Consider the following 66,697-nt stretch of genomic DNA (forward strand, 5'->3'; position numbering starts at 1 on the left):
ATATTCACGACCATGAGAGAATACTTGTAACGATGACATCCAAGAATGAATAAGTGTTGAAATCGAAATATTAAAACCTGTTCCTCACAACCAAACCGTGAGGTTTCCGCTTTCAAATCAAACGAAACGAATTAGCCACACATGGCTATGCAGGAATTAATGAAAACTGGCGATCATTGGAGGAACACTCCGCAGCCGCCCGCCTCTTTTCCAAGTTTCTCTTCAAAGAAAAACTAAAAAACCCTAAACCTAGATGATCCTTAGGTTTTTATAACTCCCTCGAAAATAGGAAACAAATAATGAATCTATCTTTAAAGATTTCATAAAAATTCCCATTGTAATTGAAGGGGAATCCTAGGATTTGCAAATAAATCAGGGATTGATTCTGAACTCCCTCTCGAATCGGTTGTGCACGTGGTGCACCACTAACCAGAAGTCCTTGTATCCTTGCAAGTTCTATCTTGATATTTCAATGGTCTCCAATTCATCCCCAAACATGCATCAAATTGCCTCCAACTCCTTTCTTGCACAAGTTTTCCTAGAAACCGTCATCCAAGCATCAGATATCATAAAAACAACATAAAACCAAGTCTAAATTGTACCAATTTCATGGACAAATCATCCCTTATCAATGGTAGGCTTGCTGCTTCCTTGGAAGGAAAGCCTGTAGGAAGCAGCACGATTAGTAACTTGATTATGCTAATTTGTCAATTCGGTGATGTATTATGGGGATGTGACTGAATGCGATTGAATATATTAATGGGAAACTTATCCGCGCATTTGCTCATTAGTTGTATTTTGACTGTCTCATTCTTCCCTAGGTCCGAGGCTCCCCTCGTTTGAGGTGTGGGGTTTACGAACCTCCCCATTGTTCGGTGGGCTGGCTATGCTTGAATCGTGGATATGCCCAGACCTCTTTTGAGTCTTTGTCTTTGGCATCATGGCTATTACAAGGTCATCGGATGGCAATTTGGTTGATCCCGTGTTAGTCCCTCCATTGATGTCTTACATCAATATGGTGCCTCCATTTTCAGTTACGTTTTTCATGATCAATTACTCTGTTTTAACTAGCGAAAAATCCGTTATTTAACTCTTTGAATATTTTGACAGATAAATCATCTTAATCATATACTAGGATAAGGAGGGGGGAGAATTCAGGCTGAAAATAGAAAATATCCACATACTAAGAAAATTGCCCAACATCGCGAGTCGAAAAGTTGCCAACATCGCAAGTAAAAAATGATGATTTGGGTCGAAAAGTTGCCCAACATCTCAAGTAAAAAATAATGATTTGGCTACTGGTAAGGAAAGCTATTTAAAAAATTATTATAATCCAAAATTATGTAATAAAAAGGATGATTTGGCCAATGGTAAGTGTGCGGACCCGAATTTCATCTCGTCGAGGCCCGCATGTGTGCGCCAATGCGCACGGCTTGGGAGTGTCCACCTTCCTAGGGACGCGCGACGGACGCACCTGAGAAGAAGTCGCCACCTACCATTTTACGACCTGGAAATCGATAGCCGGGTAAGTTACTCGAGTCTAGGGGTATGGAACACACTTAGTTTGCCAAGGCATTGGTCTGTATGGAACCGGAAATGATCGCTTCGGGCCAAAAACCCGAAAGAAGAGTAGGCTTGCACGTTGAGGAATCGGTTCGTAATCCTTGCGTTACAGTTCGTCGGACCGTCGTGGTCGACTCCATGCGCAAACTGAGACCGCAAATACTTGGCTTACTTGTCTCTGGGTAGCAATAGATCGACTTGACCGATTCAACACTCGGAGCTCTTGCTCGCCGACCGAGGATCTTTACAAATGAATAAATATACAAATAAATGCCCTCGCAATGTACTCTCAATACATAAAATGACTGAATAAAAATGCATGGATCCCGGTCGGTTTGCGCTAGGCAATATTCCACTCTAACTCACCGTGAATAATGACCGACAAATAAATTAAAGTAACGCGGACTCAAAGAGTCGGGGGTCTTGTCTGACCTGACCGATGGGTGACAAGAGAACATATTGATTCTTGAGATGACTTATGAATAGGTCGAGCTCCCAGGTGATGCTTAACCACGATTCACACACCTGATCTGAGTCTTCTTTCGCATAAACCCTACTTGGAGCAAGATAGTGCCTCAGGGTTAGGCCCCACTCTGTACTCGGGTTGCGCGCGCTCGATGTGTGTGAGGGCGTTGGACCCCGTGATCGATAGTTTTGGGGAGTTGGATCCCATGCAATGCGTGATCTAAGGGTTCGGACCTGAACCGCAACAAACAACAAGTAATAGTGGAAAGCTGAAAAAAACTGATAGAAACTTGATAAAACAGATGAAAACAGACGAAAACAGACAAATACGGACAAATTGTGTATTATGCCAAGTTTACGTGATTTAACCAATTATTAGTCGGGGTTAATTGGCAAACAATATACCTAACCTAGGCAAGCAGGAGAACATGCTAGGATGCAGTGCGTGGCCAATTATGCATGTGTGAGTTGATTTTAAGACTTTGTTCTGTAAATGACACAGCGGTTTCACTGAATATGTCAAACTCATATTTTGACTCTAGATTAGAACCTAGTGTCTCGCCTAGCCATTTTCTAATGTTCGATTAAGTCGGATGAAGAGTTAGTCGGATTTCGCATGTTTTATTATATAAATATAGATCTAACTGCCCGAATCTACGATATGATGACGGAAACACTGAAACCGGATGCAGTGGATTATGCAAATGACACTAGTAGTCGAACGGGCTGCCCGTCTCCGACCGTGGATGTAAGTGTTTGGATCATCCTAATGCCTAGGGAGTCGGCAATTCACGAAAAGACGGTTATGCCCTTGAACTGTAAAGTGTGTAAAGTATTCATGCAAAATTTGAGATCACGTGACATGGACTATCGAAAGTCGGTAACCGGTGCTGATCGATCCTTTGGGTCCATCAGGGTCATGCCGACCCCAAGAGGGCCGAGAAAATGATCATTCCGCCCGAGAGTAGTCTAAGGAAGGTTCGTACAACCCGACCCTAGCCGCCTCAAATCGGGCCCGGAATTGAGTCAAGGCGCACGAGCATTCCCTAGATGCCCATGCTACGAGCATTATGTATCTCGATACTTTCGAAATTGTGGGTTTTAAAAGGGCGTTTCCGACGTTTCGTGATTCGTCGATGCGATTACAAATTAATAACCGGTTCATGCAATTTATTTATTTAAGCCGAGTGATTTACTTAGTCGAATGATACGTCCCATTTTCCCGTGTGTGGGATTATTAGTGATTATGACCTTGTGCCTTAGAATACCACGAGTTCATGAAGCGATTTGTGACACGAAGACCAAGATGGGTCCTCGGAGGCCAAGATCACCCGGTCAAATGATGGCCGATGCGCTCTTGGACCCTCGTGGGCCCGAGATGGTTGCCGATACACAAATCCATATGCATCGTTTAAAACTAACGCGTTTAACTTACGGTTTATCATCCGGTCAATGCTAAACGAATAATATGGTTGCACACAATTATATATCAATAACGATCATAACATGCATTTTATAAAGTCGGCGCCGCCATGATCACAAGAAACGCATGCAAACATGCAAGCATACACAAACACAATATTAACGGAATCGATAAAATAACGCTGACTCATGAAAGCGGGGAAACACAAAAAAACACGTATTGTCACATCATGTACACATGATAAACGAGATATGAACGTATTAAAAGAAAATGCGTATTGTTTGTCTGGGACCCAAGTAGGACGGGTTGGAAGTCCTTATTATTTTATTTTTAAGTTGCCTAAGGGCCGAATTGAAATAATTTCGAAGAACTGGGGCTGATTTGAAATTCGGCTAAAATCCTAGGGACTGATTTGGAACAGATCAAAAAGTCGAGGCCAACTTCGAAAATGTGAAATGTCTGCTAGGGGCCATTCTGGATTTGTTAAGAACGTCAGGGACTGAACTGAAAAGAATTGAAAAAGTTCCCTGGACTGATCTGAATTGTCTAGAAAGTTCTGTGGCTGAATTGAAAAATGCTGAAAATAGCCCAGGGTTCAGCTGAAACAGATCTGAAAGTTTCGGACTAACTTGGAAAAAAAGAAAAGAGTTGTAGGGACTGGACTGAAATAGATTGAAAAGTTCCCTGAGCCAATTTGAATCGTCTGAAAAGTTCAGTGGCTGAATTGAAAATGCTAAAAAACGCCTCAGGGTTTGATTGAAACAGATCTGAAAGTTTAGGGCTGATCTGGAAAAAGTGGAAAGAGTCGTAGGGACTGGACTCAAATAGATTGAAAAGTTTCTTGGGCTGATCTGAATCGTTTGGAAAATTCTGTGGCTAGGCAAAATAATACTAAAAATGGCCCAGGATTTGATTGAAATAGACCAGGAAGTTGAGGGCTGATCCGAAAAAATGAAAAGAGTCATAGGGACTGAACTGAAACACATAGAAAACTTTGTAAAACTGGGTTTGGGATAATCCCACTCATCGACACGATTCACAAACGTTCATTTCACGTCATCACCATCCAAGAAAACATTCATATATAAAAAATGAGGCCCTATGCATACTACTAAGTCGAGATTTATGCCTAGCTTCGAGGAGAAGAGAGTTCTGGAAATCGAGTCAAAAGAGTGGGGTTGGGTGGCCCGATCGGGTCTGGCAGACCCGACTGGAGAAAAACGCACCGAGAAGGAGAATGGCGAGTGCAGCTGGAAAAAAGGGGTTGTTGCCCTCGTGTATGAGCTCATAGGGACGCCGAGGAACCCCTGGCTGGCCCTGGAACGACCTTGGGGTGGCTCGAACTTGTGCTGGCCGGAAAAAGAAAAAGAAACCCGTGAGAGCACCAGGGGAAACCGGAAAAAGAAAGGATGGCTCGGGCATCCTCGCACGCTAACTCTTGGCTCCTGGAGACTCCGCGTGACCTGCTGGGGGTAGTTCAAGAGCTGGCGAGGACCAAACTGACCCGCGTGGCTGAAGAGAGTCGGGGTTGTTTCGATGGCAGGTGTGGCGGGTGACGAACTTGGAAGATCCCCTCTGGTCCCTGAACTGTCCGTGACTTTTGTAGGGAAGGGATGACCAAAGAAGCTCGAGAGCTAGAGAGAGAGCGAGGGAGGGAGAAGTTGAGGGTTCTAGAGGAGTTGAGGGCGTGTTGAGAGGTGCGGAGAGCGGCTGGAAATGTGAGGACGAGCTGGAATTTTTTTTTTTCGGGGATAGCGAGCTCCTAATTTTCTATGTGAGCTCAGCTGAGGGAAAAATGGTTTGGCCGTTCCGGTTCGTTTTGGGATCCCTCCCTTTTTGTTGTTTTTTTTTCGTTAATCCAAGCCAAAGAGAAAGGGACTGAGAGAGAGAGAGAAAGAGAAAAGATAGTGGTGATGATAATGGTCGGTATTTCCTTGTAGTGCTGCCGTGAAGGGAAGAAGGAAAGAAGGAAGCAAAGAAAAGGTTAGGGATATGGAAGGGACTGGTCTCTGGGGACTGACGGCTTCGGTCCAAATAATTTCGAGGAGCTGGTGGCTCGGGACCAAAGGACCCGAGCCAGTGAGAAGAGAAAGGGAGGAGCCGAGGCCAGCCGAAGGCTCAGCCGAGTAGAGCACACCTTCCTTTGTGTACTGCCGGGAAAGAAAAAGAAAGGAAATAAGAAAGGACAGGCTTGGTTCAGGGAAGTGCAGAGAAGTAGAGGGTAGGGGAAGTTGGGGACTGCTTGTTCAAAGGAGGAGAGGGGTGTGATAGAGGTTGGGTGGTGTGAGGGAGTGGGGGCAACAGAAAATGAGAAGGGAGGACTAGAGAAGGAAAGGAGAAAGAAGAAGAAAAGGGAAAAAAAAAGGTTTTGCAGGTTCGTTAGGGACTTGCAAAACTGGGGAAGAAGGGAAACGAAAATGAAAAGGAAACGGGGAAGAAGGGAAACGGACGGGAAAAAGTGGTAGGAAAAGTCAAATGCCCAGTTTGACTTTTTTTTTAAAATTTGACGCGCATAAAGACTAAAATTCTCGACTTTCCAATTGGAGTTAGAAAAATAATCTGGGACCATCATTGCATTAAGAGAAATTCAAGGATCGATATTTTGCAGAAGAAATATTTTTCGGCCTCAAATCTTGTCCTAGATTCTCAAAATTGAAGTTGATGCACGTAAAATCTAAGGACGTCTCATATATTATTATTTTCTGAAAAATTATAAAATTGGCGTTAAATTAGGAAAATGCCACATTTTCAAAAAGTCGTGGACGCTCGAGCAATTAGCTGGAAATACTTCCATCATACGGGTGACAAAATAACGATTTAGCCTCTCTAGAGTCGGTGGATCAAAATGGGGTGCTGACAGTAAGGAAAGAAAATATTTATATAGCTTTTAAAAATTATTATAATCCAAAATTATGTGATATGTTAGTGAAATTTTAGCAATTATTTATATTTAGAGTTATTCAAACCACATAATGATATAGAACTTGTATATTTAACGTCCCAATATACCAAAATTACATTTGAAACACTAAGTATGTAGAGAGAGAGAGAGAGAGGAAGAAAGAATTTAATATTTCCTTTGTTTCATTTTATAATTTCTTAGTCCCCTTTTTCCTACTCCTCATCTTATTGATCTAGTGGTCTTGTACTCCTTATTTGCCTCAATCATTTTTCCACCCAATTGTTTTTTTTTTCGTTTAAGTTAACGTGGCAAATTCCGCGAAAAAAAACGTGGCAAATTCTGCATCTCTCTAATATTTGTGTTAAGACCCCAAAACTTTCAATTTTACAAGATTAGCTTGGTCATTTCTCTCAAAATAATAATAATAAAAATGTAGAGAAGCGGTCTTCCCTTGATCTTATAGTCCACTTCCGAAGCTTGCTCCCAGAATGATCACAAGGGGTCGGTCGATGTTGGAGGATTAGTAATCCCAAGTCCCCTTTGGATCAAAGACTCTGTGCACTTATCAGTGAACACTAGAGAGTTTTATTGACGCCCGATGAGTTGAATTTCAAATCTTGGTCAAGCTAGTGGAGAGGAAGTGAGATGAAGTAGGTGATGCTGTGGATATCAAGAGGGCCATTTCCCATGTAACTAATGAATGATTTCTAAGATGATTTCGGTGCTGGGAATACTTTTTGAGTTTTTGTGGATTTCTAGCATATTCATAGTGGAGCAAGAACAAGGATGGATATTCCTCATTTCTTTCTTTAGTTTGGAGAGATAGGGTAATTTTATGAAAACCAAAAAAGTTGTGGGTCAAATTTTAAAAAAAAATTGCAGGGATTTGATATTTGCTTTGTCAGCGTAAATGGCAAAGTTTAGGTGCAAAAATATCGGAGGGTTAGATTAGTAATGGACAACAAATAGAATAGATTAGTACATGGCACGGGTACATTTTAATTTTCCTACAATTTATGTGGATTTTAGCATATCGATATTATTATTAGAACGGGTCATTTCAGAATACTCTGATATGATGTAACTGATAAATATATTTTTAGAATCAATTCATTCACAAAGAAAAACTTGCTGGTTAAAATATTGAAAAAACAAAAATATCATGATAAAATATGGAATGGAGAGGTCGAGAGATGATATAGTAAAATATGGAGAGGTCGATATGTGTGAGAAAGATGAGTGAGAATATATATATAATATTACATGGATAATATTGTCCTTAATAAGGATCGGTTTGGACTTTGTAATCACATTCTATGAAAGAGGTGTTAGCTATAAAAATAAATATTCGTTTATATAATAGTATAAAATAAGATATGAGATATAAAATAAGATAATATATAAGATATAAGATAAGATCTCCACTTCAATAAAGGCCGAACTTCTTGCGTCTCATTTTTTTTCCCCTAAGATTGTCCATGCAATATATAAATAAACTAATTGGGGCCACTATATTGAGGACTAGAAAAGTAAATTTCCTTATAATAAGTACCCACTCTCTTTTCCTCTTCTCTTTCAGGTCTCGGTTTTCTTTAAGTTTCTTTCCTTTCTCCATTATCCCACACTGTGTCTTCAATTTCAGAGTTTTTTTTTTCCTATTACTCCTTGTCGCTTGGCTCATTGCTATTGAATATTTGTAAGGCATCAATATTTACCTCTTCTATGATTAAATAGTTATTTTGTTCTTTCTTTAAAACAATTCGTTGATAACCTAAATAAACGTAATTTACTATTATGGAGTCGTTTGAAAACTATATGATTTGTTAGTTGTCTTTATGTACACCATCCGTGCGTAGCGCAGGTAGTAGCCTATAGTGCCACAAGTCTCAACCTTCATCAGGGAGCTTATTTGGACAATACGTCAAACTTCAGGGTGCAAAATTGACTCAGCCCCAAAATTCGTCATTTCTTTAAGCCTTCTCCGTTTCCTTTTCGGGTTCTTCCCCATTTTCGTCACTCCGGAACACTCTTTCAGATTCGACACTGCCGCCACCGCCGCCGGCAACCTATCCACCGGCGGCCAGATCACCCGGTCGGTGACCCCTTCTCCCGCCGTTGATTCTTCTCATTCCTTCTGAAATGAACACTCTCTGCTAAATGAACATCCTCTACTACCCTCGTCTCCGTTGCTTTCTCGTCCGCCAAACCCTAGTCTCCGCCTCTATCGCCAACGCCAAAACCCTTGCCCGCCCTGCGTCCACTTCCCCCGGCCAATCATGGCTTTACGTTCCTGGAAATCCCCTAGTCAAGTGGCCCTCAACGCTGCCTCTAAACCCCTCTCCTCCGGCTCCTGCCCCACCCTCATCCCCCAAGCAGAATGCCGGCCCCAATCCCGCATCCTCCCTCGATGCGTTCAAGACAATCTCCGACCTCCTCGCTGACCCAGCCCTCACTGGGGGCCCTCCTCTCGAGTCCGCCCTTGACCGGACTGGAATTGAACCGGATTCCGATCTGCTACTGTCCATCTTCCGCCACTTCGACTCATCTCCCAAGCTGTTGCACAGTCTCTTTCTATGGGCGGAGAAGAGGCCTGGTTTCTCGTGCTCCTCAGCCCTGTTCGATGCTGTAATCAATGTCCTCGCCAAGTCGAGGGACTTCGAATCCGCTTGGTCGATGATTCTTGATCGTCTTGCGGGAACCGAACGGTGCGAAGAAATGGTCTCGATGAGCACCTTTGCAATTATGATCAGACGCTATGCTCGAGTTGGTAATTAATCCTTGGCATTCCTACTTTTGATTTGGATGTGAAATTGCGAATGAATGTAGGCAGTTCTGTTCTGAAATGGCCAAGTCTCTGTATATCTATCAGGTCTGACACAACCCGCAATTCGGACATGTGAATATTCGCACACGGTAGACCTCGGACGCCATTCTGATGTGGAAACAAGTCTGCTCGAAATTCTTCTGGATTCCCTTTGCAAGGAAGGGCATGTAAGGGCAGCTTCGAAGTACTTCTATTACAGAAGGGACTCGGATACTACCTGGAACCCGTCCATTCGGGCCTACAACATACTGCTGAATGGTTGGTTTCAGTCGAAAAAAGTGAAGCATGCTGAGAAGCTCTGGGTGGAGATGAAACGGGAAAATGTGAAACCGACTGTGGTGACGTATGGCACATTGGTGGAAGGGTATTGCAGGATGAGGCGAGCTGATAGGGCGACGGATCTGATTCACAAGATGAGGAGAGAAGGGATTGAACTGAATGCTATCGTATATAACCCAGTAATTGATGCGTTGGGGGAAGCGGGGAGGTTCAAGGAGCTGTCGGGTATGATGGAGCGATTCCTTATTTGTGAGTCGGGTCCCACCTTATCAACCTACAATTCCTTGGTGAAGGGGTTCTGCAAGGCAGGAGAACTTGTTGAAGCAAGTAAGACACTTAGGACGATGATTAGTCGGGGTTTTACACCTACTCTAACCACTTATAATTACTTCTTCCGGTATTTCTCGAAGTCTGGGAAAATCGAAGAGGGGATGAATCTTTACACAAAGATGATCGAATCAGGGTATAACCCTGATCGCCTCACATACCATCTGCTACTAAAGATGCTCTGTGAAGCGGAAAGACTTGAGTTGGCCCTGCAGCTTAGCAAGGAGATGAGGAGTCGCGGCTTTGATATGGACTTGGCTACGAGCACCATGTTGGTTCATTTGCTCTGTAAAATGTACAGATTCGATGAGGCTTTTGCAGAGTTTGAGGACATGATAAGGAGAGGAATAGTTCCTCAGTGCCTTAGCTTCCAGAGAATGAATGACGAATTGAATAGGAATGGAAGGACAGAGATGGCACGCAAATTGCATGAGATGATGTCCTCTCTTCCACATTCAGCCAAGTTGCCAGATTCCTACAGAGGAGATGGGAATGCAGCACGAGTGAGGAAATCATCTATCATGCGAAAGGCTGAAGCAATGTCTGATATCTTGAAAACTTGTAATGATCCGAGAGAACTCGTTAAGTGCAAAAGTTCCATTAAGAATTCTGTGTCGAGGGCAAACAAATTGATAGAGGAGTTGAAGAAAAGGAGGAAACAGGAAATGAACTCGTAGGTAAAACTTAATTAAGTGAAATTCTGTAACCAGGGCTCGGCTTTATGTGTGATGAGCTTGAACACACTACAACCAGGCAATCAATGTAACATGCATGAAGCAGCTATTCGAACAAAAACTTCAATTTGACTACCAAGGGTCGTCATTTGAAATATCTTTGCTTGTAAAGGATTGCCATCTTCCCGGGTCAGTTACTTATTCTTCTTTTTTCAATATTTCGAGTTGTCTCTTTTCAAAATTGTGATATTTGATGTGGGATGTGTTCACCTCTGCCAGCATTTCCTCGATCAAGTCCCAGTTATGCCACAACTTGTGAGCCTCTGTTCGAGCTGTGTGAGGAAATTTGTACAAAATCCAGATTTGGTCCATCACCTTGATGTGGGACGTGGTCGGGGCATTGCATCAATGCTTCTTGTTATCAGTTCATGAAGTCCTCCTGATGAATGGAGCCAGGAATTAAGTAGGCCAGCGAAAATATCAAATATGACCTGAAAAGGCATTTAAGCTTGACGAGGTCAGTCATAGCTGTCGGTATCGAACTAAAGATCCAACTGTTGAGATTTTAAGTGGATCCAGGCATCTGTGTGTGGTTAATATTGTGTGGTTAATATACACAGGCTGGTGAAATTGAGACACATTTTCCTGGAGCAGGCTGGTCCCATAGGTGAACTTTCAGCGCGCGGGCTATGCCACTTCACTTGAATAATGGTGAAAACCAGCTTTGTCCAAATAGCAGTTGCTGTCGAACTGAATTGGGTTTAATTGCACCTTATTAACTACAACACTAAATTTCTGTAAGTAGATCCTCTAATTAAAAGTTCCAATCGGTCAAATGTGACTAAAGTCTCTTTTTTGTGGTTTGCTAAGAGAATCAACCCCAGGCACTCAAAGTGATAGGAATAGGAATAGGAACTGCAACAAGAATGAGAATGGGAATAATTCCTTGCAACACATTTGTGGTGAACTTATTCCTTAATTAGTTCCCATCAGGCGAAAGTCTGCACATATGCATGGGCTAGGATTGTTACGGTAATAGATTGATCAACTACCACTATAAAAGGTAAATATACAAACCTACTGAAGATAGTTAATAAGAGAAATGAAATTCCTTCCCGTCGGTAGTTTCACATTATAGATGCTCGTCTCAATTGCTATTCAAAGGAAATGACCACCTATGTTCATCAAGACACCTTGAACTCGAAAGATAGTAATATAGTAACAGTAATTGAAAAGAGTATCTCTATCATCTCCTTTATTCTACGAAAATACCCGTTTGGTTACAAATTTTTTTTTAACTTTACTCCACTTAACTCCGCTTATTTTCAATTCAACGACACAATTATTACTTTTCTTTTTTTTCTTCAATTTTTTAACAGTTCAATTCAATTTTTAATACTAAATTATTTCAACTATTCATTACTTTTTCTACAACAACACAATCATTACTTTCTCTCAACTATTTATTACTTTTTCAAACTTTTTTCTCATAATTCAACATCACAATCATCATAAACCAATTAAAATCAAAACTCAACTTTACTCAACTCCAAAACCAAACATAACCTAGTCGTCTATTGAAAATGGAGAAGTTTTACCACTACATAAATCAAGATAACAAATTATAACCTCATCACCTTAAAATCATCGTCAAGAAATCGACTAAATCCTTTTCCATATGAGCATTTTGATGGTCTATTGGTGACGACAAACTCTGCTAGGTCTTATCATCGTCTATTAGCAAAAGAGAGATATTCGTCTGTTATATATAGGACTTTTAGAGCTAAAAACTTTTTAACTTCCAACAACCTTGATGTTATGAGTCAGGATCATTGGACTTCCGAAATTTGAATCTCTTAGACTTTCGTAAGTTATTAACTTTTAAATTCTGCAATCTAGAGACTTTTGGACTTTGCTGGGCCAGATCTCACCATAATATTGTGCAATCTATTTATATTATATTAAAGCTGGCTCCTTAAACTCAAGCGATGAGAGGTTTCCATTCGTTTCATGAGAGATTGCCACGTTAGATTTTAAAGCATTTCCTTGGCTTGTGAGCAACCGGCACTTCAGGCCTTAAAATTGATTTAGATACATATGTAACTGTTGTAATAAGCATTTCATTTATTTACTTTGAATAATTTCCCTATTGCCATAACTTCTCAATCTCCGGTCGTTCTCTTCCCATCTCCCTCTTCATCTTCATCTTTATCTTCCGAGCCTTAGATGGTCGTTTCCCCTGTAGTCGCCACCTCTCCGTGGGTTCCGGGAATTCCCTTGCTCCCTCTCATTGGCCATGGGATCCTGGTCCTCAGCAATCTCCACCTCGGGAGATGACTCCGTTGGCTATTCTTCAAGATCCCCATTGCTCCCTCGCGTCGAGTTAGGATTCTATTGCATCCTAAGATGCTTACGCTCCTTCCTGCAGGTGCCTCCTCTGCCATGCCAGAGACGCTTGAAGGAAACAATTATGCTGCCATGGTTGATCAAAAAAGGTCTTGGTGCGTGGGCTCTTATACCAAATGGAAGATTGGGAATCGAGAGACAAGCCGCAAATCTTTTTATATGGTATGCTCCTCAACCTTATACAAGGCAGTGAATCTAGATGGAAAGAAGAATAATAAAAGAAATATTAAAAGATTTGCCCAAATTAAGTATAATTGCACATAATATCCTCTCCAATTGATCACGATTTTGCTGTCAAATAGATTATGCCATTCTTAGACTCGGACATTGAGCGATTGGAGCAATTTCCATTCTTTGAACTCTTAACTCTCAGTCATTCACTAATTGGAGGAATTCTCGGCAATTAACTGATTCTTTACTTCAATATATTATATGGAGAGCATGACATGGGAGGAATAGGAAAGGGTTGGGTTTGATCTTGGGACGGTAAGTGATGAGGTCAATTACGACTACTTTGAATTTTTATCGCAAATTCACAATCCTTTCGCAGGCCATCTCTCTCACAACCATCATGTTGGCTCTTTTCTTTCTCTTTCTACTGACTCCATATTGTTCACTCTTCTAACCCATGCTGCTAGGGGTACTGATGCAAATCGTAGCATGACTTCAAGGGATCTAGTAGTTCCAATTGGACTGGTTACGCGAGCACGAGCAAAAAAGTTTAAAGATAAACTCAATGACCTGATTCAAGAGGTTTGGATTCAACCAAATTCGTGGAAGCCCATTGAACATAAACCACGTGATCAACAAAGATGCATCAACATGATTCAATTTCTAAAAGATTCCAGCCAAGTCTATAATGCAGATGATTTAATCCCATTATAATGCCATTTTCTAGAAGTTTCTAGAATATTTGTTGAAGATCAAGAGACGATATCAGCAGATTTGTTTACAGTTTAAATGTCATGAAGATATTCTATAAATATTTAGATTTCATATCTTTATAGATTAAGTCATATCCTATAGATACTTTAGATTTTATTTTCCTTACTTTAGGAGGAGATATGGCCAAATTAAGATTAGTTTTGGTCTATATATAATCATCTCAATCAATTTTTAAAAGGAGGAACATTCAGAAAATTGTCTAATTCAAACTTATCGAAAATTTTCGTGGTGTTCATCATCGACTTATCAAACGGGTTTCCACCACCGTTTGTGGCATCTTCTTATACCGAGGTTCTTGTTTCGCAATAAACAATGGGTTGAGATCAATTATACCAAGGTTCTTGTTTATGTCGTAAACAACGGGTTGAAAGTTTGTCAATTAATTCTGATTATAGAACGATCTTGGAATCCTTTTGTTACCGAGTTTCGTCATTCTTGGCGGGAATCACATCATTTGGTATCAGAGCTTCAGGCTCCAAATCAAGTTTACCTTATCATTTTCATTTAAATTTGCTGAGTTTCGTTTCGTCAAGTTTGTTCTTTCTGGATTGTTATTAGTCAGAAAAAAAATCGGCCAAAAAAAAAAAAGAATAGAGCTGAAAAAAAAGAAGAAAAGATCGAAAGAAAAGAAAGAAGTTATCGTTGTCAATTTGATCCAAATTCTTTGCATCAGACCATTCTAAAGTTGTTATTTCCCTTTCTAACTGATCCACATTGATTATGTTTCCCGAATTACATAATATCATTTCTTCCGTATTTCCTTCCCTATATTATCCTCCATATCTTTCCATCTGTATAACATTTTGATATATTTCATCCTTCATAATAGTTGCCTTTTCTCTTGTTTCCTTTCTTCCTTAAATTTCCTCTGACCATTAATTTTCCTTGATGAGATCTTGGTGAATTGCTGCTGGAAATTTTGGAGTATTGTTTGATTTAGTTCCAAAAGAACTGAAGAGAGAATTATCGAGTGAAAAAAGGCAAGAGTAGTGAGAACATTAGAGGGTCAAAAAGCCACGTATGTTTTTGAGTGAAAATACGAGTGTAGAGTGATTCACATTCTTGAATGTAAACACCTAAGAAAGAGAATTGTGATGTCCTTTCTTTCTAACTTTATTTTGCAGCAATCATGTCTCACAATAGTGCTACGAGTATTCCCGAAGGTGCTACGGAATTGGCTGATCCAAAAGTACTTATGGAGGCCATGATGAGTGAGATAAGGCGTGTGATGAGGTTGGAGTTGGAGCAGGTTCATGAACGAATAGATCAAATGGAGAACATACATGTGGAGCAGCCACAAAACATTCCTAATGCACGTAGGAGGGAAAGAGTTCAACCGAGGGAAGTAAGGTTTGAAGATGAAGAGAATTATGGGCCTGGTTTTGTTGAAGAAGATGACGAGATTCAGTTGTTAGTAATAGGAGACATGCAAGGCATTTTAGAGAAGTTAGGAATCGGGAAGACAATAACTTGGGTAGTATTAAGATGAAAATCTCATTGTTCCAAGGAAAGAGTGATCCCAAAGCACATCTTGAGTGAGAGAAAAATGTGAAGTTTGTATTTGATTATTATAGTTATTCCGAGCTTAAGAAAGTCAAATTGCCAGCCATTGAATTCTCGAATTATGCAATTGTTTGGTGGGATCAATTGGTGATAAATAGGAGAAGAAATAAAGAGCCACTTATAGATACATGGGAGGAAATGAAAAAGGTGACGAGGAAGCAATTTGTTTATAGTTATTACTACCGGGAGTTATATAATAAGTTGCAAAGTCTTAGGCAAGGTAACTAGAATGTAGAGAAATATTTTAAGGAGATAGAAATGGCCATCATTAGAGCAAATGTAGAGGAGGATCGGAGGCTACTATGGCAAGATTTTTGGCGGAATTGAACCAAAAAATTCAAAATGCCGTGGAATTACAACATTATATGGAGTTGGAGGATATAGTGCACATGGCCATAAAGATTGAGAACCAATTCAAGATGAGGGGCAGTACACGTGCAAGCCAAGTCCAAGCACATTGACTTGGAAACCGAATTAATGGAAGAAAGATGAAAAGCAATCCACATCGAAGTCGAAAATCGAGCAAAAGCAAGAAGCAACCAGCCACGTTCCTCAAGGTAAAACCGACACTTCTACCTCTAGGAATCGTGGCATTAAGTGTTTTAAATGCCAAGGCAGGGGACACATAGCAAGTCAATGTCCAAACAAGCGAGTCATGGTGATGCGAGATAATGGTGAAATTTTGACCGACAATGAAGATTCTGACACTGATAACATGCCCAATTGGAGAACGTTTCCAATGAGGAATATTTAGCCCCTGATGCATTGACATTGGTGGCAAGGAGAGCATTGAACTTGCAAACAAAAGGAGTTGAAGAAGTGCAGCGAAATAACATCTTTTACACTAGGTACTACGTCAAAGACAAGGTATGTAGTGTGATTCTTGATGGTGGTAGTTGTACTAATGTCGCAAGCACAATAATGGTGGAAAAATTGGGACTGTCCATGTTGAAATACCTTAGGCATACAAGTTGCAATGGTTAAATGATAGTGATGAAATAAGAGTGAACAAGCAGGTGTTAGTTGCATTTCGAATTGGTAAATACGAAGATGAAGTGTTGTGTGATGTAGTACCAATGCAAGCAGGACACTTGTTGTTAGGGCGTCCATGGTAGTTTGATAGGCGTGTGAAGCATGATAGCTTTACGAACAAATACTCATTTGTACTTAATCAACGATCAATCACTCTTGTACCATTGACACCGCAACAAGTATATGAGGATAAAGTGAGATTACAAAAAGAGAGTGATCAAAAGAAAAGGAGTGAACAAAAGAAAATGAAGGAAAATCAGAGAGAGTCAGCATCCCATTTTAGTCCATCGGTGCCAACAAAATCTTGAACCAACCAGGCCATAATATGAGCTCCAACAGAAGATAATCATACAAAGTCGGTCTACTATTCAATGTAAGATCGATAGGGTTGACCAGGTTACTCAAGAAGCATGGTGGTAAAGGAAGGTCTCATGGCCTCCCAGAAAGTTTACGGAAGGATAACAGACCATGCCCTGACAAGCAGTACAACGTACAGACATGCAAACCAACGATTGAATCAATTAATGTTGCTTTGGTCACCCGAATCGGGCAAAATCGGTTCCCAATCTCCCAATGCATCAAGTCATGATAAACCAATATCAGGCTTGTCGGGATCGCCCATTTGCACATATCAACAGTACCTTGTCCTTTGTGTTATGAAATTTGAATGTGCAATTGGTTGGGATGCAAACTCCTCCAACATCCCTTGAATCCATGCGGGACCCATGACCACTTCCCCATTTTTATTTATTTGCAAACTAGCTCCATTCTTTTTCTTTATTTGCAATCTAGCATCACTCTTTTATTATTTGCAAACGAGCCTTTTTATTATTATTTACAAATAAGCCCCATTCTTTTGTTTTTCACAAACTAGTCAAATTCTTTATTTCATTTGCAAATTAATCTCATTCTTTCCTAATCTAGCACATTTCCATCCATATTTATCTTTAACTCACATCCAAGCCCCTTCTTTCCTATTTTATTCTACATTTGTTCAGTTTTTCTCCTTTTATTCCCCATTAACTTTTTCTTCCATTTTTTATCTCATTCTTCCATTCTTGAACCCCACTTCCAACTCAACTTTTTTCTTTTTTCAACTTCGCAATTTTCCTTCTTGTTTCTTTCCCTCTCTTGCCCAAAGATCTCAATAATTTCCAGCAAGAAGCTAAAGAAATTCAGTCAGCATTTTGGAGAGAAATATCGGCCAAGTTCATTGGTAGAAGAAGAAAGGAAGTTCATTAAACCGTTTTTCCAATCTTGAGCAACATTCCTATCTAGATCTTTCTTTCCTCCTTACCCATAATTTTCATTCATTGCTCCCATTCATTTTCAGCTAAAGGTGGGGAAAAATTCGATCAACATGGTGAGCATAATAGGGGCCAAGTTCGGCTGAAAAGAAAAAGAGGAAGTTCGTGGGAATTTGCCCGGTTTTTGGCACCGCTTTCCAATCTAAACCTTTTATTCTCTTCTTACCTTTGACCCTCAAACATTCAGCATTCAGCATTCATTCCAGCACCAGCACCAAAGCAAGAGGAGAGGAGAGAGAAAAGAGCAAAATTCGTACAAGTACAATCAGGTAGAATAGAGCAAGAAAAATCCCATTAATCGCTTTCCCGTCTTGCGTAATTTTCCAGTTTTGGATCACCTTCCCACCTTGCCACTCTCCCTCACCTTCACACATTGATTCAGCAGAGAAACAAAGGGAATAGGAGAAGAATTTCGTCCAGGTTCAAGGAGAGCAGAAGAAAGAAAAAAAAGAGTCATTAAACCGCTTTCTCGTCTCGCACAACTTGCCGATCTAAGCCCTTCATTCATCTCTTGCCCATCACCCTCATTGATTGGGAATTCATTTGGAAAATTTCAGAAATGAGAGAAAAAAAAATAGAGAGAATTCGTCTAGAATGGCAGAGGAGAAGAGAGTGAGCAGAAAAAAACCATTATTGTAAAAAAAACGCCGTTTTTCGGTAACTACCCATCCATCTTCATCCAAACCTTGAACAAACCACATAACCCACCTATTTTTGACCTTCCGAATCCATTGATGAGGTCAGTTTCACCATTTGAAGCCTCCAGCAAGTCGTTCCAGCTCTGACCAGTGGTCGTACCTTCCTTGAGTTTTCTCGATTTTTTTGGCAACCGCTTCCGGAATCAACCCAAAATCAAAACAAACTACATATCCCACACGTATTCGACCTCCTGAGTCCATTGGCGATCTCAGTTTCCAACTCGCCAAGCACCACCCTTAGCCACGTCTAGGGATCCTCTAGCAAGCTCGGTTCACCGCACACAGCAGCCATAGCGGCCTCTCCTCATCCTCACGTCGAGCCAACCACAAGTGCACTCCTTGCATCTCTTGAGCCAGTGGAGTTCTCCAGTTTCTAGCATGCTTTCTTTCCTCTTTTTTCCAATTTTCTTTCACTCTATTTTGTAGGTTGGGAATCCCCGGGAGTTCCCTAAGTAGTCGAGATACACCAACAACTTGGAGAACCCGAAAGCTCCGTCTCGAGTCCACTGTTATACTTGTTTCTGTGTTGAGTGGTTCTAGCCTTATAGCATACTCTTTCTCTTCCATTTTTCCTCTTTTACTCTATTTGTTTGTAGGTCGGGAGCCTCCCCGAAGTCCTTGAACAACCGCTGCATCCCCAGGAGCTCGAAGAACATGAAAACTCCCTTACGACACCTTGTTCTGCCCAATGCTGTTCAACACTGTTCCATGTGTCTCCAGCCCATTTTCGAACTGTTTTACCCTTCCTCGGAGCTGGTATAATCTCTCTATAAACTTAGAGGAGCTAGGTCTTTTAATTTTCGAGCATTGTGGGGGTGATAAGGCTGTCCTAGACCGATTTCCATGCATGTTTCAGTATGAACCGATGCCGTTTTATTGATTCCGTTAAATCTCATATTGTTATGCATGCTTGAATGTTTGATTGAAATTTCTGAGATTATGGCGGCACCGGTTTCGTATTTATTTGTTATTGTCGTGTTGTCGATTCAATACTTGCATGAATTATGATCACGTGAAATGTGTATCTTAGACGAAAATAGCATGAATCGTTCAATAATTAATCCTAACTTTTGAAAATGGGATATTTCATTCGACGAAGTAATCTACTCGGCTCTTAACAAATTGCATAAACCGGCCATTAACCTGTAATCGCGTCGACGGTCCATGATCTGTCGGGTATGCCCTTTTCTAAACTCACGGCTTTAAAAAGCACTGGGACATGTGACACGCGTAGCATGGGCATCTAGGGAGCACTCGTGCATCTTGACTCGAGTCTTGGCCCGAGTTAAAGCTGCTCAAGTCGGGGTGTACGAGTTCTCTTTAGACCACTCTCGGGTAGAGCTACCGTTTTCTTGGTTCTTTCGGGGTTGTCATGACCCCAATGGGTCTAAGAGATCGGTCAACATCGACTACCGACTTTCGATAGTCCGTATTGCGTGATCTCAACTTTTCTTAAACACATTGCACATTTTTCCATTTTAAGGGCATAACCACTGGTTTGTGATTCGCTAACACCCTAGGCGTTAGGATAGTCGAAACGCTCTAGGCCACAGGTAGGGATGGGCAGCTTGTGCAAGCGTAGTTTCATCTGCATTGCTCGTTTCACCCGACTAAAGTGTTTCTGTTATCCTAGCATAACATCGGACGCTTAAGGATTTAGATTAGAGGCACAAGCGGGGAACGGCCCGTGAAGGATTGTACGGCCCCCATGGGGTAAGAGTAGAGATTTTGGCGTCTTTGTGGCGTTTTGTGCCCCCGTTCCCTTAAGTCTGTGTTTAGAATGGGTTTATCTGTCATAAATCACAAAATCTAACTAATCATGCAATCGACATAATCAAACAGGGGCAATTAGGCAAAAAGAGGTTAGATTTTTGGTTTTTAGGCAAACATGCATTCTTATCTTAAATCTGTAAAAGCCCGCATTGTCATCATACATAACAATTAAAAATAAACCCACACAAAGTTAGTTGAATTAGTACCGCACGCAAACATGTTCTTTTGTCTGTTTAGGGTAGAAAATTGTATGTCAAGCAACCTTGGTTCATAATTGGTTAATCACGTAAATATGGCATAATACATAACTTATCTGTTTTCATCTGTTTTTATCAGTTTTCTATTTCTTGGTGATTTGCTGCGGTTCAAGCCCGAACCCATAGGGCACGTCTTGCACGAGGTCCAACGCCCCGAACCATCGATCACGGGTCCAACGCCCCCACATAACGAGTGCGTGCTTTCAATTCATTTACGGTCTTTTTCAAACCGCACGGTAAGCGCGAGTGGAATAATAGCCGAATGTAAGTCAACCGGGATCCAATTGTCATAATTGGTATATCTGCAATTTTATTTTGAGAGTACAGTTGTGAGGCATTTATTTGTAAAGTTATTAATTGTAAGGATCTCGGTTCGTGAGCAAATGGTTCGAGAGATAGAGCCAGTCAAACCGATTCATGTACCCTTTTGACGAGCAAGATCGCATGAGACCCGAGCCTGATCCACATGGTGAACCGGCCATCATGGCCCGGTTAGCCAAAATGCAAGGACGGTGGACCGATCCCCCGACCCGAATATTTGCTTTTCTCTTGGCTTCTAGACTCGAGACGATCGTTTCTTTCCAATTTACGGTGTCAAAACGTGTAAGCCAAGCATTGCCTAATTCATTTGGTAAATAAATAAAACAGCAAATCTAGCAAGCTAGAGTACCAGGAGGGCGTATGAGATATAGGCTCGCACGTAACAAAACCCCTGAATTCGGATTTTTTGATTCTGCAACGGCCAGTGCCTTAGCAAAACTAGATGCCTTAGCAAAACTAGGTGTATCATTTACCTCTAGACCCATGTAACTTATCAGTTCTCGACCTTCGGGTCATAAAATGGTAAGTGGCGACTCCTTCTCATGCCTGTCCGTTGCGCGTCCTCACAGGAAGGTGGATACTCCCAAGCCGCGTGATTCGGTCGCTTGCATGCGAGCCTCGAAGAGAACCAAATTTAGGTCCGCACAAGGTTGAGAAAAATGAGAGAGAAAAAGAAAATCAAAATTCGGCCATTGAGAGAAAATCAGAAAGAAAACAAAAGAATTTCTATGAAAAAATAAGTGAAATTAAGCGAGCAATATTTTCAAATCAGTCGATGATTGTGCTTTTGTACAAAGAGGCATTTTTCAACACTAACGAATTTAACCTCGCTCTGCCTAGTTCTGTTGTTTCTCTTTTGCAGGAGTATGAGAATGTCTTTCCCGAGGAAACACCACATGGGTTACCTCCAATCCGAGGGATTGAACATCAAATTGATTTTGTTCCTGATGCAACAATTCCAAATCGACCAGCCTATAGGACAAATCCTGAGGAGACAAAGGAGCTTCAACGGCAGGTAAGTGAGTTGTTGGAGAAAGGGTACGTGAGGGAGAGTATGAGCCAATGCGTCGTTCCAGTTATACTTGTACCTAAGAAGGATGGGACGTAGAGAATATGCGTTGATTGCCGAACAATTAACATCATAACGGTAAAGTATCGTCATCCTATTTGTCACTTAGATGATATGTTAGATGAGCTGCATGGTTTTTGTGTATTTTCCAAAAATTGATTTAAAGAGTGGTTATCATTAGATTATAATGAAAGAAGGAGATGAATGAAAAATTGCCTTTAAAACAAAACATGGTTTGTATGAATGGTTAGTTATGCCTTTTGATTTGATTAATGCTCCGAGCACTTTTATGAGACTTATGAATCCTGTTTTGCGTTCATTTATAGGTAGATTTGTTGTTGTCTGCTTTGATGATATACTCGTTTATAGCAAAAACTTGGATGATCATAAGATACAGTTGAAATCTATTTTAGATGTGTTTAGGAAAGAAAAGTTATTTGTTAATCTGAAAAAGTGTACTTTTTGCACCAATAAGCTTGTATTTTTGGGATTTTCCTGTTGACGAAGAGAAGGTACATGCAATCCAAGAGTGGCCGAGTCCTACAAGTGTAGATAATGTTCGTAGTTTTCATGGACTTGCTACTTTTTACCAGCGGTTCATGAAGGACTTTAGTAGCATAGTCGCACCACTTACTGAAATAATCAAGAAGAATGTTGGATTTAGATGGGGAGAAGAACAAGAGAATGCATTTTAGCTAATCAAAGAGAAGCTAATCAACGCTCCTTTATTGCATTTACCTAACTTTTCAAAAAAATTGAGATTGAATGTGATGCTTCAGGTATTGGTATAGGTGCAGTTCTTATGCAGGAAGAACGACCAATTGCTTACTTCAGCGAAAAACTAAGCGGGGCAGCCTTAAACTACCCAACTTATGATAAGGAGTTGTATGCATTGGTTCGAGCTTTAGAGACGTGGCAGCACTAACTATGGCCTAAGGTGTTCGTGATTCACATCGATCATGAGTCCTTGAAACACTTGAAAGGCCAACACAATCTAAACAAAAGACATGCTCGATAGGTGGATTTCATTGAGACGTTTCCATACGTCATTCGATATAAACAAGGTAAGGAGAATGTAGTCGCTGATGCACTTTCTCGCAGGTATGCATTACTTTCTACACTTGATGCAAAATTGCTTAGTTTTGAGCACATTACAAATTTATATGTTGATGACTATGAATTTTGCACGGAATATCGGGCTTGTGAGGAAACCCTTTCTAGTAAGTTCTTTAGGCTGATGGGTTCCTGTTTCAAGAGAATAAGTTATGTATGCCTAATTGTTCTTTGAGAGAGTTATTAGTACAGGAATCTCATGGTGGAGGATTAATGGGACATTTTGGAGTTGCAAAGACTTTAGTTATTTGCAAGAACACTTATATTGGCCATTTATGAAAGGAGATGTTAAGAGAATTTGTGGTAGATGTGTCATATGTAGGTAAGCTAAATCCAGAGTGCAGCCCAACGATGGCAAAAAGAAAGCTGAATTTGTCAAGTAGATTCATGAGAAAGTAAGACTCAACATTGAGCGAAGAACTGAGCAGTATGCAAAACACGTTAACAAGGGGCATCATAAACTGATTTTTGAACCCGGAGATTGGGTTTGGTTGCATATGAGGAAAGAGAGATTTCCAGCGCAAAAACATTCCAAATTGCTTCCGAGAGGGACGGTCATTTTCAAGTCCTAGAGCGCATCAATGACAACACTTACAAACTAGACTTACCTGGTGAATACAATGTAACTGCTACTTTTAATGTTGCTGATTTGCTTCCTTTTGATGTAGGTAATGATTTGAGGGCAAATCTTTTTCAAGAAGAGGGGAATGATGCAAATCGTAGCATGACTTCGAGGGATCTAGTTCAAGTTCCAATTAGACCGGTTACGCGAGCATGAGTAAAGAAGTTTAAAGATGAACTCAACGACTTGATTCAAGAGGTTTGGGCTCAAGCAAATTCGTGGAGGCCCATTGAACATGAAGCACGTGATCAACAAAGATGCATCAACATGATTCAAGTTCTGGAAGATTCTAGCCAAGTCCATGGTGCAGATGATTAATCCCATCATAATGCCATTTTCTAGAAGTTTCTAGAATATTTGTTGAATATCAAGAGACGATATCAATAGATTTGTTTAAAATTTAAATCTCATTGAGATATTCTATAAATATTTAGATTTTATATCTTTATAAATCAAGTTATATTATAGATACTTTAGATTTTATTTTCCTTACTTTATGAGGAGATATAACCAGATTAGGATTAGTTTTGGTCTATATGTACTTATCTTAGTCAATTTTTAAAAGGATGAACATTCAGAAAATCGTGAGAGTATTCTCTTTGGTTCTTGAAGAACTAATTCAAATTTATCGGAAATTTCCATGGTGTTTATCATCGACTTATCAAACGGATTTCCACCACCGTTTGTGGCGTCTTCTTAGACTGAGGTTATTGTTTCGCAATAAACAATGAGTTGAGGTCAATTATACCAAGGTTCTTGTTTATGTCATAAATAATGGGTCGAAGGTTTGTCAATCAATTCTGATTATAGAACGATATTGGGATCCTTTTGTCTCATCATTCTTGGCGGGAATCGCATCAGGTACGAAAGGATTACAATAATAAGATTACATGAAGTATGAAGGCCTGATAATTCTAGTAGAAGGAGATGATGAACAATGTCAAGATTACACGAAGAATGATGGCCACAAGGAAGTATATAATAATCTTCCCAAAATCACCGCCATGTGGGGTACGTGATATACTTTCAAATACAAGATTCAACATAATTTTCAAATAATATATTATCTACCAAATTCCATTATTCCTTTTTATTTTTTTCCTCTGGTATTCTTTAGGTAACCAGTTGAAGATGGTTGTACAAAGCACGTCAAATAGAAGCACATTGACGAAGGAAAAGAAAATAGAGAGGTTAGCATTCTCTCTCTCTCCTCTCTCTCTCTCTATATTATGAATATAACCATTAATTATATTATTGATTATATTAGAAGAGCAATATTTCTTGCAAACATTAGAAGATATCCACGATTGACTTTACTTCTAGCAATTTCTGTTAAGAAAACATACTTAGAAGATAACTATCTATCATTATACCAATCCAACATGGCACTATTTTGACATATTTTTTTTAAGAGAATACTGTTCATATATACTATTCAACATGGATAGTATAACTGTTTTTTCCCTTTAATTTCATGTCATTCAAATTGTGTTGAGGAAGAAGAAGGGCTTCTATACTCTGTCGAATTGATAATCCAAGGAAAAATTTTCAAGGTACCATATCTTGCCCAAGGTCTACTTAATTTTGCTGATGGATTGCACCGTAACTTTCTAGCATTCATTGATTTTTGATCTGGAACTCGGGGATAATCCATAAATGCAAAGGTTTTCCGCTAAAGGTTTTCCGTTATGTGCATGTCATGGGACTGAGATCTCTCTTCCGTCAAATTGATCATCAAACGAAAAAAAGTCAAGGTATACTTCCTTACCCATGGTCTATCTAAATTGTGTCAATTGTGTCTTTCTCTTCCCTCATTTCAACCACGGAAAAACCTACTGATCGGGACAAAAACTCATAAAATTTAAAAGGCCTGATGAGATTCTTAAGAGTTAGACTTCATCGAAGATCTCCAAATATTGGTCATGGTGAGTGCTCTGAGTTTTCTTTCTTCGTTAATTTTGTGTTTTTATATGAAGCATCAGTTATACATTGAAAATAAAGGTTTTGTTTCTTCAAATAAAGCTTTTTTCAGGTGAATAGAGGGATTTGGTTATATTTTAATTATCTGCAATCCATTGTATAATTCAAATAAAACTTTTGTTTCTTCAACTCTTCAACTAAGATCAGTCATGATTTTCTTTATCTCAGCGATGACCTCAAGGTTGACGGCCACCGAGGCAACAGACTTGCAAGCGCAGTGGGCCCGTAGTTTTTCTTTTTAGGCGGGCCTTTTACTGTTTTTCACAAAAAGCGATGTAAATTGTAAAGGACACAGTTATAGTTTATTTTCTGCACTGCATGCATGTTTCCAAATGAATTAGGACATTGCATTGGTTCGATTTTAAACATTGAACTGACAGTCTTCCATCTAGGTAAGGATGATCCGTCCGACTCTTTGTCTGGGCTCGACTGCATCGCGCCACTGAACCAGCAGATCTACCGCAGGAAGGAATGCTCCAACCGACCGATCAGGCTTACATTCGTAATGTCTTCTGTAGCTTACAGCTCTTCGATGATCACCCCATCGACTGAATGTTCCCAAGGACAGCTATCGAGAGCCTAGACAGAGAGATAGCGTAGTTGAACGTTACGCTAGACTGGACGCGGGCGAAGGCGCGAAAGGTCTCCCATCCCTAAGACTAGTCGTCGGCAGCGTCTTCGCGCCGTTCAGTCCTACGTAACGCTCACTCGGCTATCGAACGCGATGGATTGTCGATTCAATGTTTAGATTCTTTTTAAAATCAAACGAGTCAACTTTGTAGATCGAGGAATTTGAATCGAATCAAGAAATGACATTAGCGTTTCTTTGAAATTCATGCATTTCATTCATTTAATTATTGTCTTGTATGTTTAATTTAGTAGACATCTTTTCAGCACCCACACTTACACACTTTTGGACACAGGTAATTACAACTAGCAATGCCACATCGCTATAACACCCCCTCGAGAGCTAGAATGGCTGAAGAAATTCAGCGCAATGCTCCTGAGGAAGATGCTCCACCAATGCCGACACATTCTCAGTCGCCCATGACGCAGGTTTTATCGCCTCCGACTCCCGTGGGCATATCATCAACGTATTCTGGCACTTCTTCAGTACATCTCCCGCCACTAGTAGCACATACATCATCGAACTTTGGTGATTCTGTGCGCATTGTTGCGCTCGAAGGAATGGTCAATCAGTTGGTAGCCAACATGGCCCTACTTAGAGATCAAAACCGAGCTTCTTCGAGCTACTTTCCACCTCTGGGGCAAAGGTCAACGGTTGATCCGATGATGAGCATTCCTGCTCCTGCTCACACCATTGAGCATTTCCCTTTCGAAGCTTCACAACCCCATATAAGCTTTTCCTATCAAGCTCCATCGCCTCTAAGTATTCCTCCCTTTGAGCCCGGCACGCCTACTCAGGCCGCCCCTGCAGCTCCATCGGTAAATTTTATCCCTGAAACGGAGAATGAGCAGGATAGGAGATTGAAGAAACTGGAGGAGACCATCAAGGCACTCCAAGAGGGTGGGTCCCGCTTCGAATACGGTGACGACAACTGGAATCTCTTCTCCGGCATGCGGCTACCTCAAAAGATCAAGATCCTCGACTTCTAGAGATATGACAGGACCAAAGACCCACGACACCATTTACGCCATTATCAGAGCAAGATGTTGCAATATTGAGACTATGAGGAGTTCGTCATTCAGACATTCCAAGACAGTCTCACAGGATCGGCGCTTGACTGGTTCATGACTCTAAAAGCTGCTGACATTCCCACCTGGACGGACCTCTCCCGGAAGTTCCTTGACCAATACAGGCTTTGTGCGGAGACACCCCCTACACTCTTGGATCTCAACATGATGGAGATGAAAGAGGATCAAACCTTTGAGGCATATGCGGCGGAGTGGCGGGGAAAGGTAGCGAAGCACATTCCCCCCATTACTGAGAGACAGCAAGTCTAGCTATTTCACTCGATGCTCAGAGGTGTATACTACTCACACCTTTTGTCTCACACTTCTTCGTTCTCAAAGTTGATTGAGGCTGGGAAAAAGCTCGATATGGGCATCAAGCTAGGGAGAATTGAGGGTCCGACGATGATGAAAGAAGGAGAGACCTCGAAAACCACTGCTGGGGCATCCTCCACATGCGGTAAAAAGGGTAAAGAAACGTCCATCAACGCCGTCAACTTGGGGCATCAGAGCTCCCAACTGTATTCTATGAGCTTTACACCTACGCCACCCCAACGATAGCACATCCTTGCTCAAGCCCAACCAAACAGAACCCCGGCTTCGAGATCTCCTTAGCCGGCACAACGGGCCCTAGCCTCGCAAACCCAGCAAAGCGGCAAAAGGCAGACCGGGCCTCGTCCTCCCCTTGTGCCAGGCTTTTCCGCATTCTGAAGCAAATCACTTTTATTTACAGGTTCACTTTAAGTCCAAAATCGACTTGGATTCAAATTCATCCAAGTGATATTCTGAGGGACGAATTTAATCCATCCACAAAGATCGCAAGTAACTGCTCCAACAGACAAAGCATGTCCTGGCCTATCCATCAAGGCAATCACCAATACAGTCGCTCCTCCGACCAGAGAATGGGTCCCACCCGCCTTCCGCCGTCGCCGTCGCCGTCGACTAAACACTAAGGCAACACGCGCACTCTTCCTTAAATTCTCTGTTGTTTTCATTCAAATGCAATCCCGAACAAGCTCCCAACATGAACAAACCCTTGAGGGACATTAGGACAGTCCTAGAGATGCCCTATTAGTTTTAACGGACCTATTTGACCCGCTTGTCGTCATGGGACCCGGCTCCTCGAGCCTTCCCTAGGACGGCTGCGCATGCCTACTAACAATCAGGGAAATATGCCTATACGGCCTCCAATCACGGTCTAATTACTCTAGGGCGATAATGACCTAATTCCCGGAAACAAATGTCATCCACACGCGATACTCCATGGGTCGCGTGCTGGTCACAAAGGGGTTTTTCCGTGGGTCCACCCCCAATTTCTTACTACATATTTCACCGCATAATCGCCTGACACATCATCTTCCTTGTTGATTTTCACAGGGACACGTCAGCCATAGGCGAAGAGTGATTCACGGGCTCACGTCTCTCCGAGAACTCCTTGCGGGCTTTTTCCCTTATACTTTGACGGGGAAGAGGCTCGACGCAGAGGTACCCCCTGCAAAGCCAAAGACAAAAGCACTGAGTGAGCCATACGCCATCAATGCAACCGTCTCAGTCGACATTGACCACACGAGACAGTCATGAGCGACAATTGCATAAGCACCTACCACGGGCCACTTCAACAAATGAAGACCGGGGCATCCTCATACAACATTTGCATCGAGGCAACATCAGTTGTTCATTCACGGAGCAATTCTACATTTTATATTCTTAGACAATAGGGAAAATTCATCTGTAAAGTTTGCAAGGACGAAAGATACGAAGTTCCGCTTCCGAGTGCACAAGAGTCAAACTTCCAAGAAAGTTGGTCATCACAAAATAGAGCTAGCAACATGTAACAAGTCTCCACGAGGCGAAGCACACCAAAGCAGCCTCGGCAAGGCAAAGTCGAGGAGTTTCAAAAACCCTAGCTGCAAAAAAAAAAAACAGAGCGAAAAGAAGTGGAAAAAACCCGCCAATGAAGAGAGAGAAAATAAGCGGGGAAAACTCGCCAACAAGCAAAACAAGGCAACGTCGACCTTCATTAAAAGCACAGGCATTGCCAATCCAAAAAAAATCAACAAACCCCGACAAAAAAGGGGTGCAACAAATGCAACTCCTCGACGGAGACACAACATAGCACACTCGGAGATCGAATCCTTCTAGCCATTCCACCCTTGCAAGCATGAGAGATAACATAATTGAGCCTACTAGGTTGAAAACCTCTTTTTGAGGGGCGGTCTAGGCAAAAGTTAGGGCAAAATAGAGGCACAGCCGAAAATCCCTTTACGGGCGGTCGTGGCAAAATGAGAGCTCATCCTCTTTAGGTTGAGAGGTGCGGCCCCGAGGTGGGTGACCATAGCAAAAGGAGAGCAAAACGAGAGATAAATAAAATGACCCCCCTAGTCCCTCACACATCTTGCAGACAAGCGATCCCCAAGGGAAGTGGTTAGGTTATCTTTTCCAAGACAATCCCCGATCGGTTCTCCTACAGAACTCAACCGTCCAGCGCGGATTCTTCCTCAAGCGCAGTAGGTAACCAAGCATGCCATCCAAGCGGTTTAGGACAGCCTACACAACAACAAGACAAAAAAGAGGGGGTATATCTCGCTGCAGGCGTGAACCCGTGTATCCTTTTAGTCTGGGGCAATGTGCTTCCTAAGTTTTCGCTTTTCTCTTTATCTTTGCATAACTTCAAACGGGTCATAGCCACTCTTTAATCGGCTACCACAAAGCCAAAATTCGAGACATTCCTTTCCGGGGACTAGTCATAGCACTCTGAAAATGATTAGATCGAGTTCTGACCAATTCTGGACATAAATCCCCAAGTGAGTTACAAATGCAGCCGCCTTACGGTACCTTGTTGAGAAGGGTTCAAAGCCAACAGGGCACGTCGAACAACCGTTAGATCTGCTAGGGCATCGTCGAGGAAGTCTCAATATGCCCATGTATGGCTATTGGGAGCCCCTGGAGGCTTCCCATCTAGGCCTCCGAGAACGGGACCCATCTGCATTATCAAAACAAAATTCTTCACGGGTCATTAAGGCAACCCGAAATCGAAGATCTGCATGTTGCAATGACATTTTCATGCTTACCTGTGCCTATCTCGCGTTAGTATTTCTCATATAATTTACTAGTAATGTTAGGATCACAGGTACCTCAAGCAAGCAAAAACTACTACAGACTCTGATCCCCTACTCAATGGGGTACGTAGGCGTTCCTCCCTAGAGCTCGAGTCTCGCATGACAAGATGTTGGCTTTCGGCGATCTTCCCACAGGTCAAAACATGACTGCCCAAGAAGCAAGGACTACGACAGACTCTGATCCCTTACTCAATGGGGTACATAGGCGCTCCTCCCTAGAGCTCGAGTCTCGCATGACAAGACCTCGGTTTTCAGCGAACTTCCTACAAGTCAAAGCATGATCGCCCAAGCAGCAAAGCCGGTCTCCGACGAAATACAACCGCTTTAGCAGTAAAGCCAGCATCCTGGAAAGCAAAATCCCTCATCACATGGCTGGGGCATTGCCAGCGAAAGCACAACAGCCCCAACAGCAAAGCCAGCCGTTAGCAAAGCGCAACCGCTTTAGCAACAGCGTCGGTCTCCAACGAATCAGCACTCTCGGGGCAGCATCTGCCTCACACACCCACAACACTACCGTCCTATAGCGACACTCAACTACAGTCGGGGTTTCACACCCACATCACTGCAGTCAGGGTTTCACAGCAGCTCCACTGCATTCGGGTTTCACACCCACACCACTGTAGTCAGGGATTCACACCCAAGGTTTCACACCTACACCACTGCAATCAGGGTTTCATACCCCCACCACTGTAGTCATGGTTTCACACCCGCTCCACTACATTCGGGTTTTACACCTAGGGTTTCACACCCGCTCCATTGCATTTGGGTTTCACACCCATACTACTATAGTCAAGGTTTCACACTCACTCCACTGCATTCAAGGTTTCACACCCGCTCCATTACATTTGGGTTTCACATCCACATCATTCAGGGTTTCACACCCATTTTCACTGATTTCAAAGTATTATGCAAGCATTGTACTTTAGGCCCACACTTTATGCATGCACTTTCAAGCTCTGCGCCTTTCAATTAAGCTCTAAACTTTCCATTAAGCTCGGCACTTTTCATTAAGCTCGGCACTTTTCATTAGGCTCCGCACTTTCAAACAAGCTTCACACTTTTCATTAAGTTCCGCACTTTCGAACAAGTTCCGCACTTTTCAATTAACTTTCACACTTTCAATTAAGTTCCGCACTTTCCATTAGGCTCTGCACTTTTCAATAAGTTTCACACTTTTCATTAAGCTCCGCACTTTCGAACAAGTTCCGCACTTTTCAAATTAAGCCTCGCACTTTCAATTAAGCTCCATATTTTTCGAACTTCACTCTTTTTATTGAACTCTACGCATTTTTCTTCAAGCTCTGCATTTTCATCAAGCTTCGCACATCCCATTTAGTCCACTTCACATTTCGACATGCATTTTCTTTATGCACCTTCTTGTTTTCTACAAAGCTTGCTCATGTCTTATTTCGTTCCTTTCACCTTTGCATTAGGTACGATATTTCCCACACATCTAAAAAAGGGAGAAGAAGAGGGTGATCGGAGATGTTATGTTGGTTATTGCAATCAAACTGGGGTGCTTCTGAAAATCTTTGACTGCATCCTCTATCGGAGCACGCAGTCAAAGAGGGGCAAGCTGTCAGCACCCCATTTTGGCTCACTAGTCCAAACAACAACATCAATAGAAAATCAAACTACGACTTGGGCGTTGATACCGAAAAAGGCTCAACAGAACAATGAATCATTATTCATCATCAAGTCAGCAGGGACAAGCAGATGACATGGGCGAACAATAGAAGAACTTCCTTGGTCATCAAGAGCCAACAGAGCAAGCAAAAGCCAAACAATCCCCAAACCGACATTTTACAAAGTACAAAGCCGACAACGCTATTTTTCGATAGTTCGCTCAACCATAAGAACATATCCAATATTGGACTCCAAAAATCCATATCAGTACCAAACAGATGAAAAGTGTCTTCAAATGCATTTTGCAAATCATCTGCTCTATACAGAGCAATTTTCTAGATACAGACAATTTTTCAATGGAAGTCCAAAAACGCTGATTTATCAGAGAAATGTCAATGCCCGATGTCAGACACAGCCATGTCTCACAAACAGACAGAGCATGAACATTGCTTCAAATTGTCTCCTGGATGCCACACAGATACTTCGAATGACTTCCGAGCGACATAACAAGCATACTTTTCCTCGGAAATGCATAGCTAGAGACTAGTCTGACGAGACATCGGCAAACGAAGTTGACCTTGCATTGCCCTGAAAACTACAATGAATAGACGTAATTGGGCAAATCAGACAGCATAACCCCTTTCACTTTCTCAAGTGACCTCCGAGGAGTAGAAGATGTCGTTTTTAGCGGAAATCCATATCCGGAGGTCCTTTTTGCGGAAACTTGAAGCCGGACAGTTGCCATTCACAGTGCTAGCCATCCCAAGGCCTAGTGTGGAATCATAAGACTGAGCTGTACAACTCATTTAGGCCTCCTGAGCAGTACTTTAAAGGTCTCAGATGCACTTTTCTAGTCCTTAGAGGTCTGTTTTCAACAAACAGAGATCACAGTGATCTCCGACTCGCCTAAACAACTCAGAAAGCAATTTGAAAAATCCAGTTTCGGCCTCTTAGTGCGTCTTCGGCTCCACATGTGCAATACCGGCTTAAGTGTCAACTATTCAGTCTAACTGACAATGCATATCAAAATGACCAACGCGGAACACAGATGCAAGATATATTATCAGAAACGGTTAACTTCGCTTTGATCGCCTAAATAGAGCAAAACCGGCTTCCACACCTCATGACCACCCGAGACATTTTCTCATGAAAAATGGCAATCTTAGGCTCATTTGAACCATTTTATTGCGTACATCGCCAATTCGATGTTCAATTTGAACCACGAGTCTCGAACACACGATCAATTGAGACTCAAGCTTCCTCCCGACTCAACTCCAACCCAAGTGGGACCCACGACATCTTCCTTCCCTTGCTCAAGACGAAGCTAGCCAAGTTGCATCCAAAATATCAAGCTTTATCCTTCTTGCACTAAACCATCACCATCCTAGCCATTAATGCATTTGGCTTCTTCTTCATGATGGATACTTGGTTGACATTCATCCTCATCTTCATTAAGCTAACCAACTTTTGCTAAGCAAGCCCCTAATTGCACTTTATTTTCCTTAATTGCCCTTAAGCTTTGCCTAGATATTGCATAAAGTTCAGTAAGCTAATAATTTGTTTGCATGCACACACTCTCTCTAGCCATTCTCTCTTAACAAATGCTCTCAACTCCTCCAAGCCATAACAGCCTATGATCAACCCAAACAAACTGAAAACCAAGCCAAAATCCCTCAAACTTAAGTCGGAAACCGATGATCAACATCCCAACTTAAAATCCAAAATTTTTCAAAGTTCATAAGCCACATGTTTTGAACCCATGGAGTTCATTTTTGAACTTAGATTTTATGTTTGAGGTCTTTAAATTATGGTTTCAGGTTGATTTCGTGCTTAGTTGCATCTCAGCCGCACGCCTAGGCGCTCGGATGCGTGCTCCCGTCACTACTTTGAATGCTCGCGCATGCTCGCGCACGCTCGGGCGCTCCAGTTGCCGCTCCAAACGCTCACGCAGTCCCGTTGCAGTTCCAGACGCTCGCGCACAGACGCTGCCCACTCTAGCGCAAGCCCGTGCTCCCGCGCACCCGCCTACGTCCCCTGCGTCCACCCGTGCACGTTTGCGCGATCGCCCGAGCCAGACACCTCCCAGTGCCCACGTCCCGTGCTCCAGCACAACCGACCACCCGTGCTCGTGCACCCGAGCACCCATCCTAGTGCCCAGCCGAGTCACTCAACTCTCCAGCCCTTCCTCGACTCTTTCCTCGTATCCCGAGACTAGGTATAACATTCCCGACTTAGAGGAGGTAGGGCTTTGCATATTTTTGCATGTTTATCGAGGAATAAGTTATATTAAGCATGTTTTACTTGCAAGATCACATTTTTATGCACTTCCATTTTATATTATGCATGTTTATCCTCGATTTACGTTCTAGCATGTCGGGAAATGTTTGAATCGTAGTCAAGAAGACCATTCCGACCCAAAAAAAGCAAAAGAGCTCTCGGGTTTACCTTCAAGTGAGGTGACCAAATGCTCTTCTACTCTTTTTGGGCAAAGAGCGGTCTTCTTATCCCGATTCAAATTGCTTCTCGAGCTTGTTATGTTTTTTTTAGCATTCCATGAAGTTGGTATCGTTTTATCGATTTCTTAAATAACATGTTTGTGCGTGTTTGCATGTTTAAATGCATTATTGAAATCATGGCGATACCAACTTTTGTAAAATATGTGTTGTCCATCGTGTTTTACATTTGAGCATGCGATAAACGATTTAAAATAGGACAAGGAAACTCTACGAAATCCGATTTGGGTCAGGAGACCTCTCGGCCATCCTTTAGAGGAAGAGGCCGAGGGCCTCTTGAACCAATTCGGGTCACATGTAGTTTCCTTAGCCCAATTTGAGTTCGTTTCTCGGATTTTGTGTAATTACAATTTCAATATCATCGCGAATCTCGCACTAAAACGCCTTTAAAATGATATTTCTTAAGCAAAATGTATGGATTCGGAAGTTGATGACTCTTTCGGAGCCATTTGGGTCTCGAGAGTATTTTGGTCATTTTGACCGAATTATCCTCGACCTTTATGGACCTCTCTTGGTCGCCGATTCACAAATCGTTTTGATTAAATTAAGCTTTTTTGGTATTTAGACTCCATTTAGTGGATCAATCCATGATCTGTTTGATTGTCTATATCCTGCACATGTAATGCATTCGGCAATAATTCTTAAGCATTAATTTCACGAACGGATTAATCGGAACGTTCACACGATTAATTCACTTGTTTTTAACAATCTTGCACGAATCGAACGTTAATTGGTAACTCGCGTCGACGAATTACAAAATGAAATTAATGCCCTTTTCAAAATTTACATACTTTCAAACCCGAGACACATGATACGATGTAACATGGATGTCTAGGAAAGATCCGAATACAGAATTCAGGTCCGAATACAGAAGTTCTTTCTAGATCACTTCCGGATAGATCGATCGAATCTTTGGCTTTTACAGGGTTCTCGCATAACCCTGAAAAATCCAAGGAATTGGTCAGCGCCGGTTACAAGCCGAGGTGGCCCACATTGCGTTGTTGCCCTTTTCTAAAAGCAATTTTTCAAGTCAAGGGCAGAAGCGTCATTTTGTAATTTGGCGATATCCCTCGGGTTAGTTTGACAGAAACACGATGGTATCATGATAGGAATGGACTACCTGTTTAGGTGCAGGTTCATCTGCATAGCTCCTTCTTTTCCAACTGTTGAGTTTCTGTCATTCTAACATAACTTCGGGTATTTAGTCGGGTTCTCTAGATCAAAAACACAATTACCTGACTAAGCATGCATCCGCCTGAATAACATACGGGAAATAGCGGGTTAGGACATCAGGTTTTAGGCTTTCTTCGGCAAAAGACTTGTTTTGTAATAACCTGTAAGCATTTCAGTTTCACAATACAAAACAATTTAAAAACTAATCCACACATCTGAGACTTGACTTCAAACACCATGTCTGTCAAGTTTTTGAAAATAAAGCTAAATGCGAAATATCTTGCACGGGTTGTTTGTCTAAGGTAGGATTTGCATATCAAAACACCCAGGGCTAATAACTTGCTAATCCACGTAAATTCGGTAAAAGCGAACACCTTGTTTGTTTTGCATGCTGCTCGTTATTTTCTGCACCTGTGTCACAACCTGAAATTTCAGCTGAATTTCCCCTATATTTTCTCGATATTAAAACCAGCTTACCATTTACTCCCAAAAATATAAAACCAATCCAGCAAGCTCTAATATGAATATACATCTCAAAAAAGAGTAATTTTCTTTTCTCACCCATATTACTAAACAGAACAAAACAAAAATTTCAAGTCGTAACATATTCAATATATTTTATTAAAAAAAAATACCTATAAAATAACTATGGGCCCTACCTAGTCCTCCGAGCTGATCCCCGATATCAAAAGAGTTCTCCTGTGCTACTAGTCTAACTCCTAGCTCATCTGAAAATATATGCAGAGTGTGAGCTACATTTCAATGAGTACTATATTTCAAAGTAAAATGAATTATTATTAAATAAATATTTAATTGCAAACAACCAAATATTCGAATAAATAATACAATCACATCTAATTCAACTATTAACTCACCCACACATATACGGTATATATATACACAACTATAATAATAATTATACCCATTATAGTAATTGAATTTAAGTCCTACTAATAAATACACACAACTCTTCCAACCATTCTCTAATATCCAATATCACATCAGCATCAAATATCCATTCATTTAGCATTCCACGGTTATTTACACAATCACTTGACCGATCAAGTTCCAGCAACAATACGATTTTCACAAAACAACCTTAGACAATTTCAACAATCATCACATCTCCAGCAATCAAACAAGACAAACAATATACCACAAAACCAATCAATATAGCCATAGGGTCGCATTTCCTTGCGACATGTTATAACGGTACCGTGACCCTTTTTCTATTCCGCCAGGTCCAGTGGCCATTCAGGCTCCATTTTCTATTTTGCCGGATCTAGCGGCCATTCAAGCCCCATTTTTTATGCCGCCGGGTCCAGAGGCCATTCGAGCCCCATTTTCTATTCCGCCGGGTGCAGCGGCCATTCGGGCCCTATTTTCTATTCCGCCGGGTCCAGCGGTCCCATGGCTATAATCAAGCAATATCAGTATACACAAACACAATCCAAATCACATTACAATGGTATTACACTACCATTACACATGTCATATACAATCACACCGCATATCCCAAGTCAAAATGAAATATAAAAGGGCAATATCTCTCAAATCCGTTCACATAACCTAGTAAGACCATTTCTTAATCTCTAACTATCACAATATAATTCTTAAATAATTTATATAACTATAATAAATCATTTTACAAGAAAATAAATTACTCACAAAACACTCGACGTATGGTCCACTGAATTGAGCCTTCAAGATGCTTGCTTTCGGTCTCACCAACTCCTGAAATCGATCAATACCCGAATAGAGTGCAGGGTTAAGCTCTTCCCTGTGTAATGATTTCCTATCTCGATAGCTCTCTCCCTCCCTAACCATTCTCTCTTTCTGCTTCCTCTAAAATTCACTCACTCGTCTCTCTCTCTCTCTCTCCCCCGATTGCTCTATTTCTTGTTCGGTTCTCACAGCTCAAAACAGAGTAAAGAGTGGAAAAGAAAAAAAAAAGAATAGATGAGATGAGATGAAATGGAAGGCGGTGGAATGGTTTTACTTGGGGAAAAATGGGGCCACGTGGGGCCCTTCCTACTTTTTTTTTTTGCAGCAACTTAGCATATGTATGTATATATTTACGTATGCTATTTGGAATAAAAATATCAAGTCTCACAACCTGATTGTCATGCGGGTCGAGCTTAACCCATAGGACTCAACGCACTTAGGTTCAACGCCCTGACCCTCGATCACAAGGTTTGACGCCCTATTCACTGAGTTCGCAGTTGAATTCAGTTTCGGTATTGATTCAAAACTCATGATAAGTTGGAGCGGAATAATAACCGAACACGAGCTGACTGAGATTCAACCATTTGTAATTTATAATTTGTTGTATTATTTTGAAAGCACATGTAAGGATTTAACTTTGTACATTCATTTTGTAAGAATTTTAGTCGGTGAGCGAACGGTTTGAGAGTTGAAATAATCGAATTAGTCCAACGCTTGCCCAGACAAAAGTAGTCCCAAAGTCTCTCGGATCTGGTTCACGCAAGAATTCAACCATCATGGTTTGATGAACTGTAGTGCAAGATAGTGAACCAATTCCCTGACATACGAGTCTACTTCTCTCTCGGCTTCTCAATCGACATCGTTTGTTTCACCGAATTTTCGGTGTCAAAACGTGCGAGCCGAGCGCAGCCTAATTCACGCAGTAAATAATTAAAACAGGCAAGCCTAGCAAGTTAGAGTACCGAAAGGGCATGCGGGATGTAGGCCCGCACGTAACGTGAAACCCCGAACTCGGACTTTTCGGTTTCGCACAGACTAATGCCTTAGCAAAACTAGGTGTATCACTACCCCTAAATCCGGGTAACTTACCGGCCCTCGACATTCGGGGTAGTAAAATGGTAAGTGGCGACTCCTTCTCACGCGTGTCCATCACGCATTCCCGGAAAGATGGACACTCCCAAGCCGAGCGATTCGATCCAAAAGTGCGCATGCGGGCCCGACGAGAGCACATTCGGGTCCGTACATTGCCGATTATCCCGTGCGTGGAATTTGAAGTTAGTTAAAATTTGTTGAATGCTTTAGTTTACGGGTTTCAAGCCGTCGGGACGGCCATTGGTGGACTGCTCGATAAAATCTCTAATTTCCGACCGTCTTGGAATTAAGTCCAAATTTTAACCGACTTTACGTGATTAATCTGGTTTATGTGAGATTTTAATCAAAGACATATTCAAACATTCCAAAGCACATGAATAAAGGCAAAAATGATCGCAATAAAATTTAATTTGTCGGTTTTAGGTCCGAGTTGTCAATTAAACCGGTTTCGGTGTATATAATCGATTTTATCATTTAAAGGCCTCATGAGCATGGAGTCCAACTCGTGTGTATTCATTCTTATTTCAAACAACCGATTTTAGTCTGATTCTTTAAATATTCAAATTCATGCGCGTGTCGGTTCTTACCACAAGTCCTAATTTTAAGAGCCCAAATTTAATTGTTAAACCGGTTCGTGTTTATCGTCAATTAAAACACACAATTCATCATTATCATCAATGCAAACACTGAATCAACTGAAAAATAAGGCCCTAAACATGCCACTAAGTTAGGGAAATTATACCTTTCCCGATCTAATGTCGAGAAGAGTCCGGGAATCTATGAAAATTTCTTGAACCGCGGCCGGAGTGAGCTGTCCAGGTTCACCACAGCCACCATAGGCAGTGACAACTTCGGGAAATCAGCTATAACGGACTCAGCCCGCAAAGGAAGGTTCGTCCAGCAACTACAATGGCAATGACCGGCAAATCAACTCAAAAAATTTGGGAATCTTCGAAGAAACTGCAGTAACTCCAAAAATGGGGGCAGCAGCAGGCAGTAATGGTTAGCTACACGGTCAAAATGGTTTCACGAGGGAGGAGCGGGAGTTGGACAGCGAAGAGGAGCGGAATAAAGGGAAGCCGAGAAGGGGAAGTAGGGATGGCGAAATGTCTAGTCTGTGAGGTGATGGCGACTGGTTTGGGTGTCCAGAGAGGGAGAGATGGGGACAGAGGGCGAGAGCGTCGGAGGGAAAAGAAGAATTGGCTGGTCTGAGCTGCTTTGTGATTGTGCAAGGGAGCTAATGAGGATATGGCCGGGATTCTGGTTTTTTTTTTTTTTTGTGCTGTCCGTGGGCTGTGCAAGAAAGGGCGAGCACACGCGGCGGTCGGGAGCGTGAGAGAAAGGGAGAGAAAGAGGGAGAGAGAGAGAGAAAGAGTGAGGTCTCGGGAGAGTCGGCTCATCTGTACTAAGGAAAAAACGTGAGGGAAAGAGATATGTGGGCGAGCTGAGGGGTCAGAGAGCACGTGACAGTGAGGGCCTGAGATGAGGGTCGCGAGTGAGAGGGACATGAGCTTGGGGAGACTCGGTTGTGCTATGGAGAGGTTTGTCAGCTAAAGGAGAGGTTCGTGTGTGAGCTGAGAGACGGTTTTGTGAGCTGAGAGTCGGTTTTCTCTTGACAGAGTGAGCTGGGAGAGAGAGTCGTGAGCTGAGGGGATCGAGAAATGGAGTCTCCAGCTGTGAACTGAGGGGAACACTGAGTTGAGAGGGTGAGCTGAAGGCAAGTGTGAGAAAGGGAGGCGAGCTGAAGGCAAGTGTGAGAAAGGGAGGCGAGCTGAAGGCAAGTGTGTGTGTAGGAAATAACGAGCTGAGGGAGTCATGAATTAACTGCCATCCTCTGCTCTTCCCTGTTCCGTTTTTCTGTTTGTTTTTTTTTTCTTTTTTTTTTCCGGTCCGTCTGTTTTTCTGCCCTTCTGTTTGCTTCTTGTTTTGTCTACTATTTCTATCTGTTCTGGTTGCTATCTCTATTCGGACTGAGGGGGAAAAAGAGAGAGAGGAGCAGAGAGTGCCAGCGAGAGAGAGAGGAAGACCCGGGGAGAGAGTTCAGCTAAGGGAGAGTTGGTGTGAGAGCACGGGAGAAAGAGGGGCTGAGAGAAAGGGAAGGCCTGCTGGTCTCGGGCTTGCAGAGAGCTCAAAGACGGAGAGAGGGCATGAGTTGGAGGTGAAAGTTGTTGCTGGCGTGGGGCTGCTGGTTGCAACAGTGGAAATGCAGGCTCCGGAAGTCCTGGAGTTGCAAGGTTTTAGCTGAAAGGGAAGAGGAGAGGGAGAGCAAAAGTGGGCTGGACTATCTGCCCTATTACTCTTCAGGAACGAGCGTGCCGAAAGAAGAAGCCAACGGAGTTGATTAGGGCTGCCGAGAAAAGAGAAGGGAGAACCGGAAGGAAAGAAAGAAAAGGAAAAAGGATCCCGCTGCAGAAAATGAAGAAGAAAGGAATGGAAAAGAGAGAAAAGGGCAGAACAGGTCAAAGGAACCCGTTTGCCCTTTATTTTTTTTCCTTCTTTTTTTTTTCCTTATGTTTTTCTTATTGGGCATCTTTGGGGATCAAAAATCGATTTCTCGAAATCCGTCGACATTTTCAGAATGAAAATTTCAAAATTGCGAAATTCGAGAAATAATCGACTCTATGAGAATTTCAATTTATATCAATAGAGACCAAATCTCGATAAAATCGATATTGAACCTCTGACACACATCGATCGTAATTGCTAGATTATTTTCGAATTTCTCGTCTTTTCGAACGGACATCCAAAAAATAATCTGAAAATACTGTTGTGTTCAGAGAAATTCAAGAACCGATATTATGTGGAGATTACTTCTCAATCCCGAGCGTCGACTTGAATTTTGAAAAAAATCCAAATTACTGCACGTAAGGTCTGAAATTCTTGTCTTTCCAATTGAGCATCCGAAAAACAATCTAGGACCACCGTTGTGTTCAAAAAAATTCAAGGATCGATAATATGTAGAAAAAATATTTTTTCATCTCGAATTTTGTTCCAGATTTTGAAATTCGAATTTGATGCGCGTAAGGCCTAAAAACGTCCCTAGAGTTTTTTTTCTGAAAAATGTCAAATTAAAGTTATATTAAAAAAAATGTTCCCTAGTTTAAAAGCCGTGAATGCTTTGGCAATTAATTAAAATACTCCCCTCCGATGGGTGGCAAAAATGACGATTTTGCCCCTCCTCCATGCGTTCATGCTAAGTAGTCGGTTTTGAATTCTTATCGTGCTGTGATCCTCCCTATCGCTCCCGAGGCCGTCAGGTTGAAATGATCGACCCAATTGTGAATAGTAACTCGGGAATTACTCGGTAGTTTTCTGTTGCGGTTCAAGGGTTGTCATTAGGAGTGCTATCGATATTTCTCCTGGAGTCGGTGGACTAAAACGGGACGCTGATAGTAGTGATTACGATCTCCATTAATTGAAGAAGATGAGACGGAATCTTATTTCGTGAACACAAAATGGGAGAAAAGAGCATATGAGGCAAAGAAAACACATATATTTCTCGATTTTTGCATTTCTATGTTTTGGTGAGACATGTAACGAGGAGAATCGAGTAGACAAAAAGAAAGTGATAAGACCGACTGTTTCGTGTTTTTACGAAATAAATAATATATTTATTTTTATTTTATATCGCATAATAAAAACAAAATAAGTATAGGACGGAATTTTTTTTTACTTATTTTATTCGTTAAAGATTAAATAAAATATCTAATATAAAAAAATAAATTATTAAACTAATTCAAAACGAAAAACAATCACGAGCGTACGTAATTCTTCTCCCATGAGCCCGGATATGGCTCAAACTGTAGAGTTATATTTAGTCTTTATAGATATACTATGCTGTATACTTTTTCTTATACCTATGTTTATTTGTATGTCATATGAATTAATCACCTACTTTTGATTCAATAGAAATTGAAAAAAATTACCACGCAATGTATTATGGAATGATTTATTCCTCATTGTAATTTATGTACATATCCTAGTTTTCCATATTTAGGTATCACTAGTTTAGCCATAGTTTATGCTTGCCATTTATTGATTGGACTTGGCTGTATACATATACATCGAATTAATGAAAACATACCAAGTTCTTCTACAACAATCTGATCTTTACATGGTATCAGAGCGGTGGTCCTGAGGCCAGCCGTCTCGTCATCATTGCCGGCCAGAATAGCCGAGCTTCTCTTGCTAGTGTTGCTCACTGAGCGTCATCCTTCATCCCTTTTGTCTTTCACGGTCTACTCTTCCTGTTTATCATCACCATGACGAAATCAGCAAATAACAGTGAATCAAGTGGAAGCATACCACCTGTTTATCTCTTCACTCCCTCTGATGGTCCCGGCACACAGCTCATTTCCTGCAAACTAAATGGCAGGAATTACAATACATCGTCTCTAGCAATGCAAACAGCGCTTCAGGCCAAGAACAAGCTCAATTTTATCGAAGGAAAAGTGTTACAACCAGCAGAAGGAGAACCTCACCGTGAGCAGTGGGTGACTTGTAATTCGATGCTCCTCTCATGGATTTTCAATCACCTGGACGAAGAGTTACAGAACTTAGTGGCAGGAGCGAGAAATGCAAAGACTCTCTGGGACGATCTTAAGGAACGATTTTCCCAAGCTCGACTAATGGCTTACAAGGAAAAGGAGAAATTGCATCAGTTCCTAATAGGACTCAATCCCGAGTTCCAGACCATCCGTTCGCAAATTTTGAGCATGGAGCCACTGCCAAATGCGAACAGGGCACATTCGATTGCAGCAAACGACGAGGCACAACGATTAATCACACACGGCAGAGAAACAATTTCTGAATCGCTCGGTTTTGCAGCAAAAATCAGTCATGATTTCGGCGGGGGATCAAACCCTAACCCTAATTTCAGCAATTTCACCAGAGAACACAAACCTCGAAGCCGCCCGTTCTGTGATTACTGCGGTTGGAATGGCCATTTTCGGGCCACTTGCTACCAGCTGAATGGGTATCCGGGTTCCGACCAGAGAAATCCGAAGGGATCTGGCGCTGGTGGCTCTCGGCCGGGCGGGAGGAACTCGGCCTCTTCTCCCTCGACTCTACAGAACAAACAAGGAGGAGGAGGAGGAGTCGGGTTTTCGTTTTTAGGAGGCCCGGGTAACTCCTATTCAGGTGGCCCATCTGATCAGCGCCAAGCCTAACTGAATCGTGGGCAATGGAGGCCCGGTCAGTCAGCCCAACAGGGCTTTCATCATCAGTCGGCCCAACAATCCTTTCAAGGCCCAGGGAACTATACTACGACACAGGCCCATGCCGCCTGCGGACCTTAGTAAACTGGCCCATCTTTCTGAGGCCCAACTACAACAGCTTATGTCAATGATTCCTCGCGATGATGGTGAGGTTAATCGTCTAAGTGGTGAGACTTTTGAGCCTATTACCTCAAATCTTGATTGGATTATTGATTCGGGAGCTTCACGACATATGACTGGCAGCCTGGATATTGTTTTTGATATTACTCCCGTTAATAATGGTCCAATTATTCATGTTCCAAATGGAACAACAAAAGCTACTTTTATAGGCAAAGTTTCTTTTGGAGTCAATATGATACTTCACAATGTTCTTTATGTGCCGGATTTCAATTGTAACTTATTGTCTGTGGCTCAATTATCTTGGGAACTTAATTGTAGTGTACACTACATTTCTGGTTTATGCTTGATCCAGGACCGCACCTCGGGGAGTATGATTGGAGTGGGTGAACTTCACGGGGGGGGGGGGGGGGGGGGGGGGGGGTGTTTTTTACGACGAGTATCCTCATCTCTTCAGAAACTATGGGCAATGAGAGCAGATGATGAAGATATTTGGCATAAGCGGTTGGGACACCCTTCTTCCAGTTTTCGATTTGAGAACAATTCTATTACTATGCATCGTTCAGTCAATAATTTGCTCTGTGACGTATGTTGCCGTGCAAAACAGACGCGTTCCAATTTTCCCATTAGTTCAAATAAAGCCTCATTTCCTTTTCAATTGGTTCATTGTGACATTTGGGGACCCTATAAAATATCATCTATTTCCGGTGCTCAATATTTTCTGTCAATTGTGGATGACTATAGCCGGGTTGTATGGGTTTATCTTTTACGAAATAAGTCGGAGGCGCATGGATTCCTGATTAGTTTTTGCAAGTTGGTCAGGAACCAATTTGATCGAACAGTGAAAACCGTGAGAAGTGATAATGGGTCGGAATTCATGAGTCGGCTTGTCCAAGATTATTTCTCTGACAACGGCATCATCCATCAAACCTCGTGCACTGATACTCCTCAACAAAATGGACGGGTTGAGCGCAAACATCGGCGCATTCTCAATGTAGCCCGGGCCTTGATGTTTCAAGCTTTTCTTCCAATAGATTTTTGGGGAGAATGTGTTTCCGCCGCAGCACACCTCATTAACCTTACACTTTCAAATATCTTGTCAGGCAAGACCCCATTTGAACTCCTTTTTCGACAGAAGCCGGATTATAGACACATTCGTATTTTTGGATGTCTTTGCTATGCACACCATAATCCACGTGTCAAAGATAAGTTTGGGTCACGTTCAAGACGATGCGTATTTGTTGGGTACCCATTTGGCAAGAAGAGTTGGAAAGTTTTTGATTTGGAGAATTGAGAATTTTTTGTTTCTCGGGATGTTAAATTCGATGAGGAAGTTTTTCCTTTCAGCAGTCCGACTCAATCCGGTTCGACAAATTCAAGAATTCGGTTTTTGGACACTTTAGGCCTAGGGGGAGCTCAGGGGGAGTCCACCATCTCTTCTGAGAACAGTACGACTCATCACTTATCCAGCCCACCTTCTTCCAGGACAGTTGGGACTAGCGTTGACACTGGTTTTCATTTGGACCAACATCAATCCCCTGCCCACATGTCAGGCCCTGCCTCTTCTGCCGAGCCGGAACCTTCCTCTACCGACCCGATTACCGACACAGACTGTATGGCAGACACTATAGCCCGTTCCAAGGCTCCGCGGAATATCCGAAAGCCAAGTTGGCTCAGTGATTTTGTCTCCCACACTGCCCATTGCTTAGATTCTTCTTCTACCCCCCCAATCATATCACCCGCTCCATCAAACTCTCCAAGTACGTCTCATCCCCTCGAGCATTATCTTTATTATTCTGATATTGATGCCACCCAATTGTCGTTCCTTGCTGCACTTGACTCTGACTCAGAGCCAAGGACTTATTCAGAGGCTGCAAAGGTTCCACAATGGCGCCTAGCCATGGCCGATGAAATTCGTGCCCTCGAGGACAACGACACATGGACTCTTCAATCACTACCTCCCGGAAAGAAACCTATTGGCTGCAAATGGGTTTTTAAGATTAAAAGACGAGCTGATGGCACTGTGGAACGTTACAAGGCTCGACTCGTGGCCAAGGGTTTCACTCAGGTTGAAGGAGTCGATTTTCATGAGACATTTGCACCAGTAGCCAAATTGGTCACAGTTCGCTGCTTATTAACTATTGTTGTTGCTAAAAAATGGGAAATGCACCAGCTTGATGTCAATAACGCCTTCCTTCATGGGGACTTGGATGAGGAGGTTTACATGTCTCTTCCTCTTGGTTTTCGTTCCACCGGATCTAATCAGGTATGCCATCTGCAAAAGTCCCTATATGGTCTTCGTCAGGCATCTCGAAACTGGTATTCTAAGTTCGCCACTGCTCTTTCTCAATATGGTTTTCAACAATCCGGCGCGGATCACTCTCTGTTCACCTTCTCCCATGGTGACACATTTCTTGCGGTTCTGGTTTATGTTGATGATATGATTCTCGTGGCCAATGATTCTGCCTCGTGTTCTAGTTTTAAGACTTATCTTCGCCAATGTTTTCACATTAAGGATCTTGGTCCTTTGTCCTATTTCTTGGGGATAGAGATTATTCAGAGTGGCTCTAGTTTATTTCTCAATCAGCGAAAGTACACTCTGGATATTCTTACTGAAGCCGGTATGCTAGGTTCACGGCCTGCTTATTTCCCCATGGAGCAACAACACCAATTATCTCCAGACAGTGGTGACCCTATTCCAGATCCGGGCCAATATCGCCGTCTGATTGGTCGTCTCCTGTATCTCACCATCACTAGGCCGGAGCTCAGCTACCCTATTCACATTCTATCTCAGTTCTTGCAAGATCCTCGTCAAGGACATTTACGAGTGCTTCGATATCTCAAGCAATCTTCTAGACAAGGGATTTTTCTCTGTCCAACATCTCTATCTTTAACGGCTTACTGTGATGCAGATTGAGCTAGTTGTCCCATGATTCGACGGTCATTGACTGGATATTTCGTCACTTTAGGCGAGAGTCCCATCTCTTGGAAGACCAAGAAGCAAACAACAGTCTCCAAGTCTTCCGCCGAGGCAGAATACTGAGCCATGGCCGCAACTGTCAGTGAACTTTTATGGCTTCGTTCTCTCCTCAGCTCTCTTGGTGTTTATCATGCCGGTCCAATGCATCCTTTTTGTGATAATCAAGCAGCTCTCCACATCGCCTCTAATCCAGTTTTTCATGAGCGCACCAATCACATTGAAATAGATTGTCATTTTGTTCGGCAACATTTGCGCTCTGGAGCTGTCGCCACATCCCATGTGTCTACACGCTTTCAACTGGCAGACATTTTTACTAAGGCACTTGGGCGTGATTAGTTCCATTTTCTTCTCAGCAAGTTGGGAATTCGGAATCCTCATTCTCCAACTTGAGGGGGAGTATTATGGAATGATTTATTCCTCACTGTAATTTATGTACATATCCTAGTTTTTCATATTTAGGTGTCACTAGTTTAGCCATAGTTTATGTTTTCCATTTATTGATTGGACTTGGCTGTATACATATACATCGAATTAATGAAAACATACCAAGTTCTTCTGGAACAATCCGATCTTTACACAATGCGGCATCAACTAGTTAGTTCACCATAATTTTATTGCAAAACCGTGTCCTAAAAAGGAAGAACGCAAGAGAATTTCTAAACGGTCTGCGATGGCTGAGGACTTTGAAACTTGGCTTGGATAATATGGAATTTCTGTTGGTTGAAAGATCATATGGGATAAGGTCGGTGTGGATTAGTGGATGCATCAGTGCCAGTAATAAATTGACCTGAAACATAATAACTACTATTCAAAACTACCAGTCTCCCGCCGTTACGTTTCACTTCTAATCATCATATGTAGATATATAATTTCTATGCTCAGGGCTTTATAGTCATTTTAATGTCATTTATTTGTATCTCGCCAATAAAAATAGCCGATGAATTGAATTCACTTGGCGAATTTAGGACTAAAAGTTTTAGAAAGGGACAAATTGCGGAAATATCCCTTCACCTTGGGATGGCATTGATGATTAATTAACCAAATGGTTATGATGGAATATGGTTGACAACTATTAACTCATTCCTCAAAGCCCTTGATTCATCAGCCGGTTTAAAAAAAAATTAATAAAATTAAGAGACAATAACATGATATTTGAAAAAAAAATTTATTTGATTTCTTACTTCAATTTGATTATTTAGCACACTCGGTTAATTCTTAGTATAATTAGTTATATTCTTATGTGCTTTCAAATAATATGATTAATTTTCGGCTATGAATTGGGGGTGTATATAACCGCATTCCTTGATGATGCGGATGAATGACTCTCCTTTTAAACTGTTTTGTGAATATGGTGCAGAATATATATGGCTTGTGGTTTTTGAATCGTCCCTTTGGTGTAATGGTGAAATCCCAGAAATCATACTGAACACATCGACAATGTCCGGTTAATCGACCGAACCACAATTTAAATTAGTCAAGACAACATGAAGTCCTCCATGTACCGGAAAATGGAAATACATGAATAGTTTCTCCACAACATCATCAGCATTCAACAGCGTGGAACTTTGTTACCAAAAAAAAAAAAAACAGTGTGGAACTTGATAACATATACTTCCCAGAAAAAAAAACAATCTATTTTAACTGGGCGTTTGGTTCGAGTATTGTTAAACTACAAAAATTGTGAAAATTACGTAGGAATATTCACTGATGAATAATTTTCCTTGGATTGTGGGCTGGAATGTGGAATTGTTGGGTTTGAAAAATTATTGGTTACTAGAAGTATATGCTGGAATATAACATAAGATTTAATTTTTATAGAGACAAGATGTGAGTTCTGCGATCGTAATCTCGTTATAATCGGAGAACTCCATCAGTTCCGATTGCAACGAATTTATGGACCACAGTGGTAAAGAAAAAGATTACAATGATTAGCTTCGTAGTCAATCACATTTAAAGTACCATGGAAAGTTCGGATTTTCCCTGGGAAATCTGAAGCTTACATCGAAACAAACGGCCCTTAAATGAAAATAAAATTACACAGAATCTGTCCTGTGCGTTTCATATTTTCAACACCAAATCCATGACTTCGCCAAATCTCGAGTATAAGACAGTTCAGAGTCCCAAAGTCGCTCTCGCAGAAGAAATATATGTTGTGGTAATATGACTCGCCACTGGCTGCAACATCCGCTCATATTTTAAATTTTCAGTTTGTTCGTTAACCGATAGATTGATGTTTGGGCAAGAGATGTGGAGAAAATAGTCAGATGGAGAAAAGGACCCAACGATGTATGCTATAGAACTGGCATTAATTGTTAACGTGGCAAACTTCATCCGAACTATCTTCAGCATGTTTATCATGATAAATATGCCAGTTGAGCTTTCACAAGACTTCAATATCAATCAGTATATATAATGAACAGAGTTGGAATCAAAGTTGAAATCTCTTTCGTTTGGATAAAGCTTCCTAAGATTTTTTTTTTTTTAGGTTCATGGGTCATTTTTATACATATATGTATATATATATATATATATATATATACATTTTTTGGGTTTAGAAGAGGTTAATGGGTTTAGTACAATGAAAAAGAAATCATATCCTATATGTATTAAGCTAGAAGGCAAAATTATCTCTATCCATAACAACTGTAATTGGTCTTTCGGCATTTCAATGATTCTTTTTTGGGTTTTAATACCATATATTCCATAATTTGACGTTTTTTCACAAATATATCCTATGGTTTAAAAAATACGTAAAAAGGTCAATAGTTTGCATTATATTCCAAATTTATTTCAACGTTAAATTTTCCGTCAATCATTGATGGAGTTGCTGACGTGGCTCGTCAGCAATATTTCCAAGCAAGCGGCGTTACACATAAAGCCTAGCCACGTCAGCAACTCCATCAATGATTGACGACAAATTTAACGTTGGGATAGATTTGGAACAAAATGTAAATAATAGGTCTCTTTACATATTCTTTAAACCATGGAATAAATTTACAAAAACGTCAAACTATGGAATATATGGTGTTAAAACGCCTTAATTTTTTAGATTGTTATACTTAGAGGTGGTTTAATGATACTTAATAAATTTTATTGAAAACGTAAGACAATTTCATTATCAAGCACATATTATTAATAATTAATAATTATTTATTTTAATTGTAACTCATAATAACAATATAATATGATAATAATATAATATATATAAATATAATATATATAATACAAATAATTAAAACTTGTCCCCTCAAGCGAAATGGTGACGAGTGGGATTTTATTCTTACTTGCTCGTCGATTTGTGTTTTTTTCCCAATTATAAAGGAAGATTGTAAGTCTAGTGAAATAAAATAAAAATTCAAATAGCTAATAGAAGGGTACGGACAATCTCACAACGAGTATCAAATCTGAAATACTTATTACTAAATGAGAGTTTACGCTTTCATGCTACATTCTATCTTTTTTTCCGTGTTACATCCTGGTATCTAGAAACCCTACGAACTCTGACTAATCCAATTTGAACAAGATTGACAAGACTCAAATCGTGACTTTTACTCTATGGAAATCTTGTATTTTTATTCTTGTGTTTAAAACTGTTCAGGATATTAATCTCACATAGAAAAGATGAATCAAAATCTATTGGTTTATATGAGACTTGGGTACCACTACTTATCAGCTTGAGCTTTTAAGTAGATATGGGCCTAAGCCCGTATAAGGCCAATGGAAATTTAATATGGTATTAGAGCCTAAGTTACTCGTATGCGTGCCTACGCGCGTGTGTGCATCCACATCACGCTAGGCCCAATATGTCGAGTGCAGCCAAAGTGCGTCTCGTGTTAGTCCCCAATCGCTCGAGCACAAAGAAGAGCTTGACTTGAGGTCAATTGTTGAGGGTGGGTGTTTAAGGGCATGTGACAACGTGTAGACAAAAATAGATCACACGTTGCACGTGAGGGCGGGTGTTGAGAATATTAATCCCACATAAAAAAGATGAATCAAAATCCATTGGTTTATATGAGACTTGGGTACCACCACTTATCAGCTTGAGCTTTTATGTGGAAACGAGCCCAAACCCGTATAATCCCAATGAAAATTTAATAAAAACTTTAGAATGAGACCATTTGCAAAATGACGAGTGGGGTTTATTCTTACACGCTCGTCATTTTGTTATTTTACCGTCGGGAAATTTTCTATTGTTATTCATGTGCTTAAAACTTTGGAATGAGACCAATTACAAAAAGTTAACGAAGTGGTTGAAGTATGAATAATTTGGGGATCAATTGTTTAACGTATGGTTGGACTACAAAGAATATTAAAAATTACAGATGAAGTTAGCCCCCCACTAGAATACGAACGAATGCAATATGTTGCGTTTTACACTGGAATTATCTAGAAAGGTCCAAGGTAATTATGATTGCTGTATTTTTATGCAAAATATATAGCTTGGGAAAATGATTTGTGTATTTTACAGAAATACACCAATTTTATATTGATTATTTTGTGTCAGAAAATCATTTTTGTTTTTAACTGGTTTATACAAATGTAACATAATTAACGAACATAGTATTTATACAAACTCAAAGTTGTGTCTCAATCCTAATGTGGCTGATCATCCTCTCCCACTAACTACTGATCATCGACTTGGTAAGCTATTGCCTCACCAACTAGCTAATTAGACGTGAGCCCCTCCTTGGGCAGATTCCTCCTTTTGCTCCTCAATTTATATTAGCAGCCGTTTTCAGCTGTTGTTCTACTCCTAAGGACAAGTTCTTATGCACTACTCAACCTTTCGCCACTGAAAACACCACTTACAGTCTGACTGCTTTATTGGAAAATCTTAACTTAGTCCGACAATATATATTCACTTCTAATTAATTAATTAATTAATTAATTTATTTAATCCAGCCCAAGGCCTGGGAGACCTCTCTGTGAGGGCCAAAAGGTACATGATTCTCGAAAAATCGCTGACTCGAGATAAGAAAGTGACGCAGCGCGGATCACGGTTTCTCGCGTCTAAATTTGAATTTAGACTCGAAGGGAATAGAATACGGCTAAACCCTAACGATATGCTGAAAAGAAAGAGTTATGACAAACTCAAAGTATCATTCATCAATAGGTGATTCTAAGGTATCTCCTTACAATGAGGTGAATAGCCTATATATAGAGGGAACACACCTCCATTGACTCTAGAATAGGAAACTGACATCTATAGTTCTCTAGATTACTTTCCTAAAATGGAACAAGGAAATAATCTGAAACAGGAAACTTCAGACTCTTGACTCAAGCTAATATAGGAAACAATATCTAATTAAGAGAAATTGTACTATGGCAATATTCTCCTCTAGTAGCAGTCGGAGTCTTCTAGAATATGGGGTGTTACTTTAGGCGGGACTCCTCGTCAGTCTCCCCCTCTTGTGGAAGCTCGGCCTCAAGCTTGCGTTGAACTCAGGATATAATGGCTCCTTTGAATCATAGTAGGGGTAAATGACCGCCACATTAAATGTGTGTGAAATACCCATGGACTCGAGAAGTTCTATGACATATGCATTGTCATTTATCTTTTCAACACCTTGTATGGACCATACTTCTTCGGCTTCAGCTTGTTATAACTTCCAACTGGAAATCTTTCTTTCCGAAGAAACACCATCACCATATCCCCTTCTGAAAAAAATCGCTCCTTGCGATGCTTGTCGGCGGCCTTCTTATACTTCACATTCGTAGCTCCCAGCCTTTGATGAACTTGTTGCTGCATTGATTGCACCTCATTTGCCATGCTTTCAGCTGCAACATTGCCTTTGTAGGTCTTTGGTGGCTTGATCAAATCGATAGCATGCCTTGGAACCTTTTGATAAATTATGGAGAATGGAGACCTCTGGTAGCACTATGAACTGTACTATTGTAGGCAAATTCGGCTTGAGCAAGAGCGAAATCCCATTGCTTCGGTTTTTCTCCACAAATGCTACGAACCATATTTGCCAAGGTCCTATTCATCGATTCCATTTGACCATTTTTCTATGGGTGAGCTGTGCTATTGAACTTTAATGAAGCATCGAACATTCTCCGTAAGGTAAGCCAAAAATGGCTAAGGAACCTGGTGTCTCGATCTGAAACGATGGACTTAGGAACACCGTGCAAACAAACCACCTCTTTGAAAAACATTCGAGCCACACTTGAAGCTTCTGTAGTTTTTCGGCACGGTATGAAGTGTGCCATCTTCGAGAATCTATCCACAATAACAAAGATGGAATCCATACCCCGTTGAGTACAAGGCAACCCCAATATGAAATCCATTGATAAATCCTCCCATATATCCTCAGGTACCGACAATGGTAGATAGAGACCGGTGTTTTGCTTCTGTCCTTTAGAAGTTTGACATGTATGGCACTTCCGCACGAACTTCTCCACATCACGACGCAATTTAGGCCAATAAAACCTCTCCGAAACAATAGCTACGGTCTTGTCACGTCCAAGATTTGCAGCTAGTCCTCCACCATGTAAATCCCTAATCAGTTTCTCTCGGAGGGATGAACGAGGAATGCAAAGCTGGTTACCTCTCATCAGAAATCCCTCATGGTTGTGAAACTCTCCGGCCACTTGGTGATTTTGCACCTAGGACCAAGTTTTGGCAAAATCCTCATCATCCGCGTACTGCTCCTTCAATTCTTCGAACCAGATAAGCTCGCTTCTCAACATTGTCAGCAGTGCTGCACACCTGCTTAATGCATCGGCAACCTTGTTTTGCACACCCAATTTGTGTACTAGTTTAAAAGGGAACTTTTGAAGAAACGTAGTCCACCGAGCATGCATGTTACTGTTGATATTCTTCTGACTATTCAAATACTTCAGTGCTTGGTGATTAGAGTAAAAAATGAACTCATTGCCTATAAGATAATGCTCCCAATGCTTCAACGCACGGAAAACAACATAGAATTCCTTGTCATGGGTTGACCAGCTCCGACGGGCATTGCTAAGCTTTTCACTAAACTATGCGACTGGTCGTTTCTCTTGTGATAGAACAGCTCCAATGCCAACACCACTCACATCGCATTCCACCTCAAATAGTTTATCAAAACATGGCAAGGTTAGAACTGGAGCTGAGCATAACTTCTCATTGATCAATGCGAAACTAGCTTTTGCTTATTCTCCCCAATTAAACCTCCCCTTCTTCAAGCATTCGGTGATTGGGGCCATGATCGTGCTGAAGTCACGTATAAATCGTCTATAGAATGTAGCTAGGCCATGGAAACTTCTTATTTCTCTAACCATTTTTGGAGTAGCCCAATCTCTAATTGCACTGACCTTCTCATCATCAACCCGAATGCCTTCTGAGCTTACTATATACCCAAGGAATAGCAAGCGCGACGTCATAAAATTGCACTTCTTAAGATTGATAATCAACTTATTCTTTCGCAGCACAGTCAATACCTCACATAGATGCATGAGGTGGTCATCGGTCGATCTGCTATATATCAAAATATCATCGAAGTAGACAACTACAAATCGGCCAAAAAAAGGTTTAAGTACCTGATTCATCAAACGCATAAACGTACTAGGGGCATTGACAACCCGAATGGCATTATCAACCACTCATAAAGCCCATCTCTAGTTTTAAATGCAGTCTTCCACTCATCTCCTGGACAAATTCAAATCTGGTGGTATCTACTCCGAAAGTCAATCTTGGAGAACACCACCGCCCCGTGTAATTGATCCAGCATATCATCAAGCCTTGGAATGGGAAACTTGTATCCCACCATAATCTTGTTAATGGCCCTGCTATGGACACACATACGCTAGCTCCCATCTTTCTTCGGAGTCAATAATGCAGGCACGACACATGGACTCAAACTCTCCTGAATATGACCTTTTCTTAGAAGTTCCTATACTTTCTCCTGGAGTATTGCACTCTCGTGTGGACTCATGCAATAATGGGGCAAATTAGGTAAGCTGGCTCCAGGCATCAAGTCGATTTGGTGTTGAATATCTCTCATTGGAGGCAACCCATCTGGCAACTCCTCAGGGATGATCTCTTCAAATTCAACAAGTAGGGGCTTCACTTCCTCTAGCACCTCCACGATTTGCTTCTGCGATGGTAAATCCTTCACAATCAGCACATGCAATTCCTTTGACTCTTTAAAATCAGCTTCAATCACCCGCTCCGAATGAGTCTCTATCAAAAACGCTTTACCCTCCACTTTTGGGACAGTTTTGGGCTTAGGTTTTTCTGATAAGGGTACTAGGGTGTAGCGTACCCCTTCCTTTACGAGCTGATACACATTCTCTTTGCCATGGTGTTTTGCATCAGTGTCATACTGCCAAGGTCTCCTAAACAATAGGTGGCAAACTTCCATATCCACAACGTCGCAGTACACCTCATCTCGATATTTGTCAATAGAGAAATAAACCTTGCATCGTTCGGTCACTCGAATATCACCCATTGACTTTATATAGCCAATCGAATAAGGATTTGGGTGCTTCTCAACCGGCAATTCTAGCTTTTCAACTACAGCTATTCCTATGATATTCTCTTGACTTCTGCTGTCAATAATCAAGCTGAAAGTGCGTGAATGAATGTTGCACCTAGTACGAAATAGCTTGTTTCTCTGGGATGGGTCTTCTTGCTTAGGTGCGAGCATCAACTTCCGAACCATGTATGTCTGCTCATAATCATCATCACCGCTGTATTCTTCCTCTTCCTCTTCCTCTTCCTCAGGATCGCAAAACACATCTTCAACATCTTCCTCATGCTCCACCAAAGCAATAGCCTTTCACTGAGGACAACACTCGATCGATGACCCGGCCGGTGGCACTTGAAGCACTTTGCTGTGAATTTCTTGGCAAGAGAATTTTGGTTCCTCGAAGCTCCAGTCTCGGTCACCAACTTTTTGCTAGCTGATTTATCGAAATTTCCTTGACCTTGCTTGTTTAATCCAGGTTGTTTAGTAGCTTGGCTTTTTTTCTACAGAGGTTTATGATGATTCTGCATAATTCCTGCGGTATGAATTTCTCCTGTCTTGCGTCATCATCTCAGCCTTGAGAGCTAAGCTTCGAGCATCATCCACCGTTGCTACCATATGCACGCCAATCTTGTCCCGAATAGTTGGCTTTAAACCTTCCATATACCGGGCAACTTGTTGGCTCTCTGACTCGTTTAGTGCATTACGCTCCGCCAACTTTAAGAATTCTGTCGTGTAATCATGGACGGACCTCGACCCTTGTACACACCTCTAGTACTTCATGAACAAATATTGCTCATAATCTGGAGGAAGAAATCTAGCCCTCAACATTCGCCTCATGCGTTCCCAAGTTTGGATGGGCTGCTTCCCTACACGTCCTCGGTTCTCTTGCACACGATCCCACCAAGCAGATGCTCTTCCCTTCAATCGGTATGCCACCAGCTTCACGCGCTTCTCCTCGGGAACCTCGGCGTATTCGAAGAACCGGTCGACTTCTGAAAGCCAATCTAAGAATTCCTCGATGTATAAGCATTCGTTGAAAACGGGAATATCGGCCTTCAAATGAAAGTCTCCAGCATCTTGGCGATTTCTTTGATTCCTTCGTTGATGAACAAATCGATCGTATGCAACTCCACTCTCCTCATCTGAATCTTCATAATATTGGATCCTATGGGGAACACGTTGAACAACGGGTGGCTCACGAGGAAAAAGTCGTTGTGCCTGATCGCCGTCTACCGCATTCTGGTCAGCACGCAAGTTTAGAGCACCAAGCATGGTACGTAGCTCCTCGAATCTCTGGTCTAGTCTTTGCTCAAACCTCCGCTCGAGAGTCCGTTCCATTCTTTCGATCCTCTGCTCCAGTGCTTGAATCGCGTCCACCTCCTGCTCTTCGGCATTAGGGTGGTTGTGAATCGCCTCGTCCGCCATGATCAGATTAAGGCAACTCCTGCTCTGATACCAACTAAAGCAGCGCGAATCACGGTTTCTCGCGCCTAAATCTGAATTTAGACTCGAAGGGAATAGAACATGGTTAAACCCTAACGATATGCTGAAAAGAAAGAGTTATAGTAAACTCAAAGTATCATTGATCGATAGGTGTTTCTGAGGTATCTTCTTACAATAAGGTGAATAGCTTATATATAGAGGGAACATACCTCCATTGACTATAGAATAGGAAACTGACATCTATAATCCTCTATATTACTTTCCTAAAATGGAACAAGGAAATAATCTGAAACAGGAAACTTCAGACTCTTGACTCAAGCTAATATAGGAAACAATATCTAATTAAGAGATATTGTACTATGGCAATATTCTCCTCTAGTAGTAGCCAGAGTCTTCTAGAATATGGGTTGTCACTTTAAGCGGGACTTCATGTCAGAAAGGTAAGGAGCACTTAGGAGAGAAAAGAAAGGATCCCCCTAGAGACGAGCGATGACAGGGCAAGCTACCAGAGTAGTTCACCCTGCTTACTGGCCCTATGTCCCTAGTCTTGCATGAGGTCACGAAGCTCGGCCTACTTAAACCCTCGCCTCCCCCTAAGAAAGGGACAAACCTAGGCAGGGACTAGTCTAGCTACTGCGAGTTTCATAGGGTTTATTGTTACAATACTGAGAGGTGTAAGAAACTGAAGTTCGAGATTGAGAAACTCATTCAGCAAAGCCACTTAAAGAAGTTTATCCAAGGTCGGGGTACGATAAAAGTCCCCTGCGAAGGTCATCTCTTAGAAAACATGAAGACTATGATAGGAGGAGGGACTTTGGAGAAAGAGACAAGTCCAAAGAATATTATTGTCATCCTCGTGACAAGCCTAGAGAGGAGCGTCGCGAACAAGAACGCAGTGTAAGAAGAGAGCAAACCCCTCGTGGAGTCATCGATGTGATATTCTGGGGGGAAGGCATCAGGTGGAGCCTCCAATAGCGCACGAAGGGCCTACGCTCACCAGGCAAACTCTGTGGATGTTGCTTCCACACGGAAACAATCCAAGAATAGAGGATCAGATGACCCAATACTTAGTTTCTCAGAGAAGGACTTGGATCACGTCCTTCACCCACATGACGATGCCCTGGTGATATCTACTAGAGTAGGGGCCTACGAAATAAGACGAATCCTTATAGACATAGAGAGCTCTGCGAATATCCTCTTCTTACATGCATTCAACCATATGGGGCTGCCTAAAGAGAATTTGAAGTAAATCAGTGCCCCACTGGTAAGTTTTACGGGCAATCTTGCGGAATCATTAGGCTCCATCAGCCTCCCTGTGATTTTCGGAAAGGAGTCCCAGAGGGTCAACAGGACAGTCAACTTCCTGGTAGTGGACCTCCCCTCTGGGTATAATACAATCATTAGAAGGCCCACCCTTAATGCTATCCGAGCTGTCCCCTCCACTTTCCATCTGAAGTTGAAATTCCCCACTTACAATGTTGTAGGGGAGATGTGCGAAGATTAGTAAGCGGAGCAAAGCTATTATGTAGCCTAGTTGAAAGGTAAACGAGCTGAGCAGACGCTGAGTGTGGAATCTTATTCGCGGGAAGGTACATTCAGACTTGAGCCTATCGAAGAGCTTGAAGAGGTGGAGGTAGGTGCAAATGGAAAGAAATTAAAGGTGGGCACCATGCTTACTCCTTATGTCAAAGAGTTGCTACTAGAGTTCTTATCTTCCCATCTAGACTGCTTCGCTTGGCAGGCATCCGATATGCCAGAAATAGACCCTAGTGTCATCACTCACCGCTTGGGTATCAAAGAGGGAGTAAAGCCTGTGGTTCATAAAGTCAAGCCTCTGGCGGGAGAGAGGCTTAATGCAGTAAAGGCTGAAGTCGAGAAGCTCAGAGGAGCCGGTTTTATTCGCGAAGTCATATTTCAAACTTGGGTCGCGAATACGGTACTTGCCAAGAAGAGTAATGGCAAGTGGAGGATGTCTATGGACTATATGAAACTTAATAACGCCTGCTCAAAGGACGCTTACCCGCTGCCACGCATTGATCAATTGGTGGACTCTACTGCGTTTCATGGATGTTTACTGTGGATCTAACCAGATTAGAATGCACCCCCTCGGATGAAGAGCAAACGGCTTTTTAGACTAATAATTAGGTGTGTTGTCACAAGATGATGCCCTTTGGCTTGAAAAATGCATGGCTGACATACAAAGGTTGGTTAATAGGATGTTTGCAAAGCAATTGGGCATAAATTTGGAGGTATATGTAGATGACATGATTATAAAGTCTACCTTCGCTGTTGATCACTGTGCAGATTTGAAAGAAACATTTGCAATGCTCAGGAAATACCAAATGAAGCTAAACCCAGAGAAGTGCGCATTTGGGGTTCAATTTGGCAAATTCCAGGGGTTCATGATAACGCAGAGAGATATTGAGGCCAATCTCGAGAAGGTCCAGGCCATACTAGACATGGCTTCCTCCGAGACACCCCATGATGTTCGAAAGTTGACAAGGAGGTTGGCAGCGCTTACAAGATTCCTAGCTCAGTCAGGGGATAAATGCCACCCATTCTTTCAAGCACTCAAGGGAGCAAGGAACTTTGAGAGGACCGATGAATGCGAAGCGGCTTTTCAAGCCATCAAGGACCACCTCCACTCGCTTCCGACGCTAGCAAAACCACGTGTCGATATTCCCTAATTTTTAGTATAAAAGAGCAAATAGGGTCTCCTCAGCCATGCTTAGGGGATGGGGACACTTGCCAGACCCTATTTGTTCCTTTATAAATTTAGAGTATTAGGGGTCTTGTCTGCGTCCACACCCTCCAATCAAGTTCACCGGGGACCTCTCCCCACTGCCTCTCCGCTCTTCTCCCTCTCTAATTTTTGTTTTAATGTTCTTTTTCTAAATAAGTTTGGGGAGGTGGGGCACTCCTTAGCGGCTGCTACTATCCCCTCCCCTTCTTCCGATCTCATATTCATCTTTTCAAAGAAAGTCTTATTTTTTCATGTTATATGTAAAATTGTTTTTCGTGTTAAAATTATTTCACATGATAAAATTTTATTTTTTCGTGTTACAGCGTGGAAAAAATCATCAAACTGTACTTGTATAGTTTAATTTTCCCAATTTATTATTATTATTACAATATTAGAATTAATTGAGATTCAAATTTCAAGTTACAAATTTATTTTATACATGACGTGTTCTTTTATATAATTTTATTTATCATTACTTATTGAATTATATTTTATATTGTTTTGGTTAGGCACCTATTTTGTTGAGTTAAGCATGAATTGTAACCCGTCAAATCCAAAACTTACTTCTCACACTTTCAGTTATTTTAAAATATGTGGATTTTTTTAGTTTATCAACAATTTTTAATAGTAGTTCCTCATTTTATATAATCAGTGACACAAGAATAAATGGAAATATAACTTTATAAGGAAGGAATTGGAGTACTAAAATTATCATAAATCTGTATTATTCTTAATTGGGTTGGTTGAGATGTCATGTTGTTTAAAAAAACTAGAAAATGAAATGCTACTATTATTATTATTATTACTATCACAAATAATAATAACATAAGATCTTTCTTGAAGTCTCCCACTTTATACCCTCTTTGGAATGTAGATAAAGTTTCGTGCGTAATGACTTCGGTTACCTCGGACGCAACTCCAAAGAAATGCTCATACCACGCACGAAGCGTCTCTCCCTCCTTCTTCTCCATGTTGAAGAGAAAATGGAAATCATTTCGGATCCTCTGATTTCCCGCGAACCTCTGCATGAACAAGTCCCGGAGCTACTCGAAGCTGGCAATAGACCCAATAGGAAGATAATAAAACCAGTATGCTATAACCCGGTTAAAGCTCCTAGAAAAAGCAAACACTTCACCCTCTCATCCGATGTTCTTCCTAACAGCGTGGTCACATGCCTGCAATTATGTTCTCTAGGGTTCCGTTTGCTATCACAGTGGGTGATTTGAGGGAACAGGAACTTTTGCGGGTTGGTTGTATCAAGGATCTCTCGTGACAATGGGCTTTTGTCATCTGTTTTGAATAGCACAATACCCTGCTTTTTCTTTTCAGCCTCCGTGATGCGGTCCTGGATAATTCTGTTACAGTCATCTCCACTTTGAAGGGAGTCGCAGGATCTCCTACGAGCGCCGACTGCAGGCCTGACGTGAATCCCTTTTCTCCTGTATTGCCTTTCCCAACTTCTCGGGCGATTCAGTGCATTCAGATCAGGCTGCTTGCCGGCCTTCACGTCGAGAAGGACCACTCCGCGAGCCCTGAGCTCCACCTAGGGCATTCTTCAAAGCCTTCTGCTTGTGGCAAATAATAATAGCTTTAACCTTCTCCCTAGTATCAGGGGGTAGGGTATCCAATATTTCCTTATCAACCTGGGAATCAAGGTCGATAGGAGCATCGATGAGTGAAGGCAGCTGTGAGTTGCTGCCCTGCTGCTGTTGTTGAGGCGGCAAAGGCTGACCACCGCTACCCTGAGGCTGCCGACGACGAGGAAGGGGTTGGTCATTATTGCCGAGAGGCGGTTGCCTGTTTTAGTTTCAGGCAGAGCCTTCGACATCTCCACGATTAAGTGTGGAGTTAGCTTGATTTCGAGTGAGAGCCATCTTATTAATCTTCAGAGTTTGAAACCGGGAAAAACACTAACTTTATGTGTCGTTTCCCACAAACGACGTTGATGTTGGGACCACGAAAATCGGGTCGATATCACAAATGATCCACATGTTGATTGATAAGGAGCAGTCCATGATTGTTGACCTAGCCACGAGCCACGAGCATCTGCACCAAGGGGAACTGGAGGGTAGTGTCCCGATTTCCCTCTCCGACGCTCAAGTTAGATTGAATCTTATGTGCGAGGGAAAGTAATGAGAGGTGTTAATGAAGCTTAAGAGTATACAAGAAGCATGTATGTATAAGGAGTTTAGATATAGATCATGTTACCACAATGGGGAGATACTCGATATATCATCCAATCCCATATCACGATATAATAGGAAATGTATCATGCAATTATCGAAATTGCCATTAATGAATTGCCTCGTAAACAAGGTCCAGTGGGCATGCTTAGCCTAGGAGGCCTTGGCCAATGTCGCGCATTGAGGGATTGCGCTTTGTTGGGCTCATCAGGCTCCATGGGCCTTACCAAGTCGGGTACTCGAAATCCGGTCCCGAGCAAAAAATGAACCAAGAAAAAGGAAAATGACTGAAATAGAAAAGTATTCAAAGTTATAGGATGTAAATGATAAAAATATAAAAGCAAGACTAAAATAGAAAAATAGCTAAATTTAGAGGACGAAATGTGTAGTTTTCCCTAATAATAACAATTTATTATGTATTTAATATTTTATTTATTCTTGTGTCACTGGTTAAATAAAATGAGGAAATTCTACTAAAACTTTTTGATAAACTAAAAAATCCATATATTTTGATATAACTGAAAGTGTTGGAATTATGGAGATTCTGCAGCAATTGATACTAAAAAACTACCTCCACGGTTATTTTATTCCTGGCCGTCAAATCTCCTTACTTAAGATCATTATCGTATACATGTATTAAATTCTGTTGGTTTAAGAGTCATCCCTCATAGTTTGAATATCCATTTTTTTTGCCATGTATCTTTTCATTGACCCTCGATCTCGCTTATGAATGGGCCAGATCCGTTTTGTATTAAACGGAATCAAACAAGAGACGATTGAACCAGCATACATTGTAAATCATCTTCTCTGTCCTCTGTTAGGACAGAGGATGCAAAGAAGCCATTTTTATGCCCCTTCTCCCTCTACTTGTACGACCGTGATGCTGAATCATTTTTCTATTCGACTGCATTAGTGATATTGTGGTGATACCGTTCCACTGCTTTAGCGCAATCCAAGTAAGCAATACATGTCAGAATCCTGTCACTTCTCACATGATACGACTCCATTATGTTCATCTACCAGGCCGAGTCGGTGCTTACTAGAGAATGACATTCCTGATCCACAACTGTTAATTGAACTATTTCCCCCTCCTGGTGAAGCGAACATTCTTATATTGGATGACCCCAACTTCCAGTTGCCCTCACGGAACGAGTGATGCACGAGGGAGGAGACCAATCTTAGTTAGTTACGAAGGACACCTCCAGTCCCTGCCAGCCTCAGGTTAATTACCACATGGGGCCTCATTTGTTTTAACTTATAAACAACAGAAAACAAGAATGAATTTGTATGTCCAGTATTACCCGATTTTCGAATGAAACTCCTCGCCATAGGCACCCTCGTTCTACTGTATTATTCGACTCCATGCTTTATATTGTTTTATTATATATTGGGCATGCTATTGCTGCTGCTGGGTGAGTACCATTAACCCTTCATTTTTTTTTGAAAAATCAAGGAATGGGAGCTGAAAGATAGAGGGTAAAAGTCTTATTGAACTTTTTTCGTTCTTCAAACTGTTCTTATTGTTTCTGGCCTTCTAGAAATTCTACCAGCATATGTAAATACGTGCAACTTATTCAACATCGTGATTAATTTATCCTTAACCGGCTTAATACAATTTCGCGTATTTGACGGTTTGAATTATATGAAGACGAAGAGTTTTACGTTCTTCTCACAATGCCAAAGAAAAGATAATAACAAGAACCTCTGGCCAATTGAGTCCACTGACACCCAGAAGCGAAAACAATAAAATCCGGGGCATTTCACATAAGAGAAGGGTCGAATGATAGAGAAGATAATAAATTGGTAGGCGCTCCATCTGAGTCTACAATTGACAGCCCCAATTTATTATCTACTCTATCTCGCCTTCGGCCTCGACCAACCCTTGAGTAAAATCCACTGACTATCTGCTTATGTTTTGGTCAAAAATTAAAGTGTGACTTTAATTTTATTTTTCTGTAGTAATTAAATTATTTTTTATATGGTTGAACCGGTGCAATTTGGTTTGATTTAATATGAAACGGATCCGGCTCATCCATAGGCGAAACTGAGAGTCAACGAAAAGATACGTGGCTGGAAATATGGATAGTCAGATTATGAAGGGTGAATCTTAAACGAAAAGAACTTAATACACGTGTACGATCATGATCTTAAGTAAGTGGATCTGATGGCCATGAATAAAATAACTGTGGTGGTTATTTTTAGGTGCCAACTGCCGTAGCATCACCCGTTGGAATTAAGTTTTGTATTTGACGGGTCACGCTTCATGCTTAACACAACAAAATAGGTGCCTAACCAAAAGAATATAAGATAATAATTCAATAAGTAATGATAAATAAAAAACATATAAAAAAGGCGTCATGTATATATACAATACATTCGCAACTTAAAATCTGAATCTGAATTAATTATAGGATTGTAATAATAATAATAAATAGGGAAAATTACACCATACAATACAGTTTTGCAACATTTTTCACACTGCAACACAAATCAAAATAATTTTACCATAAAGCATGAAAGTAAAACTTTTTCATGCTGTAGCATTGATCAAACAATTTTACATATAGCTTGAAAAAATAAAATTTTATCACGCCAGAGCACACCGTCTATATTTCGTAAATAAAGAAATGGACGAAAAGCTGAAGAAGGGGAGGGAATGGTCGCGGGCCGCTAACGAGTGCCCCACCTCCCCAAATTTAACCAAAAAATATTAAAAATCAAAATGAAAGAGGAAGAATAGTAGAGAGGCCATGGAGAGATGTCTCCAAAGTCGACGGACGCATTGAACAACCAATAGAGCTGCTAGGGCATCATTGATGACGTCTTGATATGCCTATGCATGGCCAATGGGAGCCCTCAAAGGCCTTGCATCTAGGCCTTCGAAACGGGACCCTCGGTGACCTTGATTGGAGGGATGGGCGAGCCCTTTGTTGCCCTTTTCCTTCCTTCCTATGCCATGTTATTAGTTTTTCTGCAAGTACCCTGGGTTGCTATGGTGAAATCGATATAGACGTTGCTTTTAGGAAGCACTGCTAGAGCATCTTGATTCGGATTGAATCTTTAGTATTCTCTCAAGTATTACTTTTGTTTACTATTTAGAAAGACCATGACTCTTTTTTTTTTTTTGGTACATTACACCATATAGCCTAACGTTGACAGATATTCTTAGATCTATCTCAACGTTGATTTTTTGTCTGAGATATTCCAACATTGCTAATTTGATATCGCCATTTAGTCCCAGGGGATAGTTTGTGAAACAAAAATAGCAAAGTTGGGATAACTCGGGCAAAAAAACGATGTTGAGATAGATCTAAGAATATTTATCAACGTTAGGTTATATGGTGTAATAAACCCTTATCTTTTTAATATAAATTGCGGTAGTAGTGGCCTCCTTGGCTGCAACCACCGCCCCTTCCCCAAATTGGAGCCTCTAGCTAGTGACCAAGCTGAGGCGATAGTAGCTTCGGAGAGGCTATCACCACCCATCTCCCTGTTCGTCTATCCCTTTTTTTTCTAACTTTTTTAATTCTATTTTAAAATTTCAGAAAAATAATAATTATGTAAAAATCAATGTGTGCGATGGAAAATGCCTTTTCACACTGAAAGTTAATATTTGGACTAAAGTGGTAAAAATGTAAAAAATTGAGGATAAGAATGACAAAGTAAAATGATTTAGGTAGAAAGTGGAAAAATGCATTGAGGACTAAAGTGTATTCTTTCCTTAAAAAGAAGTGTCCTTAAACATGTTAATTTATAAAAATTTAATTTTTTTTATATATAATTTGTTAAAATGGGTACCGAGACTTCAATCTCAACTTGGCAAGGAATAAGGGTTTGAATCCCCCTATCATTCAACAAGCACCTTTTTTAAAGGACAAACTTGTTGCGCCTGATGTACGATAGTAGATGACAATATGAACGAAAAAGCAAAAGTGACACACGGAATTGATTACCCAGTTCGTCAGCAATTCTGACTACGTCTGGGAGCGCCGCCAAGCCAGGTATATCTACTATTTTGAGTTAGGGTTACAAGAGATATAAACTGTTGTTTTAAAGGGAACAAACCCTAATTACATCCCCAATGGGCCGAACTATTTTAAGTTGAATCGCCGATCTCGACCCGAATTCACAGTACTTCGGGCTCCATAACTCAACAAAACCCCTAAGAACTGCACCCAAAATGAATAGTACCTTTTAAACGGGGTTTTTTTCGTGTTCGTATTCTTGGGCCTACCAACGAATTGACATCATTAGCCCCATCAACTGAGAAGTGTTTATTTTTTACAATTAATAAGGTTGGATTGAGCCAGTTGGCACTGTAAAAAAACCTTTTGTTTCACTTACTAGGGCAAACTGGTAGGTAGGTTTAGTCTTTTTTAAAAAAAAATAATTCAAAGCTTATTCTTTTTCGGACCTGTTTTTTAAGCATAAAAATACCCAAAAATCATTTGGAGATAATAAAAACCGACCACCTACCATATCGATTTTTTCGGATGGTTTTTTCAGGCCCCTCATACAACAAAAGAACATGTTACACCTTTATATTCAATTATCTAAATATTCTTGTTAAATTAAACATAAATAAAATGCTTGAAACAAAGAATATGTTGAAAACAATCTAATATATAACCAATCGAACAACCCAATTAAGATTAAATGTTCTAACCATTATATATACAAGTAAAAAACAAATAACTATGACATAGATTAAGAAATTAAGAATATTAGTTTTTTTGACTCGTACATTGACAGGACTTTTACTACAAATATATTTGTATTTACCTTTTCAAACTTTAATTATTTGTAATTTAGTTTCAAAAATTTAATAAAGAATTAATTCTTTTTCTATACTATATAATATCTTATAATTTTTTCCAACTATCATAACGAATTACTATTAATTCATATATTATTAATATATTAGAGAATGAGTAGTAATGTAACTTTTTCAGAATTATCATTTCTCCAATTCAAAATCAATATGCCAAGTTTTGATGATAATTTTACAATTATCTTAAATTTTGAGGATATATTAAAATTAACAAATTTCATGTCGAAACATATTTATGCATATATATA

At 41.1% G+C, this 66,697-nt stretch overlaps 3 protein-coding genes and 1 long non-coding RNA gene across 7 annotated transcripts; 3 read left to right on the plus strand and 1 right to left on the minus strand.

Annotated features, from left to right (window-relative positions):
- The first annotated feature begins 8,286 nt into the window (after positions 1-8,286).
- On the plus strand, positions 8,287-11,258 carry LOC116188751 (pentatricopeptide repeat-containing protein At5g11310, mitochondrial). Of its 3 annotated transcripts, XR_004152282.1 has the most exons (4): positions 8,287-9,120; positions 9,223-10,646; positions 10,737-10,974; positions 11,078-11,258. XR_004152282.1 is itself a non-coding variant. In XM_031518237.1 (2 exons), exons 1-2 carry the CDS (start codon positions 8,511-8,513, stop codon positions 10,458-10,460), a joined length of 1,848 nt encoding a protein of 615 aa, XP_031374097.1. In that variant the 5' UTR covers positions 8,287-8,510; the 3' UTR covers positions 10,461-11,190. The 3 variants fall into 3 exon arrangements, 1 of the variants encoding a protein (XP_031374097.1); XR_004152281.1 differs by having other exon boundaries at positions 10,737-11,258; XM_031518237.1 differs by having other exon boundaries at positions 9,223-11,190.
- Positions 11,259-12,567: 1,309 nt separating this feature from the next.
- On the plus strand, positions 12,568-15,422 carry LOC116194285. Of its 2 annotated transcripts, none has more exons than XM_031523070.1 (2): positions 12,568-13,025; positions 14,933-15,422. In XM_031523070.1, exons 1-2 carry the CDS (start codon positions 12,980-12,982, stop codon positions 15,295-15,297), a joined length of 411 nt encoding a protein of 136 aa, XP_031378930.1. In that variant the 5' UTR covers positions 12,568-12,979; the 3' UTR covers positions 15,298-15,422. The 2 variants fall into 2 exon arrangements, with proteins under 2 accessions (XP_031378930.1, XP_031378922.1); XM_031523062.1 differs by lacking the exon at positions 14,933-15,422 and adding an exon at positions 13,502-14,003 and having other exon boundaries at positions 12,570-13,025.
- A 20,516-nt stretch (positions 15,423-35,938) lies between these two features.
- Positions 35,939-38,228, minus strand: LOC116196279. Its single transcript, XR_004154797.1, has 3 exons — positions 37,335-38,228; positions 36,326-36,394; positions 35,939-36,077 (listed from the first exon to the last, which is right to left on the minus strand). It is a non-coding gene; the product is annotated as an uncharacterized LOC116196279 (long non-coding RNA).
- Positions 38,229-42,745: 4,517 nt separating this feature from the next.
- LOC116204679 lies at positions 42,746-43,651 on the plus strand. The gene has a single exon (XM_031536879.1). The coding sequence runs from the start codon at positions 42,746-42,748 to the stop codon at positions 43,649-43,651; it is 906 nt and encodes a 301-aa protein (XP_031392739.1).
- The last annotated feature ends 23,046 nt before the right edge of the window (positions 43,652-66,697 follow it).

This window comes from Punica granatum, chromosome 1 (assembly GCF_007655135.1).
Source record: "Punica granatum isolate Tunisia-2019 chromosome 1, ASM765513v2, whole genome shotgun sequence".
Lineage (NCBI taxonomy): Eukaryota > Viridiplantae > Streptophyta > Magnoliopsida > Myrtales > Lythraceae > Punica > Punica granatum.

What these genes read in the sequence shown, in the direction of transcription:
- LOC116188751 (XM_031518237.1), top strand. Translation starts at nt 8,511, where the DNA reads ATGAACATCCTCTACTACCCTCGTCTCCGTTGCTTTCTCGTCCGCCAA. An exon ending in CAGACGCTATGCTCGAGTTG is followed by an intron (nt 9,121 to 9,222) that starts GTAATTAATCCT and finishes TATATCTATCAG; the next exon opens with GTCTGACACAACCCGCAATT.
- LOC116194285 (XM_031523062.1), top strand. Translation starts at nt 12,754, where the DNA reads ATGGGATCCTGGTCCTCAGCAATCTCCACCTCGGGAGATGACTCCGTT. An exon ending in GCCGCAAATCTTTTTATATG is followed by an intron (nt 13,026 to 13,501) that starts GTATGCTCCTCA and finishes CCATGCTGCTAG; the next exon opens with GGGTACTGATGCAAATCGTA.
- LOC116204679 (XM_031536879.1), top strand. Translation starts at nt 42,746, where the DNA reads ATGACGAAATCAGCAAATAACAGTGAATCAAGTGGAAGCATACCACCT.